This window comes from Streptopelia decaocto (assembly GCF_964273445.1).
Source record: "Streptopelia decaocto genome assembly, chromosome: 11".
NCBI lineage: Eukaryota > Metazoa > Chordata > Aves > Columbiformes > Columbidae > Streptopelia > Streptopelia decaocto.
The window spans coordinates 14,439,333-14,511,421 of record NC_138666.1 but is presented as its reverse complement, the minus strand read 5'-3'; positions in this window follow the sequence as shown (position 1 = coordinate 14,511,421).

Below are 72,089 nucleotides of genomic sequence, written 5' to 3'. Positions count from 1 at the left end.
AAAGATGAGGGATATTTGGTATAAAAGTATGATACCCCAAAGACTTTATGAGATACAAAAGTCTTCAGATTTCAAGTTACAGTGTAGCTAATGTCCCTGGTTTAATGTGGGAAGTTTGCAGAGATCTTACTACGTAATATTTTAGTATTTCGTTAATTTTTGCATCAATTGTTCAGACTCAAATTGCCATTTTAACGTTTTCCCTTAACTACCTTCATCAGCCACAGATCATAGGACACTGAGGAGCCTGGCTAACAAAGCTAGGAAAAAAGTATTTAGCAGACAATGACCGTAAGCAAATTTCAAAGACCCAGGCCAATTACAAATTGTGTTCTCTCATTCAAAATCAAGGCAGTATTTTACCTCTTCCAGGGCCTTTCTGAGCCTCCATTACCATTCCAGATTTGTTGCAGCAAAAAGCTTGCTTGTCCCCACAGGAAAAATACAGACTGATTTCTCAAAGTATGGTCCATTATCTTCCGTGTGCCCTCAAAGCCACATTTGGACTACAATCAGTGACGTCTGCTGAGCTAGCTGAGCATTAGTCCTGATGGTCATTTGACCTTTAATCCTTTGGTTTTTGTGTGGCATAAACATTAGGTTAGCTCATCACTAGGAATCATCATTAGCCTGTGCACCATCTGACCTGGCCTGCTGAAGGATTTCATGTCCTTCACCACTGTATCTTAGCACCATTGCCAAATGAACTCCCAGCTGGGACCTTCAATTTCAAAATTTTCTACAAAAAATTGGGGAGGATAACTAAGGACAGGTATTTTTAAGGCCAAACTGTACTCACGTTCCAGAGAAGCCTCAGTTCTTTATCCCAAGGTATAATTTTGTGTGTTGATTTTCCTGCTCAAAATTGGGTTCACCTTACTGCAGTGAAATGTAAAATATAAATGACTATTGTTAAGAAAGTTGTGATGGGCACATTGAAAAAGCTTCCTATATTGCAGTTCTGAGGATGGGTGAGGAGTGTTTCTCCTTAGAATCCAAGACTCCTTTCAAGAGCCATATATTTCATAAAACTCTTCTTTTTTAAATGTACTAGTCATGAGAACGGAAGATCAGTGACATGGCAAAAAGGCCAAACACAACATAGAGCAGCGATGCCTCCATAGAATGGTGCCAGCATATGCTGGTGAAGGTGTCAATTTATCACAGCATTGTAACAGCTAATAAATCCAATGCATTTTGATAGTTTCTCAACTCATGAATGTCTTTCTGGTTTTCGTATGTCACACCTGAGTCCCTTTTCTAAGACTTTTCCTATGCAGAGCTACTTGATTCCTCTATTGAAAGATTTCAATGTAATTAAACTGATTGCTGAAAAAGACATCATTCTTCTTTTAATAAGGCAATTTACATATTCAATAATGTTAGACTTGCTTGCTGAAAGACAGTTTGAAAGTTTATTTGTGTGTTCTTTCACTCAAATATTTCAAGATTCTCTCATCTTGTTTCCATTAACATGCCAATAGATTAAATCAAAATATAAGGCAGTTTCTGTAGTTTTCTTAGATTATAAAGCCTTGATTTGAACTTCAGGAGCTTAAAGGTATTTTGTCATTGATTTCTATGACTTTTGGCCCTAAGAAAACATCATGTGATTTCACTCCCAGTCCCCCAAAATATTAGCAATCTAAATATTAGAGTAAATGTACAACAGAAGTAATCAAGATAGTGTAATTTAATACTTGGTAGGAGTAAGCAATACTTAAAGCAACACTACATTTTAACAGCCACCAGAGATTCATTTTGGGCTTGTAGCTCAAGTTTGATTTTAAAACATAGACTTTAACTTGATTTCCTGTAAATATTTTAATTAAATGGTAACAGGTACATTTCCTGTCAGCAACAAACCTTGACTTCTAGTTGTAGGCAAAGTTATACAGTAGTACCATAATGGGATATCCTTTTATCTTTTTAGGCCAGTTATGCAGATCTTCTGATTATTTTTGTGCTTATTATGCACAATTTAGTTTTTCCTTGGTTTGCAAATGAGCCACAAAAAAAGACTGATTTTTACAGACATTTGCTGTTCAATATTTGGATAATAAACGCTTTAGATGTGGTGTAGAGCTTATAATTAAGGGTTTACACTGCACAGACTAAAACTTCTTAACATAAAGCATTTATTAGCTAATGTGTACCACGACTGCTGGTAGCTGTGCTGCTATTGGTAGCTTCCTATATATTTGTTGATCACTGAGATCCAAGTTACTGTTTCTGCTTCCCTAGTTCCTTGAGTAAAAGGCTTACATGCAGGAGGAAGGTCTGTGTAAGTTATTTGCTAGTTACAGGAGACAACTTTACTACAAATACATTTTTTCATGCATATGGATGGCTTACAGGAGAACTGACATGGGTATGGCTTTTGATTTTCATTTTAAGCGTTCCTGCTAGTTTCATCCTCTTGTATAGGAGTTACAGAAGGCTCGTGCTTCGGCTCATGAGATAAAAGAGATTTAAGCGGAGTAAAGGCTTCTTCATATCCCCTGGCTAAGTGACCACCTAGAAATGCTTCCTAAATGCAAGAAGAAATCATATGAAATCAGCCATGTGAAATCTTCTTTCAGTGAAAACTTATTGGGTTAAACATCAGATACTAACGCATTTTAACAGAAAATAGATAAAAGAGATTATGTCCAAGGAACTGAATAAATGCCACCAAGGAGTCACTCACCATTTTTAAAGTTCTTGCAAGGAAATGAGAGGGCAATATTGTGTTTTCCTCCCTGTTTTCCTTGCCTGACCTCTAGTTAGCTATGTCTTCATTAAAAGAACAAAACTCAGAATTTCACACCCATTTAACACCAAGTTAAGTATCACTTAACCCCTTGGTACTGACCAAATGTATCCCCATTAAGCAGAGTTTTTGTTAGTACCATCCCAATTAAACAGCAGTCACAGCTATTCACTAACATTATACCAAATTAGTTTCCTGGGAGGTATCTTAATAAAGCAACCGTCCCAATTAAGCCTGTCCTCATTAGATGTAGGATACAGTATTACTATTTTATTGTAATTGAAGAAAGGCTCATGGTCCCATTTCATATAGTTTAGTTACAGAATTATTAATAAACAACAGTCCCAACTAATATATTAGTGCTGACTCAGAATATAATAACATTGACCTATTAAATATGGCATTTGCATGTAATCAGTGACTTCTTGCTGTAGTTTTCTGAGCCACTGGAAAACAGAAGGATTTTGTCTTCTTGTGATGTCCTTGTTCTTCTTTGTTGACATCATCACATTTAGTCTGTACAAAAGAAGTGTTGAAAAACACAGAAATTGCTGACTTAGGCTCCTTGGAGCTTTTGGAGGTGATGACTGTGATAAGCTGGAAATCTTTTGAGCTTATGGTGTTTGCAGTTTCCCAAATGTAATTCAGATATTTTGCTAGCTCTAATTTTTAGCTTTAGCTCCAGTTGTTTTCTAATACAATCCTGAAAGGGTGAATTTGGACAATCTCATCTTGGCCATTTTGAGCACATATGCTAGAACTAAGTCTTTTTGGCTCAGCTGTAGCTTGAATCTAATGAAAATGACAGATAATGCAGAGCGCTGTGTGCCTGCCAAAAAAGAGGATATTTCCCATGAGATAGCACCTGGTGATGCAGAAATAGACACTATAGATTTGTGATTGGCTGGTACTTACCAGTATTCATATCTAGTCAGTATTATCAACCACACAAGATCACATCTTGGATAATAACAGCAACAATGGCATGCATAAAAAATTACTGCAGCAAAAAAGGGAAAAAAATAGATCAATTATGTCAATTATATGGTAGCACTTTTTTTCCCCTCACGGTTTCAACACTGAGAAAAGGTGGCATCTATCTCTGATCTAATTAGTCACATGCTTATTCGTTTTTTTTTCTTTCATTTTTCTCTTTTTTTACACACATAAAGGATCTTCCCTTAAAAAAATAAAAAAGGTAGAATCAAACATGCATGCATTCTGTATGTGACTTACATTTTAGCAGCTGAATAGTTGGCTACTTGAAAATAAAAAAGCATAGAAAGATTCTTGTGTTGGCTTTCTCTAAAGGGATATATATTGAGATGACCTTACCTGAGAGCACAAATGCCATCAGCCAGAAAACTTCCATAAATTAAACTGCTATTTAAGCCCCGATTCTAGCAAAAGGGTCCAAATTTCCAAGGTGCCCCTAATGGGTCTCTGAGAGCTTTGCTCTGAGGGAGTATATTAACAAAAAGAAAAAAAAAAAATCACAAACACAATGCGAAAGGAAAAATCAGCCTCCTTTTATTAGGAAATGTTGTATACAAAATGCAGTCGGTTTGGGGAAACCGCAGTTCTGCTGAATTTAGCTTACCTAAGGTGAGATAATGAACAAGGTGATTCTGAAAAAGAAATACAAAATCATTAAGCAGATCTGTAAATTTTATAATGAATCATTTCAATTAGATTCAGGCAGCAGCAGATGTTAACTCATTTTGGCACGCCCAAGCTTTGAGGTTCTGAGGCTGAATTACTTTTTTTTTTTAAAACTTGATGAATCTTACGTTTAGAACCGTGCATGAAAAAATGTGTTCCGTAAAAACAGAGCAAATGGACCCTTCATTTGCTGATTAATGGGTCAAGCCTCTCCTCTTATACCACGAGGGGGTTTTAATGTGAGAAAGTGATAATAGGTTCACCGAGACAACAAGCTGGGGCTTAACACTGCTGGTGAACCCAACAGTATTTCTGTGGGCTTTTCTTGAGATTTCCTTACAGTCATCCAGCTGTGCAATGGAGGAACAAGCGTTCCCATACGTGGCACAGTCTTCATGTGTTTGCAAGTGTGGTAAAGCATTTGCTGTTTTCAATGGATTTGCTGGGCAGTTGCTGGCAGTTGCATCCATGTGGTATGCCAAGAGGGTTTTTTTTTTCTGTTAATATAAAAGATGAAATGTCCACCCACATTTGCATGGAGTTTTTAATGTATGTGTTTTCAAAGCCCTTGTATTAACCTAAATGGAGACCGTGCCTCTATGTAGGATGTAATAGTCTTCTCTCATATCCCTTTGCTTTCTGCCTAGACCACCTGAATCGTCTAAGCCATCTGATTTCTGTCTTGCTCGCTCTTAACCTTGTCTGCTACCATGAGAAGGATAGTGTTTGGTTTACACTGAGCAGCTGAGCAGATGTCTCCGTGATGGCACTGTCTGCCTTTGTACTGGAAGGGAATTTCTGCTGCCTCATAGCGCGTCCTGAAAGAGCTGTCTCTTTAAGGAGTTATCTCATATTTTCAGAAATTGACTGTGAAAATTCTAAGTAATGGTGTGACATGATCACACTCACTTTCCGTAGTTAATCCTTCACTAGGGGTCAGGCGCTTTCCCTGCTCAATGAGTCATTTGATTGTCATCTACCTTGCACAAAAAAACTCCGAAGCCCCAAGCACTGTCTGGTAAGGATGACAGGCAGTCACAGTGCTGAGCTCTGTGCAGGAATAACTGAGTTAGAAAAAAGCTGCTGGCACTGTAATAAAGCGTTTAATGGACAGACAGCCTCTTTTACCTTCCTTGGGGTAACACTAAATCCCTTTTTATTGTAGTTTGCACAGATGTTAGTGAGTTATCCATTTCTCTAATCATACTAGAAGTTGGCACATCCATCTTAAGTAAGAAGACCAGCCCACTCGGTTTTTGAGAGTCCTTTTTCTAATAAACTTGTGTCAGTTTCAGGTCAGTTTCACCAATACAAATAAAATTCAAACAAATAAAAAGTATATTGTCTCATGATGAGATGTATGTAATTATGTCCCTTAGGTCAGTTTAAATTTACAGAGGGAGTTACACTGTGTATAACCCTTACTGCAATCTAGATTTTCCTCCTGCTCTAAAAAATAAAACAAAACCGCTGCAATATTTAGCCAATATATTGTAGTTATGTGGTATTCTCAGTTTCGGAGCTGAATGTTCTATATGATTCATTTTACTTCGCAATTATTTGTGTATAAATGCATCATTGTGTTCTGCGAACAATATATCCCCTCCTCCCTCCGATAAATCTTTGTGAATGGAATCCACTCGGTTTATTTCCTCCGCAAAGTGATGCTAGCTGGCTCAGTAAATGCAGAATATTTATATTTGTTTCTATTCTTTTGCATGGTGCTAAAGCAATCGCGTCCTCTTGTTGAAAACTTTGTTTCCCTGCAAGCGCTTGTTCCAAAACGCAACACTTTTATTAATGAAATGAAATAAGAGCTTTGATTTGAGGGCTGAGTGGGGAAAGAGAAAACCCCCCAGCCTAGACCCTGCACGACAAGGTGCTGCGTGCTTCAACTTCTAGCATGCTTACAAAGGTCAGCTAAAGTTCAGGAAGGGATAAATGATTGCTACTTTGAGGGGGTCCGTGGTAAGCCTTGTTCTTTTTTGCACTGAGTTGATGGGTTCACAGCGGTAGCTGAATTTTGATAGATTGGCAGACACTGAAAGGAAATGCTAAATCTGCCACAGGGACTCCAACTAACTTCATTTTCTAGGGGCAAAGGGTAGAAGACAAGGGGTACTGTTCAAGGGCAGGACACATATGACCTGGTCAACAAAGCTACCAGTGTTGTTTGTTTGGATCCTTGCCTTGTTGTACCTGGCTTCTTAACAAAAGGCCTTACCAGCAGGGTGGGCTATCAAAATAAACATTAAAGGTTCAGGGGTTGATGCTAGTCCTTTGTGTATGTAAATTTACTGCTCTCCGGGGTCTCACTGTAAATGAGAAGGCCTGTCTCTGTTGTGTTTCCTGGTAAAATACTTTTAATAAATAAATCAAAGACTATGGAACATTAACTATTTCTCACCAAAATGGAAAAACTGTGCAGTTATTTTTTTTTAGACAGTTCCCACACTCGGCTATAAAAAAGAAAACCTCTCTCAACTTCCGGATACATAGGGCAAGTTACACTGACAATCTTGCAAAACAAAAATCTAACCTCCCAGGCTGGCTGTTGAGTTTTACACCAAGCTGATGTGCTGAATATATCTGACATTTTATACATTCCTTGAAACAGATAAAACAATTGATTAAGTTGAAGGCCACATTTTGGTAAGGTCAGTTTTATGATGGGCGATGTACAATCCAGGCACATTTGACATCCGGTTTGTACACGCGATTGTAAAGGCTTTATTCACAACCTGGTTAGTTGTGCACACAAATGCTTAATTAAGTGCGTTTTTTCCGGATCATTAAGCTGGTTGTATACACAGTTGTGAAAACTGTATATTTCTACTTTCTCCTTCTTTTAAATCTTAAGTTTCCTTTATAATATCCTAACGTGTTCTTGAATGAATGAAAGAATTTAGACTTTGAGAGAATAGGGAATCTGAAATATTTACAAGGGAATCTGAAACCAGCTAATGTTTCAGATTTCATCAGAAACTCAAAACACAACAGTGATTACCCAGGTTTACAAACCATATGGTGAACCTGAGTCTAACTTTTAATGACCACAGTCTGATTTATAGTTTTCCATGACAATTGGTCAAAAACTGTGATTTTTCCCAGGCTACAAAGGAAACTAGACAACTTTAAGCAATTTGACTGAGAGCTGCATTTAGTCTGAAGTCACAACTCAGAAGCTGACTGGAGGTTTGGTATTTCTGAACTGTCCAACCATCTTATCAGTACACTAAAATTAAAATGGGCTGCTTTTCTAGTCAAATATTATTAAAACCATTGGCTTTATCTCTTTGTTTATCTTCTAAGACCACTTGGGAAAGAACAGAAAAATCTCATTTTGATTTTTTTGTGGTGGTTAACAAGAGCAGAGCTGGCACAACCTCCAGGAATCAACCTCTGGACCAGCATGGGTTAATTTAGTTTTGTTCGCTTTTCTGGGAACTGGACAGCACACATTGCAGGGATTTATTTTATTTTATTTTTTATTTTTTGTCTAACAAGAGGCAGGTCCCAAAGAACTTTGCCTCACCCAAAACAGATCTGAGAAAGCTTTCTTCAAGTGCCACACCTAGTTTGCTTCAAGCAACCCAAGTCAGGACACACAAGAGGCAATATCTGTTTATTGGGATAAACAAGAACTGGAGAGGATTAGAAGGTGAGGCAGAGTGTGTTCTACAAGGAGGAGATAAATGACTCTGCAAGGCTTGAAAGCAAATTTCTTTTTCCTATTTCTTTCCTAAAAGAGAGTGAAGTTTTTGTTTTGTTTTTGTTTTGGTTTTTGTTTTTTTGTTTGTTTTAATCTTTAGTGAGTTGTTATGTATGATTTTGGAGGCCAACACCATACCTAAATGAAACAGGAAAAATTACTCAGCTCTACATCCTTATATGCTGCAGGTTGAGTTTCTGCTCCAGCTAGTGATTTTAAGGAATTTTAGATGGACATTTTAAATAAATTATATAGGGGGAATTTCAGAGGTTATTCTAATTCGATGTATTTTGGTTTATTCTAATTTCAAATTCAGAAACTGGGATGGAGTTGAATTGAACAAGCCTTTTGTATAGCCAATTCAGGTGCTGGATTTACTAAGGTTGTTGATGTGTTTGTCTGATTTCTGTACTCTTGAAATGTACCATGATCCCCTATCTCAGTTTTAACTTTTTGATAAGAGGGCACATCGAGATTTCCATATTTGAAATGTTTTGTGGAGAGCACATAAGCCCTGTCATGTGCAGTGTATTCAGTTGTTATAATCTTCCATCATTACAAAATCAGCCCTCTTTACTGAAAAGCACAATAAATAACTGATAGGTAGCACTTTGGATTCATCAAAGGCAATGGGTGATTTTGTCCAGCTGAATTCTTCACAGTGTTGTAGCTTAAGGCGTGGTCTTGAAAAATTGCTGTTTTGCAGCATCCTGGAATATATTTTCACATCTGTTTCACTCCACAATAAGAGCGTCTTTCTTTTGATAAATACATCAGGGGTTTGTCATATGTCTTTGGGGAGGTGTACGTAGCCTTGCTCCTGGCAGATGTGAGGAAGGTCTACCCGAATTGTGAGCTGACAATGGCGTGAATGTGAGCGGTGTTGAGTTCAAGTTAAGGGATCTTGTTCAGGATCATTTTTGCGCCTGCCTCCCTCTCGCAGTTCTCGGCAGGAGGGAGTGCATGGGACCTGACTGGGGCTTGCAAAATACTATGCAGACCAGTCTTCAAAGAAGTGGTCAAGCCTCTAAATCACCAGCAATTCAGTTATAGCTGTAAGGGCAAACATCACTATTGGAGCATCGCAGGAATGGCTGTGACATTCAAAGCCTGGTGGAGGAACTAAGTGGTCAACCCTTAGGACCCAAGAATAGATATTTCTGTGTCTTAAGATGAACTATGGAGTCAGGCAAGAGCACGCAGATTACAGACCTCACAGTATATACATAAAACCACAGACCATCTTCTTCTCAAGATGTACTCAAGATGTATCTCTTTTTCCTCACTCATCCTGACATTTTCCTTCAAATTTATTTTCTCCTAGGGCCAGAGAGGAAAGGAGTCTCTGCTTGATAGCATGGCAATCTTTTAGTTTATTTTGCACATCTTTTAAACCTTGATTCTGGTTTCAGTAGCTCTCAATAAACATTACTTGCAAAATGGTGAATTTTGTTTTATCCTCAGAATTTTATAGACACTCACAAGGCAATGAGCTTGATATTGCTAAAAGCAGCAACGTTTTTAAAATAAAGAAACAGATGCTTGGCTCCAGAACATGGGCACCACCTTCTAACAAAGGGACTTCCCTAAACACTGATCCAAAGGTCAGGGTGTCTCTCCTTGCTTGCAGTGCACTGATGGACAAGCATATCCTGAGGTAGTCACATTTTCTGCCTCTATTATACCCAGAGTATTTGTTCATTCCAAGAAGATTCAATACTGAATTTTGTGTTGCTGATAAGCGTGACAAAAAGAAGTCATATGTTTGCTGGAAGAACAAATATACTGGCTTTCACAGCAGGAAAAACTACGTTTGAGCCAGCTCAGAGGCAGGAATTCAATGTCTCCCACATACCCATCGTTACTCTGCAACCACTCAAAATACCTTCCCAAGAACACCCTTAGTGATGTGGGAATCCAAAATGTAGGTGTCAATTATGCATGCTTAAGTCAAACAAGTAGTTTGGCCCTCCCCTCACTTTCAGCTGGCCTTACTTAGAAACAAAACCCCTGCAAAACAGGGAAGTCTTTGCAAATGGGAATAATCTTCGAAATCTTAACCTTCCTAATACCTCAGCTCCTGTTTTATGGGTGTAAGAGCGTGTGTCTGCCTTGTCGTTTTCATTCTTTTGTTCGAGAGGATAATTTCTTTGAAAATAGAGACCCTCGTATCTCTTTATGGTGTAGGGCACTGTGAAATCTTCAATAGGTGTGGAATCTGTCTTTTAAAATGCGATCTCCACAGAGAGGAAAAACAGTCTGACCAGGGCAGTGGATCTGGCTGCCACCACATTATCCCTGCAGGTTTTCAGGCACAGCCTTGGAGAAAACACTAAATCAAAGAGTCAACTGAAAATAGATATGGCATACTATTACTGAGTTCTAATCCTCTGTGTGATATTTTTGAGAGATTTGAGTAATAACTGAAGATGACCCTCACATTCCAAATCAGGAAATCTAGTCTAAAATTGCTGACTTTTTGGGTACCCAGGCTTGTCCGTTGCAAGGAGAGCGAGATGTACAAAATACAAAATTGAAATAGACAAATTGATCGAACAGATTGTATTATTATTTCGTTATTGCTTACTTAATAGCTGGTTCTTTTGAGTCATTTTATTTTTAAATGTATTATGAATATAATTTCCTTGGGAACTCAGAATCTTTGAGTCAAACCCCTTTGGATTGTTCTATTAAGAACACTAGAAACATCTTCCTTACAAAAGGCTAGTGACTACATTTAATCTAGATTTAGTTTAGGATATTGACGGTCTCAAGACACTAAAATACATTCAGAAGTTGGTGTTCAAATAGGTTTTGAGCATCATTTTCCAGCTTATCATTAGCTATATTTTTATTCTCTGCCCACAGTATTTCCTGTAATTCAACAAAGGCCTTTGTGGAAGGTTTGGAAATAACTTATGCAATCTTGAGTTTCATTGTTTGAAGACTCGGACTTCAGTTTTTAACCTAGTGGGCCCTCTGCTATCTATTGCTAGTAAATTCTCTTCTCCTCCCAAACAGAAAAAAAAACCATTAAGGATGAGAATTCCTTCCCTGAGTTACTGGCAGAGGAGAGACCTCTGTGGCAAATTGACTTGTATCCACAAAAACAGTGTGGCAAGATAGTGTATGTGGTAATTGTATGCACTGTTCAAAATATTTTAAATGGACTTGTTCTTACAAAGAAATAAGTTATGAAGTTAACTTTTACGTGTGTGTGAATAATTAAACTATTGTCACTACTCTAAATTATCATCTATTGTTAACTTACATCATTAAATCTTGCTTCTTTGCTAAAGAATAATGAAAAATACACTTAATTAACAGTTATTGCAAGCTTGAGGCCATTGATAACACAGTTCTCAGACTGAATTTCACAAGTGTGTTTTGTACTTGACTTGAAATTGCTGCTTTATTCTAAAGCCCTGCACAGCGATGTGGGCATAACAAATTTTATATCACAAGAACGAACTCCCTTAGTAAATTATGTCACTGTTGGTTAAGATTAGGTTGCTACAAGCAAACAACTCAAGTGTTATTTTATTTTTTTTCCAGTGCAGAGGGCGGAGTTACGGTTTGAGCCTGCTGTTTTAGTTGCTTTTAGCAAATTTACGAAGGCTTTTGCTGTGTGCCAAATCTGACAAAATGCCACCTCCTTTGCCTTGCAGCTTCCCTATGCCAATCCATCAGAAGATTTTGGGGGGTTCTGTAACAGTTCCCTGAGGAAAGTGACTCTGGTTAATTTTCTTGTTGTTTCGATTACAGAGGTGATAGGGGTTTTTTCCTTGGATATTGTTCAAGAGGCTTGCCAGCACTGTAAAGAATGTGCTGCATTCTTCAGATGAAATAAGGCCAATCAGTGGAATAATGAGGAAAGTAATATCTCCCTAGAGAGTCTGATTGGGTTTTCATCAAATCAGCCAACCTTTTCCAGTCATTTACACCAACGTTCACTCCATGCAGGGTGTTATGCTGTCTCAGATTCTTTCCTCCTTTTAAATCCCTTGTGATTATTACTGATAACTAAATAATTGGGATGCATCAAATTTATGTATATTGTATACGTTCTCCTTTTTAAAATTAATTATTTTGCTCTTATTTTTTCACATATATTTTAAATGACTCTCCTACCCTGGAAGCTATTCCAGAGAAGAGAGGGATATGCAAGAGCTGGAAGATTTATTCCTTTGTGACACTGAATGTCCTTTTATTTTTAATATGTGGGATAGTATCCCCTGAATGGAAGGTTACCTACTGTTAAGACTACAATCCCATGACAAGATGCCCAATTCTTGTTGTTAATTAGAGCTTGACACATTTATTTTTATTTATTCATTAATTTGCCTATCTAAGATAAACCTCTAAAATGAGCCATTTAATTTATTGGGGAGTGAGGAGAACAATAGTTACCATGATCTTCCCTTATTCCCTGTATTTTTTTCTCTGTCAAAAGAACAGCATTAGATGCACAAGGAGCATCTAACTACTGAAACAAAATGATGCTCTCTTTCTCTTTCACTCACACAGAATTCAAACTAAGAAAATGGTCATTTCAGGTCTGCACATAGCTTATGCAGGTGGTTTCTTGCTGTATATCAATACATCAATAATCTGTTCTGAAAAATATGAGGATTATGGTGTTGGGCCAGATGCTCCCGTGGTGTAAACCAGCTTGGTTCTACTGACACCAGTAGCTGTGCTGACTTAAGCTTTCTAAGCATGTCACCCAGCATGAGTCCCTTCAGGTACACAGAAACACATGGCAAATTATTGGCTCACCAGGGCTACTGTTCATACATCACTAACTAGCCCTTTCCTATGAATCCAGGACCTCTTGGTCATCGAACAAGAAATAAGCAGGAGCACAAAAGATGCAGGATACTGCAGAGCTGTGCTATTGAAATGCGTTTGCAGGCTAAATGTTGCAGTCAGCCTATGGCTGGCAGCTGAATACATGGCTATGCAGCACCTAAAATAAGGGAGACTTTGTTGTTGTCTGTCTGTGCTGGCTGGTGCCCTGTTCTGGAGCACAGACCAAAAGAAAGCTGTTATCCTGCTCAAGTTATCTTCCTTCTATGGCTGGGAGATTCAGAGACAGTGTGGCTGCGTTATACACAAACACATTTATGGCATCTTTGACAAGCTCCTGGACCACATCAGGCATGATCTGATTACATCACTAAAATTAATGTGGTCTTTGGATGTTTTACACAGCAATCTGGGAGGCATTTATTTCCTGCAGTTGAGGGGGGGGACATGTTTAGCATGTGAAAGTTTTCAAAATTAACTGAGTTCCATTCACACCAGTCCTCCCACACTGCTCAGCAAATGATTCAAAGCCTTCAGCGTGATTTCATCTGTGCAGACTCTAATCCACTTACTTAATGAAATACATAATTAACATATTATAATTGCAGTAAAGATGGTTTTGACAGAAATCATTTCCCGTATCTAATACCGTGGTAATTTAATCTGTTCCCCACTCCCTAACACGACCCTCCGTGATTAAGTTTCATAAGAATTTTTTTGATTGATTGATTCATCTGACGTGCCTGGGCCCTGCTAAAGGAGTGTCTGTCAGTTTGCAGAGCCACGTGATGTGGTGGCAGATGGTTGTGGAGAGGCTCTTTGCGCTGTCTCCCTGTGTGGTCTTTTTTTTTTTTCCCTTTTTCCTTTTCCCCTAAATACCCTGATAATCCAAATACAGCAACCCTGATCCACTAAATCGCTACATGTTTTTATATGCTGTCTTTTAGTTGTGTGTATAGTTATTAAACTAGGGGAGGCAGGATGTGTTAAACTAGGAGGTCTAAATCCTAATGCTGTCATTCACTTCCACAATAAAACAACCCACACAGATACTTTTTATTTGATTTTTCTTTCTGTTTGTTTTCAACACAATCTCTCTAGTCTGTCATTCACTCTCAGGCAGTTACTTGAGTTAAAAGGGCCAGCAAGCCAAGTTATACAGACCTTCTCAGCTAAATATCACATGTTACCTGCAGGAATATGTGGGGAACATTATCAACCACTGGCTTTTCAAGTCAGACTCAAACGGCTGATCTCTTGATATGGGTAATGACTCATAAGATAATATCCAGAAAAAGGTCTGTAGTAAATGATTACTTCTTTTTCATAGACCAAAACCCTATAATTTTTTCAATGCAGTCAGTCTCTGGGAAAATGTGCCCTAGTGATGTTGTGAAGAAAACAAATCCCAAAGTGGAGGGATGCTGGAGATCTTCCACTGAGACAGACCAAACCATTTGGCAACATAAACATCCTCTTCTCACCTTCATTCCTGCTCCTTACACCACCCTGCTCTCCAGTATGCGTTTTCCACCTCTGTTTTGCTTCTCCTGTGGTAGGGAGTTCAGCCAATACTGCTCATCTCTGTCCTTCATTTCTCTCTCTGCCAGTGGCTTGCATGCAGCTAGCCAGTTCTCCAGAGCTTTGCTGAAATGCAAGGAACTGCGTGTGTTTGGGACACATGACAGAAAGACAAAGACTTGCCACTGTCAGGGCAGCAAATAATTGTCAGAGCTGTGCTTAGAGCCACTTGCTCTAATCAGATACTCGACTTGCTAAAACAGACCATCCTGTTGCAAGTTTGGGTACTGGTGCCTACAAATTTTTTTATCCCGAGCTAGGAGGTTCCCTGACACCTTGAGCAGGGCCAGTGGCAACATTTGCTCTTCGTGACTTGCAGTTATTCACAAAATAGCCTGCACAATAAGACAGTAACATCCATGAGAGGGCATGGAGCTTTAGCGTAGGTGTTTGGGCTTCCTCCTGGGGCCAGGCAGGAAGGAGAGAGACAGGTTGATTTGTGGGAGCTGGTTTGCCCCTGGGACAAAGTGTGCATAGAATTTTCAAGGTTTCTATTTTGGAAGAGGGCAGATTAGCAGTGTTTAAACCCTTTAAATCCCTTGATTGTCCAGATTTTTAAAAGTCTATCTCATCAGGTGAGACAGCGCCATAGTGAGATGACGGTACCGGGAGCTCAGGCCTTCCTTCATAACACAAGGTGCACCAGCACTGCCACCCCAGCAGTGGGGCAGTCCCTTAGGGTCATGTTTTGCTTTGCAGTTGGATCTGTTGGCGACACTGGTTGGGTACCACGCAGTATGGCACTAGGAGTGGTGTTGTAGGCCAGGCCCCAGTCTGATAGTGTATACCATGCTGACGTTAATGGTTTATGGCTTGTAGGAGCTGAGGTATACTGCAGGCACAGACCACGGCCAGCTTCTGTGTGCTGTCATGCCCCAGCTGCTGGAAATGTTTTGAGTAGCAGTCCCTTGGCTCTGTTGGTCAAAAGGTGGATGAAGGTGGCGAAGTTGTGAACAGTGAGGAAATCTTTGCTTTCTGTCAGCCTGAGTCTTAACTTTTTACTTTCCTGTAACTGCAAATAGTCTCAAAGGGTCTGGTGGACAATGCTGCTTATGTGTCACAGGGCACCTTGGTTTTAAAAAAAATTGCTGGACACAGTTGCAAATTGCAGCATTCAATCTGTTTTACACCCGGAATCTCCAAGTTGATGTATTCACTGACAGGAGACTAGAGACGGTAGAAAATAATGGAAGATAACTTACTGCCTGTCTTTGTTTTGTTTTGTTGATAACGAGCCAAAGGTGACTCAGGTTCCAGCTTCTGTGATGGCTGTAATGCACCAAAGGGACTGCCTTATCTGTTCCACTGTCCCATGTCCTTTTGAACGTGAGATCTTGGTCAAGTGCTTCTGACAGAAGCCTCCATTCATAGAATCATAGGATCATTTTGGTTGGGAGAGACCCTCAGGATCATCAAGTCCAACCATAACCTAACTCTAGCACTAAACCATATCCCTAAGAACCTTGTCCAAATGCCCCTTAAACACCTCCAGGGATGGTGACTCCACCACTGCGCTGGGCAGCCTGTTCCAATGCCTGACAACCCTTTCCATGAAGAATTTTTTCCTAACATCCAATCTAAACCTCCCCGGTGCAACTTGAGGCTGTTTCCTCTTGTCTTATCACTTGCTATTTTGGAGAAGAGACCAAAACCCTCCAAGCTACAACCTCCTTTCTAGTAGTTGTAGAAAGTGACAAGGTCCCCCCTCATCCTTCTTTTCTCCAGGCTGAACAGCTCCAGTTCTCTCAGCTGCTCCTCATCAGAGTTGTGCTCCGGACCCCTCACCAGCACTGCACTGGTCACCTCCTCTGCACTTTCTCTGGTATTTCAATGTCCTTCTTACGACGAGGGACCCAAAACTGAACACAGTATTCAAGGTGGGGCCTCAGCAGTGCTGAGTACAGTGGCACGATGGCTCTCTAGTCCTGCTGGCCACATTGTTCTCCTCATATAAGCCAGGATGCTGTTGGCCTTTTTGGCCACCTGGGCACACTGCTGGCTCATGTTCAGCTGGCTGTCGATCAACACCCCCAGGTCCTTTTTCCCCAGGCAGTTTTCCAGCCACTCTTCCCCAAGCCAGTAGCGCTGCCTGGGGTTGTTGTGACCCAAGTGCAGGACCTGGAACTTGGCCTTGTTGAACCTCATACAGTTGGCCTCAGCCCAATGACCCAGCTGGTCCAGATCCCTCTGGATGACCTTCCTACCCTCTAGCAGATCAACACTCCCACCCAATTTGGTGTCATCTGCAAACTTACTAAGGGTGCACTCAATCCCCTTATGAAAGGCTCAGCCTCCTTCCTATTAGGAGGATACATGAATAATTTTTGATGATGCAAAATTGAATTTAATTGCATTGTCTTTCATAAACTGAGGGAGTACCAGTGCTTGACAATATACTATTTTCCTGGGTTTTTTTTGATGATGCAAAATGCAGCGTATTCATTCATTTCAGCAGTGTTTTTAACACTAATAGGGATTTAGGTGTCTAATTTCTGTTGATGAGCTGATGCATTAATTGCAGCTTATTTGCCCACCAGTTCCTACTGACCTATATACTACTGGTGTGTTTGCATAAAAACTTATGCCAAGATTATCCTATAGTAAGCAAAGTCTTTCTGTGGTTTATCTAAATCTGCCTTCTCTCTAAGTGACAGATTGTAAGTGCATCGATTAACAAAAGCTCTGCTTTTCCCATTGAATTGTGAAACACTTACCTGCAAACAGCCTGAGCACAGAATGGGAGACAAATTACGAGGCGTTTATGTAAAAGATGGAGGACAGAGATTTTGCAAAAAAAAAATCAATGCAAACGGTCAGTTTATTAATACACTGGCACAAACCCACAAATATGGACAACGTACCCACCCACCCCAAAGCCAAGCCCATAGTGAGTTCAAGGAGGCCACACAAAATGATGCGCACCAGCTCCTACATCCGAGTCAGTGAACTCATTGAACTTGACTGAAATTCCTGTTGGAGCATTTTCTTTTTCCTATGAGTGTGAAGGGAGGGGGAGGCTCCTTTGTGAGTGGCAAGTGTACATGAACACCACCACATCAACTGCCAATATGTTATGAGGCCTTGGTAACAATCTGGAGTCTCTGGGGAGCTCTGCTGCAGTTCAAGTGAGTATCAGACAGAGAGAAAACAATTTCTGGTGCCAATAATGCAGCACAGATGAAAAATGTTTTAATATTTGAAGCTGCTTTATGGCAGAAGCAATGACAGTGATGGAGTCAATGTCAGCTTTTTTCCTTTAAATGTCATCTTTCGTCTATGAGTTTTTTCTGCTCTGGAGGCATGCAAGCCTGATGCTGACTGTTTGCAACCATTGATCATTGATTTTATTCTAAATGGAAAGCTTGCCAGAAGACTAGAAATTCTGGAATTTATTAGGATTTCTTTAAGAGGCACTTTAGCTCAACAGTTCTCATTACTGTCTTTACAATGTTACTTATTTTTCTTTTTATGTCATATGATTTGTAAAGGGTTAGTACTCAGAGAACAATATACGATTAAACCATTGTGCATGCTGGAGTTGCAAGCTTAGAGGGGAAAAAAGGATTCTGAGAAGGGCTAAGCACATATCTGAGTGTTAAACAACAACTAATGTCTCTTTAAAACCAAAAGCTCTATTTTGAAATCTGTGGACATGATTTTTATTAAACAGCAGTTTTGACTTAAATAAGGTCACTCTTAAATTAATAACTCTTAAATACATAAATAAAAGGGATAAACCATCTTTATATTCTGACATTTAGTGCATAAACTACGTACTGTATGTACCAAATGTCAGAATATAATGAAAGTTTGTCCCGTTAAACTAATACTACTGATGGGCAAAAATGTCTTGGACTCTAATAGCTCTTCAATGTATTTATTTACAGTGACATTATTCTGAACATGCCAACTAGAAGTGGTTTAAGGCTTTATTACATATTAACATTTAACATATTTGTGTGCTTATGTATAAGTTATTAGTCTTCATTTGGTTAAAAAGAATCCATTTACGATTATACAGTAGGCTAAATGTTTTCAGTTTGTGATATGTTTCCATTGGCACAAGACTAGTTCAAACAGGTATGTTAGCTCTTGGCTGACACGTCTGACATTCAAGCTTTATTACAGAGCAGTGTACCCAGGGAACGTGAATTATAGTGAGTATCAGCCTTGGCCTGCTAAAAGCATCATTCAGCCTAGTTGATTATGGAATTTACTCTGGAGTTTGGGTTTGAAGATCCATCTACTGAACTGATGCTGTTTATTTGTTTAGTCACAAATATATTGCAGACCAGACAAAGGGGAAATCATAGTGGAAAACAGACTGGTTGAATAGCAATGACCAGGGAAAAGCAAAATCTTGCAGGGTAAAGAGCCAGCAGTAAAGTTTATTGCCACTGTTTAGATAAAACTAATTCTGGCAAACCCTTTAATAAACCATCAAGTGCAGCACTTGAAATGTAAAAGAAAACTTTCTGGAAAATAAAATGACCATCTGCAGTGTTACCTTAGATGCTGTAAATGGAGTTTCTGGTGTAGTGGGGTCTATTGTACCCCATTAATCAAGTTAATTTTAATGTTTATCATAATGAACTGTTCTGATCTGCAACACCACATATAATACAACGGTTGTATTGTAACCAGGGTAGGGGAACAGCAGAATAATGACTGCTTGCCTCAACATCATCTATTCTGCACGGGCCGTATCCCCACATACTCATACTTGTTAACAGGTGTGTTTCTGTGTTTGCAGCAGTGAAGTTCAGGTAATAAAAATGGCATATTTTCTCTTTATTTTTGGATAACCTTTGTTTACTTCTGCATAGATTGCCACCAAAAGGGCTTGTTTAGAGTTGTTCTATACCCAATGATCTGTTGTTTCTGGCAAGGTTTTAAACATTCTCTGATGAGATCAGACTCTTTGGCTAAGTAAAACAATTGGGAAATACTGAATATTATCCAGCAGCCATTTCTTGAGAGTACCATTTAAAAGTCTCTGCTACTAGGAATATCTATATCCTTAAAGTGCAACACCATTTACATGAACCATTTGTGCACTTTTGGAAGGTGAATCTTCAGAGATATTCTATCAAGCACACTTACAGCTTAAAATGCCAATGAACATTTGCAAAATGACCATGAATTTGCCCTAATAGGAAGAGCTGGAAGCTTATCTGACAGTTTTGGTATCTGTTTGTGAACAAGGGAATCCTAATATAAAAAAATAATTACATATGAAGTGGTGACAGTGTCCTATTCTCCTGTGGCACAAAGATCCTCCTTATCATCATTAATTTGTGTTGCAGCAGAATCTGGAGGCTGCAGATTTAAAGGTCCCATTGTGTTAGTGCTTCACATATACAGAGACTCCTTGAATTTAGGAACTTAGTTTCAAAAGAATGAGATAGCACAGGTAGAAAAGAGAAATGAAGATGAGATGTGCTATTGATACTCAAGGTGATACAATTTGGGGGTGGAATTGGAATTTAGTGGGTTTTAGTTTAGGGTCTTGCTTGGTAGATTGCTTCATACCCTTTAAGAACCTCATGTATTTCTGCATAGTGTTTACTGTTAGAGGCTTCTGCTTGGTTGCTTACAGGATTCTCTTTCTATCATGACATGACTGGCAAAGGAAGGCCCCACAAAAAATGATCTTTAAAAAAAAATAAGTCAAAGTAATCCACAAAAAATTTAGATTTTTGTTCCTTGGTTGGGAAAAGGATTTTAAGGAAAACCAAACCTAACTTTTCCACTCCTAAGTGGATTGCTGCTAAGTGGCAGCAGAGGACCGCAGAGGCACTGGTGTGTTGAGAACAGTGATGTTAAAAAGAAAGGAATTTTGGGGTGAACCTTGAAGTTTTCTAGAGAAAATAATTTCAGCTGAAAATCACTGAGTAGCTCTAGTAAGGATGTTACTCCTTTGCATGGGGTGTTGGTGAATTTAGCATTTCTGTGCTCAGCAATCCACAGCTTGGTGAATTTATCCATCTTTACAAATAATCAGCTAAGATCAGTGAAAGGAGTCAGTTCCTTCACTGTGAGGAGCTTAGCCTTGCAAGATACCTCCTCCTGCTAATCCATATTCAGAGAAGCCCTGAGGGGAGCTATCAAGACTATTCTGAGAGTAAATTACCCACCCAGGAGAGGATTACAGGATCCTGGCCCCACTCAAGATCCCCAGCTAGCTTAACGCATGTCAGTATTTGACAAAGGTTTATGCTGATGGTATGTTCAGTGTGCTGATGCCTGCAGGTTCATTCCTTGGAGACCTCTGAGTTGGGAGACTGAAGAGCAGAGGTTTGTTTGGGGAAAGCAATGGTAACTGGTGACTTCCAGTAGGCTGGCATCGAGCCACCAATACGCTTTTGAGTGACCATATCAGCAAAAATAGAAGGCAATAGTAAAGGGTATCCTGTGGTACCTTACACTGTCATGACTTCTCTGGTGTCTGTTCTGGCAAGAGAAAAGCTGAAGCTGTAAGGTGGCCTCCTTGCTCATCCAGTGAGGAGAGTATAAGCTGCAATAGGTGACTTCAGCTGTGCTGCCTCAGGGCATGTTTGCTCCATGGGGTCAGTCGAGATGCTGGTACCATGCCCCACATCATCTTTCTCACCTTCTAGGTGATGGAGAGAGGTGGGAGTTACCTGGCTTTTCGTGTCTGATGACACCAGGCTGGGACACAGCTGTGATCACCCTGTCACAGTCTGCACCTGTGTGACTAAAAAGAAAAGTTCAGCTGCCAAGATATTCAATCTGGAACTCCTCATTAAAAAAAAAAAAAAGGTGCTATTAGATGTTATATCTTTAATAAATGGCCTATATATTATGACATAATTCAATTTAGTGCTCAGAATGTATTATGGCTGCCATAACAGTTTTACATTTATAGATTTCATAGTTTTGCTCTATAAAACAACTACAATCTGTACCCCTTCCAGCTAATTACAATAAAATGCTTCCATTCACATTTACAATGTAAACTAAGGGTAGAGGCAGGTGAATTCTGACTCAGGTTTATAGCTTCACAGGCTGCTGAGATTGCCCATGTTTAGCATCCCCTGACTAGAGTGCCTACTGTGGTCGGGTCCTGGGGGTCACCTGCCAGGCAGGGACCATGTGCATTGCCAGGAGATCCTGGGGGCTACTGCTGAGGGACCTTGTGGGGATGGTTGAAGGGATATTGAGAAAATGAAAGAAGTTGAGGGTAAATACTCATTCAGGCTGATCTGGAAAAAAGAAAGTACCATACCTGAGTATGATAGGACTCATTGGAGAGAGGAGAGGAAATCAGCTGTAAGAGATGCAGGTTGAGTGAGCAGGATACAAGGGAAGGAAGATTTGGAACTTAAATGACAGGTTCAAAAATCATGTTTGTGTCTGAGAAAATGCAAAACAAGGTGAAAGAACGACAGACTTGTTATAATGGGATTCATTTTCCTATTGTGGTGTAATATATTTACTCAAGAGCTGTTTGTGTATGGAAGTGTTTTTTTTGTTTGTTTGTTTTTTTTAATTAAAATACAAAATCAAAGGTCCCTGATGACCGTGGAAGAAGTTAACAAACTGCTTTCTTATTTCAAAATCCCCAAACTTAAAATACCCTTGTGTCAAGAAAAGCAATAATTTCCCAGTTAACAAAAATAGAACATGATACTTAATAGTCTTTCTCTGTTTATTAATTAAGAAATAGATTTTTCCATATCTGCACAAATCAGTCAAAAATGAGCTACTGTCTACCTTTGATGCCCTATTTTTTTAAGCTTTCCCCAATCTGTACATAAAATCAGCACGTAAGAGTCTCTGAGAGGGAGGGGCCAAGAGCAAGGACTTCTGTTCCTGTGGAAATCCCTCCTCTGGAACTCGTGTTCAGAAGGACTACACTGGAGAGGAGTCATTCTTGATTTTTGTCATGTCCAAGTGATACAAATGGAAATGTTTTCTGAGCTCGTAGTCCTTCTACACAGTAATGAAAAATGCTCTAAGGAGCTCAAGTTGTATCTGGGGTGCAGTTTGGTCACCTATTTTTATGATCCCTTCCTAAATTTTCTGATTTTGTGAGGATCTCTTTTTTTTTTTTTTTTGAGAAGGTGCTACGTGGCTCAGAGGTGACCAGTGTTTGTAGCAGCAAACACCACTGCCGCCACAGTCCCAATGAGGTAAATGTTTGTGTGAATTTCTATTTGCACATGCAATAAAAATATGTCTGATTTCACATCCACATGGCAGCCCAAGTGTATTTGACAACTCAGTTTTTGACACTTCACAATGTGGCCCCAGGACTAATAACCTTCTTCTGCAGATGCTGGTTTTGTATGTTTTTAATCGTGAATCATTCCTAATCTATTAACCAATCATATTTGTTAACTGGATTGCTTGTGAAGACCTCTTATTGTAATTAGCATGCTTCAGCTGAAGAGTAAACAAATATTCTAACAAACTACTACGACATAAGTTGATTTTCTGTTCTCAATCACTACCATTGTGGATACAGCACATTTTGAATTAAACATCTCTCCAAGGTTTAATGATCTCAGTCAAGAACATTTTAATTAAATTAAGGGATTGAAACTTTTATTTTTGACAGAGAATGAATAAATCAGTGAAAGGTGAATTTGGTTCAATGAAACACTTGATCCAGAAAAATAGTCTGGGAAATAATTAAAACTGCGTTGACCAACTGTGTTCAAAAGGAACAGTAAATATTTTGTCAAGAGACACTAAGACATAATGTACTACACAGAATTCAAAGTATGGTTATAGTAAGATGGGCATTTGCCTACATAGCAGTAGCCTCTGTCAAGGAGGTCATGTCTTCCACCAGCACCAGACCTCTGTTCTGTCATCCTTGTGTTTGAGTTGACAGATGTAAACATTGGGGTATTTAATGAACTATATTAGCAACATTTTGGGAGGTCTAAATGTACTGGGGGATCTGGCTGATAGGGCTGGTGCACTGGCTCTGGGGTCTGCAGTTTGCTGGCTCTCCTACTGGTTACTCATCCGTGATAACTGAAGCTGCAATATACTAAGTTTACTATCACCTTTTGTTTTCCTGGCAGAATAAATACAGCTGGACATCAATCCAGAGCAACAGATTTATGTTTATAAAAACTGTGTGACTAACATACTTAGATCAACCAAATAGCATCTGTCTGGCTCCTTTATTTTAAGTTTATACAATGTTTTGAAACACATGAACAAACACGCACACACATATTGCTGGATATTTAATCAGTCAAATTACTTGGAAAGTAGATTTTGCATAATGAATATATTATGAGCTACCAAAAAATATAAGTTTATCAAAAATATCTGACATCTGTAAAAAATATCAAGGTTAAAGGGACTCAAGGATCCTGCAGAAGCTCACTCATACACTAGACAATATCTCTTTTCATATTCTTTAAACCACCGCACGCAACTCTCCTAATCTTAACAGTACTCTGGAGAGTGTGGAATGGCCAAGACATGAAACAGAATAAACCAAATATACAGAAAACTGTTGCATTTGCATTGCAAAACATTGGCTTGGGTTTGAAAAGAATGGAATGACAGTTTGTCCTCTAAACACAGTATTCAACCTCCTCAACCTTTAAGTGTCATCTGCCCAGGCAGCCCTCAATGCTTATTTTTACAGATGAAAATAGGGCCCATAGGACTTAGGAAAGATCAGATAACTGGGCTCCATTAACAGCTGGGCTCGTTCCTAAAATAGTCGATCAAAAAAACTCAAACCAAAATAAAAGAGGTCTGATTTAGAAGTGGGTTTATTTCTCTATGCTGGAACTTGTAGGACAGAGGGAGAGAATAAAGAGTATAACCTGGAGGATGGAACAGAAGGCTGCCAGAGTTGGGCACTCCCCTGAAGCATGCTGTGATAATCTTTCCTTGGTCATGTCCTGGTGGTGTAAAGAAAATGCAAAATGGGAAAATGTTCTTCCAAACTCCATTCATGTTTATCTTACCTCTCTGCAGATCAGTGGTCAGACTTCCTGCAGAAGACATGAGAACTTGCATATCTCCTTGTCTTTTCCTGGTCTGCCTCCTCTTTCTCCAGAAAAGCAGACAGCTATGTGATAATTCCTTGTGCACATACAACTTTCGGAGTGAATGCAGCAAGAGAAGATCAGAATTCTTAATTTTTCCTCTACATCTCCACTTACAGGCCAGACCTAATTTCTGATGCTTATTGTCTCAACCTCTTTTAAGTTCAAAATTTTTTTTCTAGTCCTTGCAACTAAATCTTTTTGCCAGGCCATCAGAGTTTCATGTCACAAGCACCGCAAGCTACTCTGTAGCCTGTTTAACCCCTTTCGCCCTCCAAGAAATCAAATGACACCAAAAAGGTCTAAACAGGGGTTCCAAGATGTCATGTCAGAAAAAGCAGCAATTTTAGTTTGTAAAATGACACTATAGAGAAAGGAGGGTTTTTTTCTTAGAGTATTTGTCCAGGTTTGTTGAAATGGTCAGTAATGCACGTAGAAATATTTTTGTATCTTCACGATGGGAAGATGTCTTTCTTTTCTTGATAGGATTTGTGAACACCAGTGAAAAATTTGGCTTTCCCTCCCAAAGCTGATTTCACTGGCTTTACCTTTCCTCCTCATAGGATGGAGGGCAAAATACAGCAGGAAACAGAGACAATAATATTAAGTGTTCAGAGGAAAAAAATGCTATAAATATTTTGGTTGAAACAGCAGAGACATTAAAGATAAAAGTTAAATGGAAATAAAGGCAGTCAGATGGTTATTATATGTTGCTATAAAATTCAAGAGCTGTTAGAAAAGGTAGATCAGGATTTGCTTTTAAAAAAATGACAGGCCTGTAAGAAAGCAATATTTTTGATTGATAGAGATTTTAATTGCTCTGATATTTATTGGAATGACAGCTATTAGGAATTGAAGCAGTGATAAGGGATTCTCTGAAGCTTGAGGGTATTTGGATAAACACCTCAAATTTGAATGCCTATCAGAAGCTTATTAAAATTATTAAACCCTTGAATTTTTCATTTGGGCTGCAAGTGTTTGAAAAGAGGTTTGCTTGGAGAATTTTTTATGAAATTATATAGATTCTGTTAGTGATGACTTTTTTCCTCTCTCCTCTTGAGAAGTATGTACAAGCTAGAATAGGCAGGAACTGCTGACATGCGTATCTGCAGAGATTATGGTGTTGAGGATAAAATTCATGTGGGTAAAACATGTTGCAGAAAAATGTGTAGCCTTAGAATTAACAAATGGTGTTACTTCCCCTAACAATCCAGGTTTTATTTTTAAGAGATCTAATCTGCACATGTACTATTTTCCATCTACGGCAACTCTAGTTTTTAGAAAGTTAATGACTTGCTTTGGATATGTAATTGGAAAATTTAGTCCTGAATTATTAACATTTCTGTTCTGAATTCCTGACTTTCCTCTGGTACAAAATGATTTTCAGAACGGTTGAGCATCTGCAAGCTGAACCAAAGAAAGAAGGAGGCTATCATTATTTCAGAGACAGGGGGATGTGAAAGCTCCAAGTGTGGCCATCACATCACAGCTTTACTGATCTGTGTGTCTTTTATTATCCTACTGAGATGAAACATGAATGGTACAGTTAATAAAATGGCCATTCATTATTTTTCATGCATATTTTCTCTTTTTTAGTGTTTTATTTAGTCATTCCCACTTTAAAAAGCGAGAGGGTAGAACTCTAGTACTGTTTAACCTTGTGACGCTGGTCATATGAAGGTAGGATGTTTCTTTCCTCTGCAAATGCCATCCCAGTTACATGATAGTCATGACCATTCATTATCATTAGCTAAACCAGTTCCCTGGGAGATGTGCTAATAAAATCTCTAAATTACACATTGATTAAGTGCATATGTTATATACTGATGGTTGGATGTAAAGTCAAAGTACAGGTACCTCTGGCAAGAAAAGTTTATGTGGGTACTTTCAATTAGTGAGATGGTGTATAATTGTAACAACTTGAATTGCTGTTTCCAAGAGTATTGGAAAACAATGAAGTGAGGAAGCTGTCATATTTATGGAATGATAGAGTCTAGGATGATTGGATCAGATCGCAAATGAAATGTATCTGTGCAACAGTAGCACCCTGCTGCTTTACGGAACAGAATTTACATGGCTAAGGATTTTCGAGTAGATGTGGTGAACTGTTAGGGAGTGGATCCTTCCAACATATGTATATGTTGTGAATCAACAGTGCCATAAACTGGTACAGAAAAAAATGTGTAAGAATCAGGGGAGTAGTACAGGCAGCTGTTGCATGAGTTTTGGAAGAAAACAGAGAACAAGTGGAGATTTTGGGAGAAAGTGATGTTCTATATTCTAGGGGTAGATAGAAACGTGATAGAATCAGCTGAGAGGTACTGAGAAGAGTTAGGCCGAAAAAGTAAGCATTGACAAAAAGGAAGACTCAATCCAGAGAGTTTCAAATACACGTATGTATTTTGGAAATGTTATTTGCAACATGCTTCAGTTCTTTCACACGTGGTTTTTAATTTGTCAGTGTTTATCCAGTCAGCTCTCTTCTCTGCCATACCCCTCTGTAATTTCTCTGTATCTCTTTCTCCTTCCCAATCTTTTCCTCTTCCTGTCCTCTTCCATTTAGCCCCTCATTGCGGAACTCAATTCATTAATGCTTGCAGTGAAACGCTTCTGAAATGCTGCACTAAAAGGGCAGAGTACGTCTACTAAATACATACAATGTGTTGCATATATGTTATAGTATTTCAGTCTCCTGGATATTTGGGAAATTTTGCTATTTGAATTTTAATGTTAAACTCAGAGCTGTAGCTTTGAGTTGATTTTATTCTTCCAAGCACCACAAAGATATATCAGCCAATAATTAAGAATGTGAGAAACAAGCTGCAGTGGAGAGTCAATAATCCAAATACTTCTGTATATCACACATCCTTTAGATTGTTAGCAAATTTCTCTTCGATAACAAGTTTTCTTTCTCACTGGCAAAATGACATGACATAACCCTTGACATTTGAGAAGCACGTGTATTTTTTTCAGGTGGCTTAGTTCAGGTAAGCAGATATGATTCAAATATCTAGCAGATTGTCCATAACTCTGACATTCATGGGAAGCTGTTAATTCTGAAGTGATCATAAACACTTCACAAACGCAGAGACTTCAGTTAGCTCACAACTCACTGAAGACTAGAAACTGAGATGGTTGTTTCTGACAAATCTTTCATTGATGTGCATGTCTAATCCTCAAAAGATGAACAAAGAGTCAGCACATTTCATAAAATACACTCCTTATTTATTTTAATTCTTCTGTAAAAGTATTTGACATCTTTTTAGATTATTTCTTGGATTTACTTTTAGTTGCAATCAATCTTGATTCAACAAAATGTTCTTACCAAAACATTTTTAATAATGAAACAATTACAGCAGTAAATTTACATAACCAATGAGTTCTTTCATTGTTTCATTTTACTATAGTATTCTTCTTCTTTTCGTTATTTAGAGTAGTGTCTGCTAGTCAGTGCGGACCAAAGAAAACAGTTTAGTTGAAACTGATTGAATTTCTTCCTTAAGGCTTAAAGTTAAAACAGTTTATTGGATAGTTCTTCATAACTGCAGTGACTCCGTAGTTCTGGGTTAAAGCTAGGGGCAGCAGCACTGCAGTGGTCAGGCTGTTAGAGCAAAAATTCCACACCAGCTTTGGAGAAGATCAAGCCAGGCTGTCTGCACTAGAATGGTCACTCCTGCCACCCACAAATGTGGTGCACCCCTTAATGCCATGTGACTGTCCTTGGAGGAGCAGTGGGCACTTAGGGCCAAATGGCTCTGTGGGGACATCCATGGTAATTCTTGCTATGTCCACAAGGTTACTAGTGGAGTAAATCAAGGTTGTTGGGTGAGTGGACCTTCAGCTGTGAGCTTCTTCCAGATGGGTGAGTTCAGTCATTTTGGTATTGCTTTTCTGCACTGTTTGTGGACCTAACCTGAGCTCATTCTACCTTCTACCAAAATAAGTGGCACTTGCTTATGACACCAACTGCATCTTATGCTTAAACAAGTCTTGCAGCAAACTTTGCACACACAAGTGCCAGATTCCGTGGTGTTCAGCAGCTTTCCCAGCTCCTATTTCAACTGTATTAAATGGTCACAATCACAATAGATTTTCCCCAAATTTGCCCATCATTGTTCTGATCGAGGAACCTGAAGGAAGGCTGGTTGTGCACAGGTTATGTGCTGCTCCACATATTTTTTCAGCAGGCATGAGGATGAATTGCTGCTCCTGTTCTTTTAAATAGTTTTAACTCTGATTCTTCTACTGAAGTGGTTAGCAGCTTCCTTCCTGTTGTCCAAAATCGTGACATTTTGAAATAATCCAGATACCTGGGTACAACTGATGAGGATAGTAAAACAGAAGAAGCAAACTTTAGAGCAAGATTAAAAATATACTATGGAAATAACCTGTCTAGGTTTTGACAGATGAAATTTGAAGACAAATGATTTGTCTTTCAAGCAAAGGCATTTCTAAAAGAAAATTTAAATGTAATGCATGAGGAAGAGTTGTGCTGATCTGAGAGGAGGATTAACATGATCTTGATTGTAGGGTCATTATACTGCTACCTTGGAAAAAATGAAACAAACCAAAAAACTTAACAGGAGGTCAGGGCACTGGCTTTTAGTGGCTTAGCCTATGGGGTGGGGAAAAATGTAACATACAGGACTGCAGAATGCAGGAATTGCCTGATCATAGGAGATTTATGGGCTTTTTGGGGAACAGAGGACAATGTTGCATTTCTACAACAGTCCTGCCATCCACAGAGCTGGGGGAGGCAGAGCAGCCAGAAACAGCCTTCCCCAGAAATGTTTCCTAAAAGGAGGGCTGCAGTGAAAACTATCTGGGTCTCTGGTTTGACTTAGCAATCAGGTCATGCCGGAGCTGTGACATTCCAGTCACTTCTGCTGCAAAAATCTTTGTACAGAGGGAAAGAAAAAAAAAAGTGTTGCTAGATTGATAAAATGTGCTCATCACATAATCTTGTAGTGCTGCTCCGACAGAAAAATGTATAACAATATGTGCAATTTATTGATAAATGTCAGCCTAAATAGTCTGCGAGAGAAGGGGGGAGAAGAAAGCTATACATTTCCCACAAGCACCCCCTCAGGCAACAGCTTGAGCAAATACAATACATGCGATGCAATAAACTAAGATTATGGGACTTCACTGCAGACAAGTGTGGCCTTCACCGTAGGCTAAGTAGGCAGTCACCTCAGCACTATATTTAAAGGGGCACTGGAATAACAGAAATAACATGGTCATTCTCCAGTACTCCAGTTCAGACCAACTCCTCTACGACTGTTTCAATAACACTTGTCTTTCTGGCTGGTAAGATCTTTCTGTCATTTTTATGTAGAACCTCAGGACTTGCACATCTTCAGCCTTGCTCACATGCGCAATTTTCGTCAGTGTGAGGCTGAGCATTAGCGTGAGCTTGATCTGCAGCAGAGCTGCTTATTCCAGTTTGCAGCCCCTTCAGGAGGTGGTTGCCTGCTCTGGACTCTCTCTCTTGTTGCAAGCTGCATTTCAGTTAATTAACAGAAAGTGACTGCAATCAGACTCTACCTTCCTGCAGGAAAATGAAATTTTAAGGTGGCAAAATGACACTATTTGGCCTAAATAACAATTTGAAGAGGGTATTCTAGGCTTACATTGTCAGATCTCTACTGAAACAGAGACTTTCTCACTGGTGGCACACGTAAGCAGCAAACTACGAAATAAGTACTTTTTTCTGTGTACATAAGAACTCTTGTCTTAGAAGTGAAACAGCCTTCTAAAAAATGCATGAAACTGAAGCATCTCAAAGAGTTAAAAAAAGTGCAGTTATTGGTATTTATAAAGCAACTCAGGATTGGAAAGGCTCTTAATGAGAACATTTAGTCTTCATGACTCTTAACATCTTGTTTTCAAATAAATACTCATACCTGTGTATGTGAGATTTTGGGATGTTTTATAATGAATCATGCAATAACCTCCTAAAAATAATATATAAAAAAAATATAAATAGGCTGTTCTGTACTGCCAGAACCTAAGGAGACTTTGTCCATGGAGGCCTGCTGAAATTCATATAAGCTGAAGTACTTGTTTTTGATACTAAGCTGAGTACGCAGAGAGGCATAAATCACTTTTTTCCTCTTTACTGCTGTTTTCCTCAGTCATTTTTCCCATAATGCCTCTGCAGGAGCTGACAGTTGGATGTGGCACAAGACCCTGCTGGACAACTGTCAGGTTTGTTGAAGGATATTAAAGAGAACTTGATCATGTGTCAGCTCTCTTCAAAATACACTCACATTGGAAAAGTGATATATCTGTCAAAGCAAGGACTTCAGCATTTGGCAGAACAGGCCATTTTCACAAACAAAACTGTCCAATTACATTAGGGGGCATGAACTTCAGGTGTGTATGCCAGGGACAGAAAGATCTGCAGCCACACATCACAGAGACTGTCTCCTTAAGCCATATGGTTGGATGTGGGCTGCATCTCAAGCATAGTTTCTTTATGCTTCATAGATTAGGAATTAATTTAAAATTATCAGAAACATAAATTGCTGCTTTGAACTTCTACATGAACTTTTTTTTTTCCCTTTAATTTCACTGAAGGCTGCCAAGAATTCATTTTAGGAGAGAGAGAGTGTAGAAAATTTATCAAATTTGATTAGATGATTAAGAACTAAGCTACAGAACAGAAATGCTTGCTTCTTAACGTTTTTTTTTTTTCTTTTTTTTTTTTTTTAAATGCTTTTAGGAAGACCAGTGTGAGTTTTGATTAAATAGCATCATTGGTTAGGAAACAAATTGTGCCTGAGAGAATAACAGCAAAGACTTTTTCTTGGAAATACATTGTAGTTGAGTTTAGGTCTTTCTTGGCTCACACAAAAATGCAGACATTTGGTGGGAGTGAGCATTCAAGTTAAAACTGCTTGTATCACACACAATATCCTGTGTGTGGGGAACTGTTATATCTAAGTTCAAGAAAACCATCAAGATTCAGTGATGAGGATGGAAACTGTCTTGATCACATTATTTATGCCAAAATGCTCATTTCTGTGTACAAGAAATTTTAGACTTCATCTGTGTGCTGAGGTAAAACACTGCAGTGTAGTATGGAGTCACACAGAGTCTTTGACAGGCACAATTTAAAAAAGGATGAGCTCAGTTTTGGGAATAGTATTTGGAGATCCTAAGGTGAATTCAGCTTTGTTAGGTTGTTTACAATTCTATTAAAGACCTATAAACATTTATGCAACTTTTTAAATATAAATTATATTAAGATTTCAGAATGGAACTGTGAAAACATGCCATTAAGACAAAGTCTTATTCCAACTAAACATCTGGGCTAAATTTTATGCTTTTACCTTGTGCAATCCCACCAAAAGCTGTTCATTAAAATGACAGCCTTCAATATTATTTTTTTTCCTTTTCTTTCCCAATTTGCAGAAGCAAAATCCCATTTTGATTAGCAAACTGATTTATTTTGAACAAAAATAGCAATTTTTCTTTCTCCTCCTCTGAGACAGACAATACCACATGAATGTTCTCAGTTCCAGGAGAACAAAGTACCTCTTATTTGCTTCATGGTTATTCAGTGCTTCCTTAGCCAAGTACCCACTAAGGAGCAGGAAAATTAGCAGATAATTATAGTTCTTTATGTTGTCAAATAAGGAATTATATGCATACATATAGAGGCACATGCATACATATATGCACTTCTGCATATACATACACATCTTTTTTCACTTTGCTTCAATTTCTTCCCAGGTAGGTCTTCACGCTTTCTCCGCTTGGAAAAATGTCCTCTTCCTTCACTTTATCTTCACTCGCAAAGAAAGATTCATCTTTTACAGTAAGTAATACACAACTATGAAGCTATCTTGCTTTAAATTGTTGTGGAGACATTTCTCAGGCATGTTCTCCATGAAGATTTTGGGCAAGGTTTACAGCGTGCCTGTAACATCTGAGGGTTTGAACTTACCAGCTACTTTGTAGTAACTGCTAGAGGTTGTGAATTAGCCATATTGTGTGTTTACAGTGTATTAAACATAGGAGGTTTTGGTATCTTGGTTCATGCACACTGAAGTAGATGAATGGCTCTCTATCTTATTTTTGAGGCTTTCTGCAAACTCAGAAAGACATTTCTGCAGTTGCAGTACTAATTTTATGTTTTCAAGATTGTTTTTATTCACAGCTAGAATTGTCTTTTTTTTTTCTTGTGTGATCTCTGGAAAACAATAGAAGGAGCCCTCCCTTGTCTACACCTAGTCTTTTGTGTCATTGCCCTGATGGATGTAACCCACTTTTTGAGAAATAGGCACTATTCTCTGTTATTACCTTTGTTTCCAAACCCTCATCTAAAAGTAGCTTAATTTCTGTAGAGCTGACATTATGATTGATAGGAATTTCTACATCACAGTCAGTAATCCTTAAGAAACTAAATACCTAAGTGGAAACAGTTGTCGTGAGGGCTTTTAACTGTGCGTCCATGATAGCTGCACAGTAATGTGGTGACATGTCACCATGACAATGATGTGACATGTCACCTCACACAATGACATGTGACAGCCACAGAGTAACTCTGGCACTACGGGATATATCACAGTTTGTGCATAACTGTGATCAGCTCTCTGGCTACTGATACAAAGCCTCAGACTCCTAAGCTCCAAATGTCATTGTTTCAAGCCAACTGGCCAACTTGTAGTTGGGCGGATAATGATATTAAGAGCAGATATGAGGGAGGTGAAGTTATTTGTATAGAAATCTTCAGTATGGGCTTGGTAATGGGCTTTTCTGCTTGCCTGCAACAGGACATGGGGGACCTCATGATGCACTGCAGGTGGCTGGTGGGGACCTACATCTGCTAACTCTCGCCCCTGTGCAGGCAGAGTAGGGGGGCCATAAGTGGAGCCATCCCCTCTGCCTTCCTGGTTCTCCAGCAGGACAGAAGAGCTGGTGTGGAATGAAAGGCCATGGGCAGCTCTGTTGCAGGCTGAGGAGCAGGCATAGGAGGCATGGTTTGGTTGTTGCCCTGCAAGAAGCTGGGGTATACTGAGCTTTGGTGGGACTGGGAAGCCAGATGGCTTTCCAGCCTGACCGCTTTCCAGCCTGACCTCTGTACATCTCAGAATTCAGCCTGGTCCGCGGGTACTATCCAAATGAAGGAGCTCTTCCTGCTTGCTTGGAAACATCCTGTTTGTCATGCAAACACGTCATTGTTAGGAGGGCTGGGTGACAGTCAGACCTGCAGCAGCAGGTCCAAGCTTTCACGAACTACAGCATTTTTGAACTCTTCCTTAAAAGTAAATCCTTTCCCATCTATCCTGACCCACAGTGTGAACGTACCATCCTCATGGTACCTGTAGTCCTGGAAGATTGTCTTTGTGTGAGACTTTCAAAATTTTTAGTCTTATGAATGTAATGACTGATTTAAGATTTCTTTTTTTTTAATTTATAACCGTGCAGTCCGACTCAAGGGGGTAGATGGAGCCACATTTGAAGACCAATGTTTATAGAAAGAGTAAGCTCTATTATGGTTGCTAAGTGCTAGATCTGACAGAGATGTAGATACTGCAATGGTGACCACTGCAAACTGGCACATTGAGGTGTCTCTCGCTGTGGACCCAGCACCTCATGCACTCAGCCACCCAGCTCAGAGCTGTGAGGAGCTGGGAATAATCTCCATGGACAGACACAAAGCGTTGTGTTCAACTTTAAGCCAGAATTACAGCAGGATTTATTACAGTGCTTTCAGTGTCCAAGCTGACACACTGTGAGTCTCAGCTGCAAGTGTGGGCACAGCAATGTGCTAATTCAACTGTATGAATTTGAGAGAGGCACTGGCTTTTGCCTGTCTGGTTTATAGGCTGGGTGCAGCCATTGTGTGAATATTAGTGCTCATCAAAGGTTGCTGTCAGCCTGTTGACGCTAACCCACCACAGAAAGTGGTTTCACTCAACAAGAGATGGGAAACCAGCCTGAATATGGCACTGTAGTCCATATCAGAGCTGAGGAAAGAGAAGCAGCTCTTCATTCTGATAGAAAAGTCCTACTTGTATACTTGCCTGTGTAGTGAAACATCTTCAGTGTACTTCTGCCATGAAATCTCTACGATGCTGGATAAGGTTGTCTACAGGGAAAAATATGGATTGGGCTTTGTTCCAATGGGTGTGGATGTGTTTGAAAACGGAGCACTCCTGTTGCTCCTCACATCAGGTCCAGTGTTTTGGTAATTTGCAGGGTGTGCTCTGAGGGAAACTTTGCAGAAGCAGCGGAATGCTGTCTCCAACCTGACCAGAATTGTACGTGGAACAGATGCTGAGCTCTTCATTGCTGCCAAGGCACACACAGTTCTGTTCATACACACACACACACCGAGTTTTATGGCATCCAAAGGACTTGGAAGTCCAAAAGTAAAGCGCAGCTGAACCAGTGAATTCGGCAATGTGCTTAAATTCTGTTTGAATAACTTTTTCTCCAAATTTTCCACTATGACTTTTAAAATCCTTTCTTTAAGATAATTGTCAATATAAAATATGCTCCATGTATGAATAGCCCCATGAAATTCTGGTATGTATATTTTATTGGCATTTATGATACGTATGTTATGCTATTTGTTATTCACAAACAACAGAACATAACTAAACTTGTGCTGGTAACTTTCGTACCTCTTTATCTCTTTCCCTCCTCATCTTTCTATCTGTATAGGAATCATGACAATAGAGAACTCCACTGCCAGTACAATTTCAACTTCACGGTAGCCTCAGCTGACATAACGATTTGAGATATTCAAGGTTATGGCTATGTCAGGCTCTTTACAAGCTTCAGTTAGTGGAATAGCTCCTGCACTTGACAGATGACTTGTTGGAAAATACAAGGAGATCTTAGATTGTAGTTCTCCCTCTACTTTGTTCCATAATTTAATCTCTTAATTGAGATGCAGAGTATGTTCCTTTATTTAATGAGCTGTATGGTGACCCACACTGGTTTTTAGTAAAGATCTTGATGCATGTGATGTTCAGGTTCCAGCCAGCACTAAAGGCTCACCATGTGAGAGCTCAACAGCGATACGAGGTGAGAGAACAAAGTAAATGAAGGTTAAATGCATTTAAACTCCTTACCAAACTTGAGGTATAAGACTTGCACTTTTAGTAATCTGAAAAACCTTGAAGGCCTCTGGGTTCACTTGGGTATACCCTGGCCAGGATAGTGTGAGGAGACAAGCTGGGCCATCATCTGCGAAAGCTGAAAGGTTAAGTCTTTCAGTTCTGCTTCCACCATGTTCTGGGATTGCTTCCCAATATAGCCGGTACCTGCTGAATCTGTGCTTGAGACAAGTATCTCCAGCAGAAGTGGAGTTTTATTTTTAAAGCAATATGTAGGAATATGAGAACATGACAGTTATTTAAGTTTCCTGGCTGGAAATTGGGCAGTGGGTTCAAAGCTGGAGGAAGAGAAAGTTTGCAAACAGATGGGCTCTGATGTCCTCACATGGAGGGGAAAAGGCCTTTGGTACCTTGTGCTGCAAGGCTGCTGGGCAAGCAGGGGAGCCCTGATGGGCTCAGAGCAGCACCCAGCAGGTCACCGAGCTGCTGCAGGGCACAGGGACACCAGGCACCATGTCCTGGCCCAGGTGGCACTGGTACCCTGGCAGCTGTAGGGCCTGGGGTTAGTTCTTCCTCTTGGGGCACAAATCCCAGCAGGGGAGCTTGGCAGGGCTTTTAGCAGCTCTTTTTGCATTGCTCTGGCTCTCTCCAGACACGAGGGGTCCCAATAAGGGTGTGAAAACTGTTTAACTCCATGCTATATGTGCAAACTCTGCTTGAAAGCAAGAGGGTAACCCAATGTTTTAGGTATGGGCCTATGAAACTCGGAAATAGTTGCCTTCTAAAACGTAGGTAATGATTGTTGCTGTGAAAGCTGAGAAAGATCTGCTTGGTAAGCAAGCACTCTAAAACAGTCAAAGCATTAAGAAGGTTTAATTGGCTTAATTTACTTCCTGTTACTTTAAAATATGCCTGTTTGGGCCTTGACATTACAGCACTTCAAGAAGCTCCCTCTCTGATGCTGCATCAAAGCTGTGTTGAAGCAAGAGGGGCTGTAGTTTAAAGTGGCAGCTCTAAAAATTACGGTTCTCCTCTTGCCCTCCTTAACTCTCGGCAGCAAAATCCCAGCCCGATTAGCAGACTGATTTATTTTACATAAAAATAGTAATCTCCCTTTTTGCTCGTCTCCTCCCAGTTGGTGAATTCCATTCCTGACATCTGCAATTTCATCTGGATACTGTTCTCTTTATTCTCCACACCCCACCTTCAATGCATATCGAATTGCTGGGTGCTGTTAAGTATCTGCTATATTTCACTGTAGAAGTGGGTGCATTTGGATGATGAATTGAATATTTCCTATATATGAATAATCTTCAATATCCTGTTTATATCCTTTGGGGTGAAACACATTAAGGGTCACGTTTTAAAACTGTGTAGGTGCTTTGCTCAGATCAGGCATTTAAATAACTTTGAAAATCTTTCCTTCTGATATTGACTTTTATTTATTATTACCTTGTCACCGTTTCTAATTTAATTAATTCATTTTATACAGCAGTAAAGGAGAAAGGTTGAGACACAGTTAGTATGAAGCCACCTACTCCTCAGTACACCCAAGATGAAGGCCACCTCAGTTATGTGTTGGCATGGTCATGGAAGTGGAGAGCCAGGCCTGATGGCAGCAGCCAGAGAATAGCTGTGGGATATCAGTAAAATGGTAGGAGGGCAATATTTTCCTCTTTGTATTCCTATGGTTTTAGTGAGTGAAGGAAATTGCTTTGCCACACTTCCCATCACCCAAAGCTCACACAGTCAGGTTTCAAAGCTTGTGAAAAATCTTAGAAATTTCAAAATAATTTTGCCAAACCTCCAATTTTTGGCCTTTTGATGAAGTGAGGGAATTTGCTTTCTCCAGCCTGGTCAGTGCATCGTGGTGTCTATAACTAGGCCCTGTGCATCTCCAGTCTCTGATGCCAGAGGTGGCTCTGCAGGAGCAGAGGACTGTCACCCCACTGGGGTGGGCAGGGAGTGGACAGGGACAGGACCAGCCCTGGTTGTGTGCCAGGTGATGCCAGAAGTTGTGGCCTGAGAGTGCCCTATGAAGAGACCATACTTTGCTAGGATGATGTTTTCTTGCTCTCTTCCCATAAAGTCCAAGTAATTTCCCAACTTTATATGAAAGTGTAGTTGGACTTTAGACTAAAGCAGAGGTGAAACCATTTTTCTTGTCCTGGTTTCTAATAAGATCAGGTGAACTTGCAAAAAGCTCCCTTTAAGAGTCTATTGACTGGAAGAACATCACATTTCATATTTGCTGAAAAACTCTGTCATCCCCTGGTGATCAAAATGACATTGAAGATATGAATGAGGTCATCCAACTTGCCAAACATTTTGCAAGAGAGAGTGAAAAAGCCTTTCCCTTTTCAGAGGATACTTAGGGGTGAAAAGGTAGAGAGCACCAACTCCTGGAATCACTTCAGTGTGGAGGTGGTGTTTCAAGAACACAGGGTGAGGGATCCGGAGCTGGAGTAGGACTGGTTGAAATGCTTTGTGCATCCCCAGAGAAAGAGAGGGGAGAGAGGGAGTGAGAGAAAAAGAGAAAGAGGCATTATATAAAAACCAGGTGATCTTTGTCTGGTATTGAGCTGAAAGTTTTGCTCAGCATTAATCACACTAGAAACCAATTTTCATCCTCCTGTATTACTGATTTCAGGAAAAAGGACATTTGGAAAGAAGAAAAATGCAAAGAAACTTGACTCAGGTATTTAATGTTGTGTATGTAGTGAAAACTGATCAGTTCTTCCTTTTCGTGTTAAGTCCTAATATAGCAACAATCTGTCGTTCACTGAAATTAATGGCAGGTACATTTAGAACAAATGAGAGGATATCTTTCTTCACCCAGCATGTCCTCAGCCACTGAAATTCGCTACCACAGCAGGTCATGAGGACCACTAGTGTTGCTGGAAACACTACAGAAGTTTATGTCCAAATACCATCACTTATATTTGCTAAAATAAGAATGATCTAACCACAGCTTATGTTCAGAATCTACAGTGATCCCTGAACTAACTGGGAAAAAAATTGGCCACGTGGGTGCTCCAAAACGGTAGCCAGTTTTACTGTTCTCAGATGTTCCCATAGTTTTGTTATTTTTGTGGCTTGTTGAGTTTCATTTTTTAATGAATCTTTTCCTTTTATAAACCATTGTTTTTTAAAAAGATTTCTGAGATTTGCTGTTAAACTCCCATTTGCCAGAAAGTCTTTTGCTCCATGCTGTAAACAGCTGCATGAGAATTGAATATAAGATGCTAAAGATCGATGGGCACAACAGATTGCTGTTCCAAATGAGAATACCAAGCACTAAGACACTGAGAAATCAAATTGATGACCTGTAAAAAATAAGTTCCGATTAAGAAATATCAAGTTGAGAGAAATTCCTGAAAGCAAGGAGACAAGGGAAGATGAAATACTTTTGAGAGTGAATGATGAAGTTGTTGGTTATGGGTAATTTTGAATTCCCTTTATAGTCTGTTACAGCACATCAGATCTATGGCTGATAAGAAAAAAAACCCTGTATGTGGCCAGGGATGTGTCAGCGCTTGGGTGGTTAGTGAAAACTTGTGTTTGTACTATGGCTCTTCTGCATAGGCAGGTATTGGACAGTTATGAATTCTCCTTTCCCAGTTGCACCCCCAGCAAAGGAGTATTTTTGAGCACATGCAGAAATCATTCTGCATGTTCTTATAGAAAACATTATGCTATTATCTTCTTTCAAAGTAATATGGTTTACCTAGGACGTCTGATTGGGATACCATACAATTAGGAGTATTGTTTCATACAGACTCTCTGAAGGGAGCTTATGGACATGTTTTGGTGCCTGGTTTCAAGAACCCAACCCTGCAGACACTTATTAGTATGAGTCTTTAATATATGAGTAGATCATTAAGGTCAATAGGACTTTTTGCACAACTAAGGCTCAACTAAGAAATTATTTGCAGGGCTAAGCCCTCAGCTTGTTATTTTTTTGTTAGACCGGATTCATATCTCCTCTTTATCCTAGGCATGCTGTGGTGCCACTAAAAGCTGAACCATGGTCCACATTTTCAAAAACATGGGCTGTGTCCGTGCACACTCAAGACTTTGTGTGTCTCTTTGTGTGTTTGTGGATAATTGCAGGAGCAAAAACCCCAAGGGCTGTAGAGGTGAGCCAACCTGGCTTTCCTTTGATGCCTTTTTGTAATTTTACTTGCCTTTGCTTCTAGTGCACTGCTTGTCCTTCCAGCTGTATCATTATGGGAGAAAAACAGTGGTAAATCGGGCCTTGATGATTTCTGGAGTAGGCATCCGTATTTGAATTTTGGTCTCCAAAATGGCTTAAGAGGAATACAAATTGAAGATAAGTTCCTTTACTTTGATATGGATTTTCATTTGATTTTTACTGTATGTTTCGAAAAGAACTGTCAGTGTGTTTGTTCAACTGAGTATATATGATGTTATAATTGTTTTGTTTAGTACTGTAAATAGTATGTGTGATTAATCTTGTTCATGCTGGAAAGGTATTTGAGTTTCTTACCAGACAGTATATATTTAAGGTTTGCTTTATTTATGTGGAGAAAATGATAAATACTGTAGCTGAGGGAACAGGAGAAAAAAAAAGCAGTGCACTAAAAAATCTAGGTTGGAAACTGAGGAAAAGTGCTGCTCTGCTGTGCTCTGGGCTGGGGTGACACTGTGTCGTGGAGGGTCAAAGCTAAAGATTGCTGGCAACTGTCACATCCAAGCTGAGATAACAGAGAAACTAGAAGGAGCCAGATGAGCAGGATGTGACCCCAAAGGCTAAGGAGAATAAGCCAGAGAGCCTAGAGGAGGCGTCTTCCCCAGAGTTTAAATCTTTTGTAAATAGCTTGTTCCATCACAAGTACTGATATCATGACCCTGAGCTATTGAAGTTGCTGCTTTCAATAGATCCTGGAGGCTCCATTAATACTGCTAGATCATTCACTCAGGATGACATGATATTCCTTTCCTCTCTTTTTTTTTCTGTACTTCCTGAGCAGCGTGCACTTAGAAAAAAAGGAAAAAAAAAACCCAACCACCCTTCTCCAAGAGTGCATCTACTTAAAATGTAATAATAAATTGCACCCCATTAGGGTTAAAATAAACACAGCTACAGCCCTGCCATACTTTTGGGAAACACCGCTGTTCTATTTTATTTTAATACTGCAGGACTGTTTTGCTCTCACTCCACACCAGCCTCACAAATCACTAGTGCAGTGCTCTCACTAACTTGTCTGTATTATGTTCATTTTCTGGGTGGCAATAAATATTAGAATAAAATAAACTAAAGACTGCTGGCTGGGGCTCTGTTAGCTATCTTTATGGTTTCCACGGCAGCTGAATGACAGCTCAGGCTGGAAGCAAGCGGCCCCTTTTCACCAAGTAAATTTAGCCTTGGGAAGGATGAACATCTTCTAACTCTTGAGCTGTGATGGTTGATGCCAGTCAGTAAATCAGTCAGATTTTAATTATCGGACACATGACAGGGAGCAGTGACAGGCGGCAGTCCACTGGAGAGCATTCCTTCAAAGCAGCTTTAAAAACAGAACAGCACTTGAAGAGGAAAACCAAGTGAACAGAACACAGCCACAGCTGAATTGCAGGACATTATTAGCATGATGGAATTCCCTTCCTAATAATTTTAACTGCTTCTTGGCCGCAGCCTTTCAGACCAAGCAGATCTAATGCAGCTTTATTGGGAATTTGTTTTTTCACCACCCCTTTTATACAGACCTGTTTCACACAGTTACTTGCATAAGCAGCTGTTTGGTGCAAAGAAAGCAGTGACAGATTTATAATGCAGCAAAACCTGCTAATTGGATAGATGAAATTGCATTTCTGACAGTGGCTCCTCTATGAAAATTGGTAACATACCTCACAATGATTTGCTTATGTAAGAACTTGATTATTTATTATATTTTGCCTTTTATGTTAATCCTATGATTAATTCTTGGGTAATTACCTACAAACACCTCCCTGGAAGCCTCTTTAGATAATAAGGGCTTGGTGGTTAGTGAAAGGTTACGGGAATATTATAAAATGTATTTAGAGAATTCTCAGGATATTTAGAAACACTTTATAGTTTCAGTGTGCATTTGGGGGAAACTGGGGAATTACTAAATATTAGCTAGATTTTTTTTTTTTTTTTGAAAGAGCTATTAAAGGAATCAAAGTCATCTTTGGAAATTATCACTGAGCTAATAAAAAGCTTAAGAGAAAATGTAATAATAATAATAATAACAACAATATCAACAACAACAACAAAGCTCTGAGCTATTCCAAATACATTCATGTGCTACCTTTCCAAGTGGGCAGCTTGCCATTATTTGTTAATTGCAATATGTGAAAAGGAAACTCAAGTATAGCCTTAAACCATTCTGCTGTTGCTCTTGCACTGTTTTAAGTTCATTGTTGAGGCTCCCATGCTGAAATGGAGAGGAAGCCTTTGATCAGGCTCGCTGGCAGGGGATGCTGCACAACCTCTCGGCTGCAGCCACACGCATAGGGCATCGCCCACGCGGGACAGCCTGCCCCACTCAGACAAACCCACTCGCTGTACCGACAAGACACAACGCAGCCCTGTTCAGAGCAGAGCTGAGGCTCTGCTGAGAATACACAAAGTTGTGAAAACAACAATAATGTTTGATTAATCTCAGTGAAGATCAATAATTTTTCAATGAGTAACCCACAGCCAGATACAAAAAGGCCATGCTTTAGAATTGGGCCCCTCTTCTTCTATGGAAATAAATGTCTTTCCTACTGTCACAAAAATCACCCAGCATCTGTAAATGAATCCTTTTTCCCAATGGGAATCATACTGTGAGCCTGAACTCTGATTTGTTTTTGATGTTCTAGGCTAAGCTTCAAAAATAATTTTAATTTAAAGGCTTCTGTGCAAAAAGCTCTATAATAGGAGCGCAGGTTTTCAACAAATACATAACTACTGAGCATTGTTGGAGTTTCTTGGTAATCATCTTCACAAAGCTAAAAAGCTTCATTTTTATTATTTGTTTTATAAAAAGAAATCTGTAGATTGTCAAATGTTCAGGTTTCCTTGTTTTGTTTTGTTTCTAAAAGAAATGGAGGAAAGGAAAAGTACCTTTTTTTTTTTTTTTTTTTTTAATGCCTTTATTTTCCAATCAGGTAATTCAAACATCCTCCCCAGCTGACAGGAAAAGAGACTTAACCAGTACCTACCCAAAAGAGGCTTGTTAAGTACTTGTCAGTTTCCAGTTGGCTGTGATACTTAAAGTGGGAAACATGCAATTAGTCCTGTTTAAATAAATCATGGGTCAAGACCAAGGCCAAGGATTGCACCCTGCTGTGCAGGACGATGTATGGGTGTTCTGCTTGTAAGAGGACAACTCGGCATTCACGGGAGTGCCATTTTCCTACTCAGAGTCGGTGCAAAAAGACATGAAGTGCAGTCACACAGGATAAACCCTGTGCTCTGGCTCTGTACCTGACTTCCAGCTGCTTGACTGCATGGGAAGACAGTTAGAAATACATTAAATACTTCCCAAGTGCTCCTTTCCCAGGAAAACAGTTGCTGCAATTGCTAGAGGGGTGTTTTCTGGCTGTAGGTGGGAGGGGATGAAGGGGTGCGTGCTTGTGGAAGGGGAGTCGTCCTGCTGACAGTGAATGGGGAGACACTGTCCATGAGACAAAACCTGGGAAGTATGGCTCACTGTGAGGGCATTTGTGAACATCTGTGCTTAGGCAGTTTAGAAGAATGATTCATGCCTCGTTTTGTGCCATTTGTAAATAAGGATGTATTATTTGAGACTGACTATAGTGAAATGTCGAGCAGAACCTGGACCTTGTGCGTTAAGTTCACTAGAGGATATTCATCTAGCCAGGATGAGTTGTTTTATTATGTTCTTCAGATGTATAAAGCGGGTTATTCAGGTGACCTAAATAGTAAGCTGTAATTTCTACAGAAAACAGATTTCTAAGTAGACAGTAATATATGTCACTGTTTTACTGTGATTATTAAATGCTACAGGAAATGCACAGCATAAGCCATCCCTTTGTGGTTTTTTATTTCTGTGTGAACAAGAGGATGTTATGGCTGCAGACAAAGAAAGAAATCATCCAGCACTGAGTTTGATGTAAAAACACCACCCTCTTTATAAGGCAGCACCTTCTGGCTAGGGGACAAATAACCCAGACGAAGAAATAGCCCTTTCAGAAAGATGAGAAGCTAATGAAACAACATAAAACAGAGGAACTAGGTCTTTTGCTAATGTAAGTCAACATAGCTTCATTGGGATGTAATAAAGTAGATATTTTTCCTGGGAATTTTGCAGATTTGGGGAAAGAAAAAACAGTGGAACTCAGAGAAGATTCCATATATTATTGGAAGCATATGACATCCAAAAAAGATATCTCTCTTTGCCTGGGATTTAATATTAAGGAAAGTTCATGTGGATTTCTAAGGGAAACACACTGCAGTAAACGGCGAAGTGATATTATTCACTAATACCAGATAAAAGATAAATTATGTCTTACCAAATGTGACAACCAAGTCCTCTCATTACAGACAGTATTTTCACAGTAATATTTTCCTATTCCTGTGGTTTTAGTTGACAGTGAAATACATAAACATATACCTGGGCATTCAAAGAACCTGCTTATGATTTGCTGTTCTTCATTTGTACAAAAAGAAGCGTTTCTGGGAGTTTTTCTTCTCTTGCAGTATTTTACACTAGATAAGGAAAGAGAAACATGGGAAATCTAAGATTAAGCCTCTAATTGAAACTGGAGTGTGCCTAACTGCCAAATTTGAAATAGAGTCTGAGATTTCCAGGCAAGGCTTGGTTTAGAAATAGGGTCCAGGAGCAATATGTGCATACAGATTTAGATCCGAGCCTCTTTCAGATTTCAATCTGCTCAAATGTGTGCTGGAGGGGGAAGAGGAGATGGTTGCAGTTGTGTTGGACTGGACTATTGCCAGCTGGAAAGAGCAGGATAACAGCCACTGCTCATGGCAGGGGTCTGATACTGGCTATCCTCACCTTGATCCATCACATTGGCCAGTGCAAACTGGGTACAAATGCTCCCATTTTAATACTAATTTGCAGCCACTTTTACCGTGTAAGCAAATGTTCAAGGCACACAGTAAAGAAGATCAGCCCCTGTGCCTGGTTAACAAAACGTGTCCAGTGGCTGTCACTCAGGTTGTTCACTTCATCCTTTTTCCCTGCACCTCTGCCACTTGAAAGATGTTCTTGGGCCTAGAGTGTGTTTGTAAATTCTAATTAACTAAGTCTAATAACAGTCTTTGAGTGGCAGAAGCTCTCTTCACCTTCTCTAACATGCAGTTGCTCTTTTAATAGTGAACAAGAATGCTACTGAACAGTTTTGGGCAGGGAATAAACACTGTCTCAGGCAGTTGAAAGTGTAGGTAGTCAGCGAGGAGCTGGAAAGTTTCCAGAAGGCTGATGCACAGATGAAACGGCCAGGACCTCTGGTTTACATCTTATCTGAAGGCTTATTCTGTTAGCATTTAAGTTCCTCCCTTCATACCGTGCTTGGTCTTACTGGTCCATAAAAGAAACATGAGACCTTTTGAATCGCTCTCCCCACTTCCTGCAGCACCCAAGGGTTTTTGGAGATACTCCATTCAGATATAGACTGGACATGAAGCTACTTCAATCTAAATTCCTATGAAGTCTTAAGACTTCAGAAATCATCTTGACAGTTGAAAAACCAATCAGTGACTGAATCTGGAAATTTCAAGTGTTGTTGCCATCCTCAACTACACCAGTTCAAAAAGTTTCTCCTGACGCTAGCTTGTCACATCAAAGCCTTACTGTTACCAGGATAATTACTTTACAGTATTGGGAAGGATGAAGTATCTCTGAGGGTGTATTTATTTGAGTGACCTTCTTAACAAGTCTGAGTTCAGCATCAATCTTTTTTAAAAATGGAGCTGAGGTTTTCTGGTTCTTAACAGGACAAATACCACCCTTGTTAATCCAGACATCAGAAAACTTTAGGGAAACTTAGATTTAGAGTGTGAACATGTAATTGTGCAGTGGTAACCCTACTTTTCTTTGGTTGGTCTCATGACAACTTCGGAGGGCAGAATGTCAGGAAAAATAGCAAGAATTGCAGAGGTCTTCTGCCCTCTGCAACCCACGCACAGTCACATTGCAGTGCAGGAGGAGGAGGTGGCACACCTACAGTAGGAAAATACCCACTCTGTCCTGTCCAAAAGAGAATGACTTAAACCTGTCTATTGCTATTATTAAACCAGAAAGTTTGCAGCAGCGAGAACAGTTGTGTGCTGCAGAACTTTATGTATACCTGAGCATTTAGAGCACTCTAAGACAGGAACAGGTGCCAGAAGCTGTCTGATATATTTTTGGGTGGCATTAAATTAGCTTCACTTGCAAAAAAAAGAAATTATTTGGTAGAGTAAACTACATCCATCAATGGAAAAGAAGTGGTCAGATGGGAAAGTATAATATGACTGGCTTAGGCAAAAGGCCTTTTTTTCCCAATTACAATTAATTTCAGTGGACTTGGGCCTACAAGCCCCTGGCCTTGGGCACTTTTCACATCATAACAGTTGTGGGGAGGGAAAATGCAGAGATGAAATGCAGCCATTCAAAACTAGCCCAAAGCTGTTCTAGCAAATAGACAGACTTTTCTCATTTTCATGAAACCATTGAATATATGAATTTCAGTGGATTCACTTTCTTGTGCCAAAGAAGTCAACATAGTTCATCCTGGCATGTTCAAAATTGGAAGGATCTGATTGACAGAAGAGGGAGATGGCAGATTCAGAATATTCAAATCTTGCTGTTGCACAGTTCACTGCAACACAGAAGATACACAAAGAAATACTGCTGACAGTCCATTCTTTGCACTGTGCCATATATACTTACTTTACATTGCCTTTAAAATAATTTTTGTGTTTTTCTGTTTTACTGCCTCATAATTATCTTTTAAACTTCATATTGTATTTTCATATTTTAAGGTAGATTCCTCATGGGTCATTTTTTTAAAAAAATTAGAGCTGTGCAGTGTTCTTCTTCTTTCAGGGAACATATCTAACTATATTTTCTCTTCCGGTAAAGGTCTCTCTCACTAGGTTTTAATTTCAGTTTTTGGACTGAGTGTGTCCAGAAATAAAACTTACCTCAAATTGAGAGTATTTCTTGAAAATATGTGGGATTTGAACTTGAAGCAACAGGGAGCAAGCATATGAAACCCCAAGAAAGAGTCTTTGACCAAAAGGCATAGTTACATTGTGCACTGAAGCATGGCATACAGATATCCAAATTATCCTTAAACAAACTAGGGTGTTTAATCGAAGCATCACCTGCTTGTGGTGATGAACAATCACATGGGTACTTTACCCTATTTCTCCACAGAATAAATGCCCCAAGTCTTGCTGCACTCCAGAGAATGGGCTGAGCCCTGAAACCCAGCCAATATTTTGTGTAACTGGAGAAAGCAGCACCATTCAAGGCAAGAGAGATGCTAGACATGCATGTGCCCCTGTATTGGGCAGTGATACCCCACGGCACCTCATGTAGCTCTGATCTCTGCAGAGACTCTTATCCTGTGCAGCTCAGCTGCCTTCAGTAGCTCGTGACGGAATGGGGCAAACATCTGGCTCCTCTTTGTTCTCCTATCCTCTTCCCCAATGCATCTGCTGAGGGAGTGTTTTGCTTTGAAACTTTTTAATAATATATAGGTACATTGCTATGCGTTTATGTCAGACAGGGCCAAGCCAAAGGCAATGGCTTGCATGTATGCAGAGAGATCGGTGTCGATCCTTGGTTGCTGGGGGATGTTATAGTCAGGGACCAGTCCCCACGGAAAGGTGGTGGGAAGAGCCCTTTGCTGCTTCTCTTCTTTAAGCAGGTGACATGGAGACTGTCCCTGGGTTTTCCCCTGAGGAGGAAGCCCTGACCCAGCCAGGGAGGCCAGCCTAAAATGGAGTGCAGCTGGGAGATGAACAGATCTCCTCCACCCTCCTATCTATCTGCATCTGGCAAATGGCTTTCAGGTAGGGTTCTGGCAGAGAGCTCAATGCGAGTATGCTTCCGGGAGGCGTGGGGAGCAAATGGATGGGAAGTTCCTTGATTTCTGTCAAATTGCAAGTTCTGTTTGGTGTGGGGAAGAAACATAACTTTTTTTCTCCAGGGGAGTGAGGAATCAGTCACAAGTTTCATCCCAGTGAAGGCAGCCAAGGCAAACTAAGCATTAGGAGAGCATGTGTGTAGATGTGTTCCTTTGAGGGTCTCCTCAGCTGACCATACACATTTCGCTAAAAGGGGATGTAAAGCTTTCAGGTATGTTGCACATTCTTGCATTTTTTAGCTCCGAGGCACTCCCCAAGTAACTTGAGTCATAGCAGTGCGAGTCCTCAAAACTCAGTCCAGCAGTCAAACATCATCAGATGATGAATGAATCCTGCCTGAATGCCGGCTTCGTAAGGAAAGCAGGTGAGCCCTGTCAGGTCCTGAGTTCAGTTACGAACACTTCAAACAGCACCAGCTAATACGTCTTCTCACCTCCTGCTTTGTTTGCTATTAAACAATCCTTCCTCAGGCTTTTTTGTGCTCTGCATAGTCATTCATTTGAACTGCCATTCTCTTTGGCAAGTTGCAGGATTTTCAAATGCAGGTTAGAGCAGGTATTTCCCAAAGCAGATAGGGCACATACTTCTGGGAGCTCTTTGTAGCATGTACTCTACTAAGGTCTAGCAGCTCCAGTTTGCTCTTTGTCTCATTTCAGTCTTATGATTAAACATTTTATCTTAACCCATCAAAAAAGCCCTCCTTACAACACTAAATAGAACACTTCACATGAAAACTTTCCCATGAAAAGAAGGTTTCTGGGTATGAGACACACAGTAATTAATGCTGCTTGATAGAATCTATAAATGTACACTGTAGCAATGCTATTTGCTTTAAGTACTACTTTAAGCAGGAAAAGGCAATGAATCCCCCTTCCAGTGTCTGATTTTATGTTTAAGAGCTAATGAACTGAATTCTTCGTAAACATTGGCAAAAGATGCAAATGAACAGACAGATTCTCCAAATGCAAAGGGACACATGAGAAAGAGCTAATTTTACACAATTGACTCTCTAACCTTTTTGGATCAGTGGAATTAGAGGCTGATTAATCTGCCATGATTAGCATTTATTGAAGCTTTTGACACTGCTGCATTGTTTTTCTTTTCCTTTTCTTTTGTGTCTCTGAGAGTTAACAGTTTATAATACATTTAACTGCCAGTCCATCACCCTGACAGGGTCATAGCTTTCCTTTATGGACTTTTAAAATTAATAACAGACAGTTCTATTTTGACATGCCCTTGCTTCTGCTGCAGAACTCGACTGTTTAATTGTAGAGCTGGCCTCTTGTGGCCAAATGCTCCCAATGTTTAGCGAGGGTTGAAAATATGGATGTTAGGAGAAAAACTGGCAGATGGCTGACAAGGCATTTTTACTCATAACACACCAGTAAAACTTTAACTCAGAAGATTTAGTGCTAGAGCTTTGCAGTCAGCAAGCTGCAGCCATATGCAGATTTTTTTTTCAAACTTCTAAACTGATGGTTTTGCAAAGTGTGCATAAGCAGCCTTTATTGATTATGATGTTAAAAATTGAAAGCGTCAGTATCATTTAGCTTGAGACACTTTTAAAGAAAAAATGAACATTCATTTTCATTATGAATTCCTGATAGGCCAGAGACTAGTAGTGTAAGGTCTATAGTCTTTACTTACTATGCTTTTTTTCTGAAATTATGTTGTATATATGAATCAAACAGCACCTAACATATATACAGTAACTGTTGGTTCTTACACATTCATAGACTCCATGTCCTGACCCATGAAAGTGACTTGTTAGCTGGATATAAAATCGCAGACACCATAAGCCTGGGTGATAGCTTCACAGCCTAACTTTCAGACACAAGTTAGTATTTATAACACTCTCAGTACCTATCTATCACTGCAAAAAGCGTGTTAAATAACTTTAAAGGCCTGACAAACCCACAAAACTAGGAAATGAAGATTTATGGGTGCACAGTCCATGAATTCATTCAATTGTGCCCAGGTGCTACGGCACGCACAGCAATGACATACGTTTACTTTAGTTTAACTGTGGAGTGATGCAAGTACATTAGCACAGGTATCCTGCAGTGGCCAGCAACATTCCATACCCTTTTTTCCATTAAACGCAGCCAAACTTTGTGCTTGGTCGCAAAACATGGTATAAAGTACCTGGTTAGTTACGTTCTTTCTCTGTGCTGCTATACCACAAGAGATTAATTCCCATATATCAGCTAATTCTAAGCATATTGTATATTAAAAAATAGAAAATATGTTTTCCTCAGAAGCTCCAGAAAAAAATGATCATCCTTAGTCTTAGCTCAGAAAGAATTAAACCAGATAGTTTTTCAATGAGGCAAGAAAAAGAGGAAAGAATAGAAAAAGAGGAAAGAATAGAAAAAGATATGTTTTCTATAGTCCTGTGAGAGAGTTCTCTGTCCTAAATAAAACCTTGGGACAAAAAAACCACCCAAAACCAACTAGGTGTACTTTCTAGTGCAGCTGAGCCTCAAATTGGTCTATGTAAAACAGCATTTGTAGGTAAAGGAGGAATAATTATGCACCTAAATATCTTTGCTCAAATGGTGAATGAGTCTGCAGCTAGCTGGGTGACATGCAGGTTTGTATTTCGTTTGCAGACATGTCCCTTGCACTGGCCAGGGCAGCATGACCTCCCTTGATGAAGTTTTACCTGAGATCCCTTTTAGGAAGAAATGATGGAAATGGAATTTCCTTGAGCCCTCAAGCACAGTGGAGCAATTATATAATAAATCAAATTAATTATACAGTGTTTACATCTATCAGGGTCTCCAAGAGCTCTAACAAATTTTGCCCTGCCTGTAATTCAAAAGGGAAGCTAAATTGTGAGGAAAGAGGCCCCTTTGCAGCCATTACTGGTAAGAGCAGCCCAGTGCTGTGGGCACTGCTGTGTGACTGAACTAGACCTTGACTTTTTGGAGTAAGAGCTGAAGACCATCTCCAACAACTCACCCAGGGCAGGTCTTCCATATTTTCTATTCTTTCCCACCTGGTGGATGGACGTCTCCTCCTTTCTCCCTGTAACACACCCTGGTGTCCTCCTAGGGTTAGTTTTGGTGCTGCCTCCACCCTGGCACGGTGGTTCCCCAGCAGCAGAGGGCTCTGCTGTGTCCTGCCACCACGCACTGAGCATCCAAACCCACCCCTCACTGTACTTAAGGCATGTGTTTTCCCAATTGTGCTCTCAGTTTCGGCTCTGCTGAACCTGCCCATCTGGGGCATCTGGTGCAGCCACCCCAAACAGCTGCTCGATCTCTGGGCTGGATAGCAGAGGGCTCTGCCTATACCCTGCCAAAAAGGAGAGCGGGGCAAGGAGCCTGCTGCAGACCCACCTCTGCTTCTGAAAAAGAGCAGGTGGGGACTTGGCCTTCCCCAGGTCCCAGGATATTTCAGAGCAGGGTATGTAGCTCTCCTGCCAGGTTTATGGGAGCCAGCAGGTCTGTGTGGAAGCCCTCCCGACCCTCTCATACCTTCAACCCCCCAAGGAGAGGAAAAGGAGCCCCATGCACCAAGGAAGGCTGAAACCCAGCTTTTTAATTGGAGACTGTTGTGGGGAGAAGTGTGGGAGAAAGTGGGGTTGTGTAGGAGGGAGAAATTCTTTGTGTAAAGCAATCAGGAAAACCAAAGGAAAACCTCCTTTGTGAGACACCAAAATGAAATGGGGACAGTATTTTGAAAACACTTGGAGTTGCAGCAGCAGTGCTGATAGCATCAGCAGATCACCTGACTCCATAATTTCATGTTACCAATTACTGCAATCGAATTGATTACATGATCTAAATCCATGTATATTACCTGAGCTTGTGGCCCCTGGTGTTTTGAACACTTATGCATAAAGATTGCTATAATTCTTGTTAATAGTCATTGCAGTTCATCTATCGCTCATCTATAATTTCTTGAAGATATAATAGGAATAATTACCATGAGGCACAATGGAGAAACAGAGTCTAACACCCAGACTGAGGCTGAATCACACCAGAGCCTGCATTAGTCAAGCTTTGAGGAACGGCTGAAAAATGTCAAGTGAGTGAAACCTTCTGAAAACCCGGCTGAATTCCCTCCTTTATAAAAACTTCCCAAAGATTTACCCTGCTTTTTGCCACAGAGTTATTTCCTCTGAGGAAGATACTGCAAGGGCAGGAGTTCATTTTGCCAAATAAATATTATCCAATGCTAGGGAAGTATTGGCATTTCCAAACCTAAAGCAGCAAAATCCATTTAATACCAGGAGTCAGGATTTCTCGTTCCCTTAGTACCCTGCCAGCTCTGGGCTGTGCCAAAGCCTCTATAGCCAAGGGGATAAGTGCCGGGGTGATAAAATTCTGGCTTTCTGGCTTGTCGCCTGAGATATAAGATGGCACACACCTATGTTCACATGAAATGGCAGTGTGGGATCTTTTGGGAGGCTTTCCAGCTGAAAAATAATGCATCAAAGAAGAAGAGCCAAGAATTAGATAGACAAAAATGTCCTTTAACTGCTTATAAACTGAAAGGAACCTCCAGTTGCAGAATACTGGCCCATGCCTAATCCAAAGTCTGCATTAACTAATGCTTGTTGGATGTTGAATTACAACAGAAAGCCTATGTTAATGCATGTGAGAGCCACATGAATATCAAACAAATTCATTACGATCAGTGCTATTACAGTGAATACAAAATGAGTTCATAATGATGGAACAATGAAACTGTTACTGATAGATTTTATTTCTGCAACAAATTCTCTGTATAAGGGTCCACTCCTGTAGTATTAATTCTAATATAAGACTACATCTGAATATTAGCATCAGCAGATAAATTATACCTTTCAATATTCTGAACTATACAGTTCAACCTTTTTTTCCCCACCAGTACATATTTTTTTTTTAATCTCAATTTGTCCTTAAAGTTTGATGACTATTGTAAAGGGGTAACACTTTATTTTAAGTATCCAATCATTAGGAATTCATTTAGTATTCATTGCAATAACACTAATACAATAGAATCGAATGAATAAGAGATTCATTTAGTATTCATATAGATGTGATATGTACTTCTAAAAGAGTTCCACTCTAATTCAGTATTAGTTTAGCATTATTTAATGGACACTTTATTTTAAGTGTAGCGGTAAAGATGACTTAATTTCTACACTTAGTTATTTAGATTTTTTTTTTTTTTTAACAAAAAGGCTTAAGATATATGGCAAATTCATCTGAATGTGTTGCAAGCATTTCAAACCTGCACAAAACCATCAGCTTTATTAAAATGGTTAAAAGAAAATCTGAGCATCTTTTTTTTTTTTTTTTTCCTGATTAGTATTGACATATTTACATAACATGCTAGTTACAGAGGTTGCAATAATTCTTTGATAATACAACACACACCTGCTGTTTGAAGAACTTGGAGCACAATAATATTTTTTTTATTAGCATGAAGGACTTCTAATGTATAAATTGCAATTGTAAGAACAAAGGCAAGTCAAACTTTCCTACAGATTGTGATCTTCATAGTCAGAAAAGAGCTACATCTGTGTTCAACACCATACGGTGTAAGTAAATCGAAGAAATGCCCCTATCCAGCAAGGGCTAAACCTTATAGATAACCTCTCCTTCCTCTTTAAGCTGATTCCCTACATCCATTAGTGATGGTTACCAGTGAACTGCAGCCACATCACTGAATCTGACAAAGTTATTCTGAACCCAGAGGGATTATGATGATTTGCCTAAAATTTCTGGACTTCAGCAAACACACAAATGCATTTATGAGGTACCAACTATCCTTTCAGCTAACTCTTCATTAAAATGTATTTAGATGTCCTTCAAAAAAAGAAAAAAAATCATCTTACAGTGAAACTCAAACTGGCTGATTCCCAGGCTTACAGTTACTTTCCTATCAAGAATTAATGCAATATCATGCACACACCATTACTGAAAAATTCTACGCTGTTTTTTGCCAAGTGTTCCTATATAACAGTTTTATCACAAGTCTGACAGCCGCCATAAAAATTCCAGGCATTCTATATCAACAGCCCTCTTTGTACTAAGTTATTAAACATTAAATTTTTATTCGTCATTTGTATTCTGTTATGCAAAATAAGCTCCTTGATAAGATGTGTCTTCTTAATTGGGCCCTTGATGCTTCTTGGATCGGAGTTGTCAGATTAGCTGGAAGAAGAGGCTCTGCATTGAGCCAGCTCGCTACCAGGAGACCAATAGCTTTGTAACAACGATATTAAGTTAGAGGGGCCAAATGGAGGGCAGCACTAGGCTCAGGTGAGACTCTACATCTGTGCATGTCTTATGCTCAGGCACTTTTCTCATAGCATCAGCAGGGCTGATGGAAATAGATTTGTTTGTTGTTTACAGCATGCAGCTGTGGATGCTGCTGCATGGGAGTTGTATAAGATTGAAGCAAATTTGTACTGAGACTAAAATATTGAGCTTTTCTCCAGTCAGCAGTCTCTGGAATCTTATTGTTGAAAACTTTATCTAGTTGTAACCCTCCCCAGGGTGATTTTCATTTGCAGCTGCCCTGCTCTGTCTCTCAGCGCCCGTCCCGTGCTGCCGCTGCATCAGTGGGCTCCTGGTGTACGAGTCGTGGCTGGGCCAGGCAGGAGTAATGACAACTGGGTCAAGCGTGTTGTACATCAGGTTTTCCAGAAAGCTTTTTGATTCACACAAATCCCTCCGACAGCTGTCATTATGAGACATCATTATTTTCTTCCCTTTTTGCTACAGCCTGAAGAAAGGGCAGGGAAAAAAAGAAACAAACCCTCATGAAAATGTAGGATTTATTATTTTCATAAGGTAGACCAATTCCAACAGAAGTACAGTACATTTCCAGGCTGGTGCTAGAAATTTAATTGATTAATGCTTCTGGTATTTGTTTGATTGAATTCTCCTGTAATTCTGAAAAAATTACTCTCTCATTTTATTAGTTATTTTCTCTATTACAGCCAGATATGAAGACCTCACCAACATCAAGATCTGCCATGCTATGTGCAGAAGCACAGACACTGCCTCATTAGAGCAGCCGGGCCAAGAGAGTGTGAAGGGAATCACGTTTCCAGTTTGCAGATGGGAAATGCAGGTAAGTGGTGTGACCAAAGTCACACTTGGAGGCTGTGGTGGAGTAACACATTGAACTGAAACTTTTCACATTTCACAAGGTGTACTAAACATCAGGCCTCCCTCTTGTCATAATTAAAGAAGGTTTATTTGGTATTTAGCAAGATGCTACATCTCAGGCTGTTCTCTGACCTGTCAGAGCACATTACTCTTATTTCCTGAACATTATAAATCCTTCTGTAGTTTTCATCTAGGACATTATGATTTTTTTTTCCCAGATTTTTGGCACAAAAATAACTTAGAAATATTGGCATGCAGCATTATATGGATGTTACAACCTATTACTGTGAGATTCTTTTGGATTGTTTGTAGGATAGGAAAGGTTTATAGTTTTTAATATGGATTTTTTTTTGTAAGAAATCTTTTAAATGAATACAAACTCTAATCCAATGTACTGGTGTACATTTTCATTTCAGTACATCTGCTGCAGTTTAGCTTCTGGGTGACACCAAGGAATGGAGCTCAGTCTCAGCTCTTTTCCTAACTTCTCTTTAGCCACGGTGATTTTTTTTTTTAAGCACTTCATCTCTACAGGGCATTTGACTGAAGTTTTGATATCCAGCTGGAGAAACAATTTATTTAGAAGGAAAGCGTAAAAATGAATGCTGCATATTGACCCTACACATACCCTATCTAGTTTTGAATGAAGGCCTTTTGCACATCCCCCTGTGTCTGCTCATAGCTGTTCCCGAGCAGGCTGGCTGACTACAGGGCTGTTGTGGATCACTGGGTATTGCAGCAGCAAGACTGAGAATATTAGTTTGCACCTAATGTGTTTTGTGCTTTTAGCTGAGACAAGAGTCACATAGTGGAAGCATGTTGGGGGCAAAAACCAGCTGTAATGTCCAAAGACATGACAAAGATGTGTAGAGACATCCTTTCTTTCTGTTATGTGTATGAAAGCCTGCTTGCTTGCTTTCAAGCTAAAGACAACTGCTCCTCCTAAGGAGACCCAGTGCTCGCTTCCTATCCTAAGACCACCTGTGCCAGAACTGTGTTCAAATACAAGAAAAAGGTGTATTTGCTCCTATCAAGGCAATAAAAACACTCAGTGGCAATGGGGAAGATGTAGTTGGTTACAGCACATGTCTCAGTGCCATCATCTCATACAACTCAAGGGAAAGGGAGGAGTCGGTGTTGGCAGTGCCCTTTCCATCTCTACAGTCATCTGCAAAGGGAGATAGGAAAGGAGGGAAGAAGACATGCACATGCATTTCCGTCATTGCTCCATTGATATTTGGTGTAAATATTGGTGTATTCAGAGCATTTTCACTGGAACAGGGTAGAGCAGCTTGCTCCCTCAGTTGCCCTGTGCCTGGACCCAGTGGGTGTCCCCAGCAGGTGGTGCGCTGCTCGCCACAGCTGGAGCAGCTGGCAATGCTGTGCTTCCTAGATGTGACCTCCACCCCTCCTGGGAAAATAATTTTAAAGAAGTTTCTGTGCCTCATTTCCAAATTTCAAACATGTTTTTTCACCTTAATGGGTCTAGAAGCTGGACCTGTAGGCACCTCCGGCAGTTCAACCATGGGCATGCACGCATCATGGGTGGTTGGTATCTGTCTGCCTGTTCTTCCCATCCATCTCAGGGTGAAGGACACTTGGCTTGGAGGCTGACAGCTAACTAGATGATGTGCACCAGCAGCAGGAGAGCATCGCTGTGGCAAAGTAACATGCCAAAGGTCACACTCCAGTAGGTTGGTGGCAGAGTGAGCTCTGAACCATCCGTTGCAGGACCTCTCAGCTGTCTGAGACCGCAGTCTTCCCTCAGAGCAAGTTGTTTTAGCTTGCCGTTTAGTTTAGAAATGTAAGACTCCTTCCTTGACTCAGAAAGTTCTTCCTCACAGCACCTGAGACAGCTTTTGAGCCTTGTTTATAGAAAATTTTGAAGATTTCAAAAGCAGGAAGGGGAAGAGGGTCTTTAAATTCTGGGGAGAGCCTGCTCCTATCTACAGAAATAAACCCCACAATCCTGACTAGCTAAATAGATACCTTACATCTGTAATAATTCTTTCAAGAGATACCAGCTAACCCATGTGATTTCAGCAGCCATGGCTCCAGCATCTGGCTGTGTTTTGACGTTTCTAAGATGTAGAGGTATTGTGTGGAATTACAATGTTTTTGCTCAAACGTCAGTGATAATATTCCTGGCATGCACGAGCAGTGGATATTCCTGTGCCTAGATACCCCATTATCTGCAGATGCCATAATGAGAATATGAACGCTGTCAATCACTTTGAGACACTTGTAAAAGCAAAAACATAGGAAAGCTTTCCTTGATTTTCTCTTTCTGCTGTGTGTTGGTTGACTGGGAAAATCATTGGCATGTGAGGAACTGAGACTTTGTTTAGCCTGTTCTTTACAAACTTGCATCTGTCAAGTCTCGAGCCATTCTGCTTAAATACCTCCAATTCATCTTCCCTTCAGAGGGGGCGAGTGACATACAGGGATCTCCTGGAGTCTCTCAGACAACTGTTATGTGTAAGACAGATTGTGGGGGACTTGCAATGGCTCATCCCAGATATGACACCACTGATTCCAGATCATTCTCAATTATACCATTAAGGTTTATGGACTTTCCCTCTCTGTTTACTTCAAGACTGCATAGACAGCTCAGGTTCAAAGCAGAAAACTCATACTTTCCAACCCAAAATGTATTAAAAAAACTTGAAGCAAATAGGCTATCCCTGGAAACCACCTTTTCATCCAGAAGGGCTTTCCCAAGGCAGATGTGTGAAGGTTTTTAATAAGTCTTATGAAATCCCTGCAGATGTAGATACAAAACATCTGCAATAGTTGACAGCTTCACAGATTTATTTAAGTTATTTCTGAAAGGCGTATTCTGTAAGTAAACATCTTATGGTTCCTAATTACCAAAAGGGGAAATTAGTTTGACTAGTCTCTCCTTATTTTTTGCTCATTTTGGTTTGACATCTATGGAATAGTGGGTAGATAATATTCATCTTCCTTGACTTTGATGTCTAAAAGTTAGACAATTAAGTCTGAGCTAGTTACCCTTTAAAGTCAGTGGAGTGAAACAGGGCAGTTTGTGCTAAGACAGAGTCTTAGCATTGGTCAAATGAATTGGATTCATAGTCTCCACTGATTATAAAAAAAGATGTAGCTTAGTGACTAGTGCAGGCCAGATACATGACTCTACATATTTAATGCTGGGTGAGGTTGATTCCAGCCATTCCTGGCCAAAATACTGGATCATGCACTTGTGTTTCCTACACATTTGACAAAGCCGGGGTGGCTCTGCAGAGGCACCAGCACGGCCAAGGCTGCATTGCCAACCTGGAGCTCAACCTCACCCTTTGTGCTGCAAGCCAGCCCAGCAAAAGCTCCTTTTGGTTCAGCAGTGCCCAGTGCCCCTCTTAATTTACTGTGTCTTGGTGCCGTAACGATAGCTGTGCTAAGCTGGGTAAAAATCTAAATCAGGGGAAGCATCTTGGTCTTCCTGAGGAAAGATCCCGGCATCCTTGACCAAAGTCACTGGATGGGGCCCCATCGTTTGGGTCTGTTCTGCTCATGCAGGAGGAGGTGAGGGCCAAGGAGTTTCATGGAGAGTGCACTTCGTGTGACCGTTTCTGGAGGCTGCTAATATATTCCTCTCCTCTCATTTAATTAATTAATTAATTAATTCAGTGCTGATTTTGCATTGCCCTTTTGAGTGTTGGAAGGCATGATAAACAGTAATCATTAATGTGTTGGTGGAATGAAGCTTAAAATGGCTTAGGATAAGGGCTCTTCACAGATACTGAGGAAGGTGCCTTGGGTGGCCGCAGACGGGGAGGTGTCACAGCTGGGTGGCAGAGCAGAGGTGCTGGGCTCCATCACTGTACCTGTCTTGAGGGGCAGCTTATGGCATATTAGGGTTACCATTGCAGCCCTCCTAGACTGACCACACTCAACAAAACTGTTCAGTTCTTTTCTGCAAACTGGTTAGATTTTCATTCTGGACCTACCTGAACCCCTATATATTTTACACCACTCTTGCTACACATTTTCTGAGCGCAGCTCCTCCTATCTTATCCTTGCATTTAGCATAAACATAATGTAGCATAAAGGTGAACTTGATTTTATCATTTCATCAGGGCTTCACACTGAAATTCGAACACAATGTGTGTTTTCACCAAATTCATTTTACCTGTATAATCTCACATTATAAGAGTATTGCCTTCCAGAGGGTCACTGCAGAGTTGCACTGGGATCATTTTGTCATTGCAAGCTTGTGTGATAATAGGATTACCATAGGCATGTTTTGAAATTGTTGTAAGATTGCTGCGAGGACATTAAGGCTCTATTCAAGAGTTTGCATCACTAAGAGTAGCACAAACCAAGCTAGAAAACCTGAGAAATGCAAATGTGTCACAAAAAGGAAAACACTTGACGTATCTTGCTCGTGAAAGGAAACCATTTGTGTTTCTAGAAGTTTTGCAGCAGGCATGTAAGTAAATCAGGGAAACTTGAAGCAAATCAAATTATTTATTGCAGGTCAGATTTACGTATATACATGAAAGTACATACACAAAAATGCAAATGGAGTTATCAGTGCCTGGAGAGGCAAATGCTTATGTCAATGCCTAATTTAAAAGCTGCAGATTGATATTGTGTCTTATCAGCGTGATAATGGTGTCTGCCCAATTGTGTCACCTTTCTTATTCTTAAGTAAAATTGTCCTGCTACTAGTATTACCCCTACAGCAGTGAGTATCCTGATATATATATACATATATCATACAGGATTTCTTGTTTGAAATCCTGGTAACTATTAAATGCAGAAGTTCTGATCAAATATAAAGTGAACAAGCTATTAAAGTTAGTGTCATGGAAATAAAGAATTATTACAGTGTACTCAAATTTAAAAGAAGTAGTGGGAAGTATTTCATTTTTGATTATCATTTTTTATGATGTTTGTGTTGTTAAGGTCTATTTAATTAAAGAAGAGCTTGTGGCTCCTTTTGGGAAAAAACTCCACCCAGAGAGGTGTATTGTATTCTATTTCAATTCTGTCAGCTCCTTCCTTTTTTTTTTTTTAATCTTTTGATTGCAGAGCATATTTGCAACCTCATAAAATTTAGCAGTGTTATTTAAAATATGGCTTTTAAGCTTACCTACCATTTGGAAATCTAGGCAAACCTCAGATCATCCTGAGTTCTTGCCCATCCAAACCTTAGGTAATGACAGATTAGCTTAGCAAAGGGCCTTGCCTGGCTGTCCCAGCTGGTGTCTATACTCCTTTCAAAAATACATTTTCATCAAAAGCTCTTCAGCTGACAGCTGAGTTGGGGGGCAAATAAAACAGAAAAACTCTTCACAGCTTAATTTTTCAATGAAAGCTTTGAGGTTTGCTTTTTTGTTTTCGTTATTAAATCCTGCTCATCTTTGGCATTATTTTCTGACTAACTCTTAAAGGAACCTCTAGCTTTTACCATTGATTCCAGCTTGGAAACCACCAGCCTTTCAGAGAGCTCAAGGGAATTTTCAGCTGTCCCTGAGGAGATTCCAGTCTATACATGGCTGATTTAAGTGGGTCACCACAGCATGAGTTACATCTGGAGTGTCCATGTACGTGGACGGTGAGTTAGTGGCCAGAGTTGTAGGACTCAGAGTAGCAGGTGTTTTCAAAACAATGCTGCCAAGGGCTGCAGTCATTAAATCACGGAGTAATTTAGGTTGGACGGGACCTCTGGATGTCATCTACTCCTTGCTCAAAGCTGGGTTAAATTCGTAAAATACCTTCATCACTTCATTTGTTATCTGATCTGATTTCAAAATTATCTCACCTTTCATTCAAGGGTATAACTGCACCTTTGAAAATGAAGTTTTATACTCATTTTTCTAAAGGGCACTTTGAAGTAACCCAGTGCAAAGTGACCATCTGGGACAGAACCACAGATTGCCCATCCTATCTCCCAGCTTTGTGCTTTCCCCGCGAGGCATGTCCACAGTTCAATTGGTTATTATTTACATGGAGGCACAAGATCCTTGTAATAAAATGCCCATCAAACTTGTGATCACTGTGAGCTCGTTGTTTTCCCTTGGTATCTTTCAGAGTCACATACATGTGTTGCTCACAAGCAGAATTTGACCCTTACTGCACAAATTAGAGGAAGAGGTTGGTCATTAAAGCAACGTGGTTTGAAATTGCTTTGGTAGTTGCAAAGCGCATCTGTGATTACATCAATTTAGGTTTACGTATAAATATAAAACCTCAAGTGAAGCGTTAGAGAAGCAAGGAAAAATAATGCTTTCACGTGTAAATGACATATACTGGACAACCAAAATAAAAACCCTGCATATGGTTACATTCTGGGCTCCCTTTTATTTTGCAGCTCTGTGTATAGTTGATCGAGGTTTACAGTTGCTGACCACTGCTTTGATTATCTCACTGTAGCACGTAATGGTTCGTACCCGGAGAATGCATTCCAGCAAGCTCCTATATTGTATTTGGACAAAGAATAATTGAACACTGGACAGAATAACAAATGCTATGGTCAAGTTTGCTTCATGGGTTTATCGTGTTGTATTAACATGATAGAAATATGAATACTTAAATCTTATCTCAGGTATAGTTTATAACTGCATTAATCATTTACTGTATTATATATTTTTCATGTCACTAAGATTGTGAGGAAAAGATTCAATTTTCCCAGTGCAGTCAGTTGAATGTGGTTTAGATAAGTTAAAGGCATTGCATTAAACTGTTTCAACATGGCTTTCTCTTATAGATTCTATAAAAGGATGGGGAACATATATCAAACAGTAATAACTGTTCTATTTTTTTATTTTTTATTTTTTTAAAGTCATATAGCAGTGCATTTTCCATTTTCATTAAAATCAGATAAATTAAGTTACTAAGTTTGCCACTTACAGGTAAATGTATTCAAATTGACACAAGCATTTTTTTCCTACGATATTTGCTTAAAATTCTTAGGAGGAAATGTTCTGCTATCAATTAAAGTAGCAGTTTGATAGACACTGAAATTATCCAGAGATATCATAAAGAGCGACAACAAATGCCCCCAATACACTCAACAGTGTTTCACTTTCGTTGTATTTACTGGTGATGAGGAATACGATCCTTCCAAAAAACGGAGTGACTCACCGGCACGCATCTCAGATTTCAGCACACCACAAAGCACTCCCATTTCACTCCACATAAAAAGGAATATGAACCAGCATATGCATTATGCACTGCTAACTGCCTTTTTAAATCATTATATGAACATTGCACATTCATTGCCCATGTATTATACGTAGATTCTAATTTGCAAGAGAGATACTGATTCATTTCCTCCAAATCTTGAGGTGGCCAAAGGAAAACCAGCTGATGAAAAGGCGAGGGATGCTGGGGAGGCTGTGCCGACCGCTGCAGGTTGAGTGCAGTTGATGACCTGAAAACCTCTAAGTGGGGCAGGTAGCGGTATTTAGGAGTGCCCCATCGGTCTGAAGGAGTTTGGGACATACAGGTGAATATCGGGTGGTTCAGTCCTTCTGCAGTGCCTCTCATTGCCAGGCTGATATGCGGCCACTGGGGCTCACACCTTGAGCAGCTGCTTCTGCTCCGTGGGGATGGATCTGGTCGGGCTGGCTGGGGAGCGGGTCCAGCACTGTGCCCGGGGCTCCCCCAGTGTCACAGGGCACTCTGGGGTCAACAGGGGCTTCAGGAGGTTCTGGAGCAGCTAGAGCATGCAGGGATGCGGGTCCTGTGTGCTGGACGTGGGGTCTGTAGCAACAGCACAGAAATACTGGGGCTGGAGATGAATTTGTTGTGTTTCAGCCAACTTTCACAATTACTTATAGTCATGTTTTGGAAAATCCTATTTAATACGTCTCCCCCCAGACAATCAAACAATTACACTGCTATAGCTATTGTGCTTTGCCACCATTCATTATTGTTGCTTTTTAAAAGTTTCATATCCAGGAAGCCAACTGAAACACCAGGATCCTGAAGCCATAACCATTCTTTTGCTACAAAAGCCCCCACAATCATTTGTGTCTATCTGTTGCACTTCAACATCATGCTCTGTTTGCTTTATGACTGTAAAAAGAAATAGGATATTTTAAATATGTTGTACAATAATAACTTCTTTTCCAGTCAGATTTCCTTTAATTGAGATCAGCTGAAATAATCTTAATGAAGTTGTACAATATGGAAGATTCCCTGCCATAGAGGATTTATATGCCTAGACTATAAGTGGTGAGTGAAGTGTTTGCCAGCACTCAATTAGTAGTTCCTATGTCATTACTGGATTTTTAGAGGGTGTTTCTTAAACTGCTTTGAATTACAGTGTCACAAAATGCTAAATCAATTACAAATGTGTCCTTGTATCTACTCCATAAGGATACCTGCCATGATTTTTTTATGGTCCTTTTAGATTTCTTGTTTACTTCCATGAAGTGAAATAAAGGTCATAACACAGTGAAACTTATTTCTTAAAGTTTAAGGAAAAAAAAAAATCAAAACAGCAGGCCGTAGAATAGAAAGGTGAGATTCAAAGACACAAATCACTTCACAGTCACAAAAATTGCCAAAAAATAGCAGCTTGCAGCTGTGCACAGCAGGGACAGAAAACATTAAACACATGTTAAATAACAAATAGGAGACTTAAATATAGCTAAAAGTGGACCTTATTCTGAATAAATCATGTAAACTGCATCGTAATGGTTCTAAGGAATGTAATGGATCATGTGAAATATGCTAAATTTATATTGTTAAAAAAAAAATCAATAGTTAACCCCCTCCCTTATAAAAAGGGGACTATTGAGTCTATGAGTAAATATTTTGTCTGTCATTTTCTTGCTCTATGTACAGCAGGATTTGTGAAATTCCATTTCAGTTAAGGGCAAAGCAGGACTTGCATTCAAAGCAGTTTGGGTTTTGCGTATGGAACTATTTAAGATTCTCTTTACAAAGACTGGACTTTTAATGAAATTGTCCTTTTTTCCCTTTCTCCTGTACCAAATGCAAAGAAGGTAGATTATCCCATTTTTTTTGTATCCTCCTGGTAAAGGGTTTGAATTGGTCCATCCAGCATCCTGCATTCATTGCGGTGGCGCTGGAAGGGCAGCCATTGCTCACCGGGCACCGCAGCCTCATCTCATCCTTCTCCCGCCTGGGAACGAGCGAGCGAAGCGAGGGGGAGAGGAGGGGACAAAAAGGATCTCTTCTTTTTATGAGAAGCATGAAAAATAAATCACCGGTTTGAGTATTCAAATCAATCCTGCTGGCAACTACTTTTCCCTTGAAATGTTTGTTGCCTGTATATTTCTGCCTTCTGAATATTTCCAAGCCTTTTTGCTTGCCTTCCGCACCAAGGGTCACGTTTTAGTTTCCCTGTATATATATTTTTTGAGATTAATGTACCTTAATGACATCATTGTGTGCAATGATGGGAAGGTCCCCAAGTTTGCTTTTCTTCCCATCTCAGTTGCACTTCCGAACAAATCAGCTCTTGGGCTTTGATGTTTTTTCCTTTAGGGCTATCTTTCTTATAGGCAATATAGCTTACCTATACATTTAGTGAGTCTGCAGTCTCTCATTAGATGCATTTTTGTCATCAATAATAAGTTCCCAAGGAGCCTAATGCGAGGGGTAACAGATACAGTGTGGAATGGAGCCATTGTTTGATAATGCAAAATCTCTCATAACAATGTAAATAAGAGGCTGAATACATTTCAGGGCTCCTTTGTGTTCCACGTTATTAGATGGTGCTCTATTTTCAATCTGAATATTCATAATATGCTCCTAGAGTGCAGCATCCAAGTAAGTGGCTTTGAGGAAAAATGATTTTTTTTAAAGTGGAAGGAAAAAAAAAAAAAAGAAATGAGGAGTGTTCTAATGAGGAACAGTTGAGTACTATGATTTAACATACTTCTGAGGTTTCTATCAGCCTGGAGCCGTTCGTTCTTGGCTTGTACACAGTGCATTTACATGGAGCTCTGTTTGGATGAGTGCCTTCCAAAGTACTAAATGCTCTAATGTACTGAAAAGCGATAAATATGGAAAATGCACACACACACACGCGCGCGCGCACACAAAGTGCAGATACGTATGTGAACGCATGTACGCACACCCTTGCAGACACACTCACCCTCCCCCATACAGATGTTTTAATCTCCTCTCTGGATAGATGGGTGAAATTTTGAAGGCAAAAATAATAAAATGGTACATAGTTTATGTATTTATTATCTGGTATTGAATAATAGTGAAGTACTGTTTAAAGGGATGTGCTCCCACCCTTTCAGCGTGAGACCAAAGAATAAGAATAGGGAAAGGGGAAGGCAAACAAGGGGAAAAAAAACCCCATGAAATAAACCTGTATGAGCGTTGTCGCTTCCTCCCTGACCTGCCCGACCCTGCTAACCTGCAAATGGGGCAAGGAAGGGTTTGTGTTTAACCAGCACAACAAGCTGTGTTGCTGGAAATAGGCTCCTGTAGATGCAGACAATAAGCTCTGGAATGCATGTCACTGTTTACTGAGGGCTCTTTGCAGTGACCTGATGAGCTAACAGCAGTGATGGGAGTAGAAATGGTAATTGTGATTTTTATAGCACAGTCTTTGCTAATTTCTTTCAGTTCATTCCTAAAAAAAAAAAAATCTTAGACCACAAAAAAGAGAAATAAAATTGCGAAAACAAAGCTGAATAGGTTAATGAAATGACAATAGAAAACTGTCCTTAATGGGGATACAATTGCTGCCTGAACTATTTATTGCTTACATTTATTTAGATCCTTCATGAAAAAATGTGTCTGTTTTCCTATACTTTGATTTTTGCTGTGAAGTTTCGAGGAGTTTTTATGCTTTTTCATCTAATATTCCTCCTCTAACTCTCCCAACGTGATTCATTTCTTTAAGATCTTGTTTTATTTTTAAGTCATCAATTACTCAAACTTTGTTGGCCTATCTATTCTCTGCCATCTGGACCCCATACCTTATTTTAAAGCATGTTCAAATAATGACAACCTTCTTTTCTCAATTAATTTATGGGCTGTGGGGACCATTTTTCATTTGTTATCATGCACTTCCATTTGATCTCTCATATCTTTCTTCTGCATCTGCAACTATAGTGTATAAATCTTCCTCTCAAGCATTGTCATGGTGCCCAAGATATATAGGTGTAACTCCCTATTAGTTCCACAAAACTGACCTTAATTTCTAAAAATGGTATCAGATGCGAATAAAGTTTGGTAAGATGATTTGTTTTGATTTACTTTGTACCACTTATCTAGGAGTTTTCTTCCTACTTTTCTTTTATCTAATTTAGACAGTATAGTCTTGCAAGCCCAGTTGCATGTTTATCCATTACCTCCCTGCCAATGCTGCTCCTTAGAGAGATGGTGCTGTAAGATTTTGGATGCTAAGAATAATAAAATGGCCTTTTTCAGTAACCTCCAGTAAGTATGCAATTCCTTTTTGCATTTAAAAATGGTAATTTTGTTTCAAATAAAATACAAGGATTTTGTAGGTCTGATTGAGGTGACATTAGTCTGGTAAGATGAACAGAAACAGACATATCCAAATAGCTTTCATTTTATTCTGCTGTGTTGACAAATGATAAGACTTAAAAATCCAATTCTCCCACAGAGCACTTACAAAAAGCTGGTTTGGACTGCTGAAGGGCTGTGCCTCACAAAACAAAACCCTCTCTTTTTTGTTATTTGGGGGACAGGGGGGAGTGTGCATGTGTGTGTGTGTGGTGTGTGTGTACCTGTGTTTTGTTTTACATAAACAGACTTCAGTCCAAACTAAGGATTGCTAATTAAGCAAAAACCATGACCAGATGTTTATTAACACCTCTCAGGTTCATGGGATTTGGGTAGTGTGCAGTTTTCATGGACTAATTTGAGAAGGGAAACACCTTTATTGGAATAATGGCCAATTATAATTGCCTACTTTGCCCATTTTTCTTTTATCTGGTGTACAGAGAGGGGGAAGTAAGCCCAACCTATCATCCTCGTGCTGTTAATATTAATTCTGCACATTATTTGGTACATATTATTAATAATAAATGCATAATAATGTACAGATGAAAAATTCCTCAGCCATTTACTTTACGACAACTTTGTGTGTGTGTGTGTTATTAGTTTATCACATCCCAACATTGTTAACCTATTTATTGTAGCCTGCCACTAGGTTTGCCTGTGCCAAAGCAATGATGCGTCACTTTGATGCCAAAAAGCACTGAAACAGGAAGAGTTGCTGTTGGGTCCCAGCATGGTGACTTCATCACAGGCCTCAGCTTCAAACTGTGGAGTAATAAAACTGAATAGCACAATATAAAACTCCATGTTTCATAAGACAAATATTGCTTTACGCATTCATGTCCCTTGTACTATGTTAACTGTAGGAAGAAATGGAATACAGTTTTAGTGACCCCCTGGGACCTATAAAGGCTATTTCTGAGTCTGAATCTTGCTGTTTAATTTAATCATTTATTATATTAATATTCAAATGGGCTGCATCTTATTAGCTACTGCAAAGATGTTAGTATGTCTGAAATAAATACCTAATTATGCTTTTGAAGAGAGAGGTTCTAAAGACTTTTGTACATTTGTGCTAATAGAACAGTTCATTTGCAGATTTTTTTCTGCAGAAATCAGCAGTCTGAGCATTTTGTTTTTTTCCCTTCCTTAGTTCGAATAAAATAAGAACACAGATCAAATATACCATTGTGATGCCCAAATAGCACATGAGTTTTCCCCTTTGTACTGTGAGAATTCATTCTCCGAGCGAGTGAGTTATACAGTAGCAAACTGACCGGTGCCCTCAGCTTCTAGCTCAGTAACACATTAATAAAAATAACTGCTTTAACCAAATGACCATGAAATTAAGTATGTTCTTATTCAAATTAAACAAATGGATATGCTTTTGAAAAACATTTTTGAGCCTGACATGGTCATGTTTAAAATACATTGACATTTTATTGTTTTTAAAAGCCCATGATTATTTTTTCCCCCTTGAGTGCAAACCAGAAAAGATGAGGATTTTGAATTTCACGTCTTCAAACAATGGACGGCAGCTTCTCGCAAAAACACATGTTGTGATACTGCATCAAATGGGTCGCAGGATACAGGGACAAGGAAGACAAACTATGAGTGGATTTCTAGTGCCAGCGCATCTGCGGATCTCCAGGAAAAGCCTTTTACTAAGTCTGCATAAGGATGAACTGAGCTGCAAACACTATGTACGTAGATGGTACTAACAAACACATTTTAAACTAAGTGCATACACTGCATTTAAAGCAGTACAGAAAATTGGAAATAAATGCAAAAGTTACAGTCTACAAAACTAAGAATTACAAGTTGCTATTTTTCAAAAGAACACCACCACCAAACTTGGAATAATGTGGTTTGTTGGTTTTTTTTAAGTCCCTAAATCCAAGGTTCTTACTAATACAAAATTATTTCTTTCGTAACTGTTTGCTGAATAATGATGGTATTAATAAAAGGTTAAAAGACAGAGGCTTCTGGAAGCTGCAGTCCTCATTTTATCCACAAACAGCCAAGTTATTTAGCTGCAGCATGAGCTCCACTGAGCTGACCTGCAAAGGGCTGCCCCTCACTTGCTGCGGCCGCGCCACAGCCTCACCAGAGCCGCTCCTGCCAGCGGGGATGACAATTAGCACAGTTATTACTGCTGGACAAATTATCAGCCCCCTTGTATCTGAGAGGCCAGGTGGGTCAGGTCCTGTATTTACTCAGGGAAGTTTTGCCTAACGCCGGTAAGCCGGGCTGTGGCTCCTGGGAGTGCTGCCTGCCAAGGCTCGGACTAGATCCCACTGCACAGTTCATTCCTTAAGCCTCCCAGAGCTTCAAGGGCTGCACCTCACACTGTTTGCCCCTATCCCCACGTCTTCACTGTCTCCAAGTCCTCCTTGAAAACCTGGGAGCTTTTGCTGTGGAGAGCTTGAGTCAGTGCCACCCCACCAGTGCAGGGGACTTGGATGACAATTATTTGGTTACCTGAAACCGTTGGTAGGATTGTGAGGAGGATCAGTGTATATTACGACATGGAATGCATAATATTTTATAACCACTATTATCTTAGTGATCAACTGAAATTATTGACAATAGTCATCTAAACTACCCTGTATATAAAACAATAGCCTTTTAAATTTTCTAATTAATGGAAATAATGTTTCTTTCCACAAGCAGCTGATGCCTATCCCTGTTGGAAAATGCCTCAAAATATACATTGTTAACCAGTTTTGCCTTTTTCTTTTTTCCTGCATAGTACGTAAAGATAAGATTTTCACCCTGGGTTTAATGAGTAGAGCAAAGCTAGGGCTTCAATAGTTAACCTTATATTACCCTCTGCTGAACAGACACAGTATCAATGTAGGGGTTTAACTACCACACCACTAAAAACACATATTCCTGCAGTTTTAGACTAGCCATAAGAATGCTGTGTATATGTTTTCCTCATTATTTGGATGTGCTGTTTGAATGTTGTGATCAGTGATTCAGAGCACATGATTCATCAGGAAGACATTTGCTAGGCAGACATGTGAGGAGCTGTCTGCCTCTTCAATCTCACTGACAGGGCAAAAATGCTGATTTATAGTAAATCATTAAAATCTGCTTATTATTGCACTGCTTGTTCCTCTTCTCCACTTCAAGCCAGCATCTTGATCTGCATCATGTCTCTTACAATTTTATACTACAGCAAGCAGTTATTTAAACAAGAGAGAAATGATCCTTAGTCTTTATTAGTGCATATGAAAGGATATTTTGTTTAAAGAAGACTAATTAAGAAAGCAGACTCTATTTTCTTGCTCAGTTTAGGGAAAAATAAAGATCTAAAACATGTAAGTGCAAAGAATTATTACAATAAAACAATATTTTAAAATGATTACTGAATAGCTTGTTTTAAAAAAAATAAAAATCAGAAAAAAGCAGCTGAAACACCACCAAAAATGTTTGGAAGGAAAGACAGGTTGCATGGTTATTCAGCTTGTGTTAGAACTTGGGGAAGACACAGCTAAATATTGTATGATTATTTGCGGAAAGTGGAAAACAACAAGACAAACCCTCAAAACTAGTCCTGGGTGCCAGTTGGGTGCAATGACAATGGGAACATTAAAATAATTTTCGAAAAGATGGGGTAAAAAGTTTTGTTTACTTTGATAGAGGTGGTTTTGCAAAATAATATAGTATGTAAATATGCTGTCTGATAGAAAAACAAAGAAACAATACAAAAAGGTCCATATTGTGTATGTGTTACTTACAGTAAAAATTTTAATTTGATGCCTGGGGACAGAAATCCTTGCCACTGAATTACAAAGAAGTGAATAAACTGACTCAAAATTAATCCATACAGATCTGTCCCCTTAATAATACTAATTCCAGAGAACAAAGCAGTGCATAATGCATTTTAAATTAACTTGGAAAATGCATAATTTATATTTGTTTTATTTCTTAATATTTGAACACAGGTACATTTTAGAATGCTAAGGACAAGAAAAGAGAGGACAGATTTTGTCCATATATGCTCAATTTAAAAAAAATAAAACCAGACAATATTTTTCAAGCTCTCTTAGAAAAGGACTTCAGCTGTGAAATATTACAGAGAAAGGATAAACACAGTTAGGAGAGAGAAAATGATTTTTAACATGCTGTGAAATGAATATGTTTGGTTAAAATATAAAAAGGGTCCTAATTCCTAATAAAACATTCTGAAATAGATAATTACATATTAGTTTGGATCAAAAATAATGTCCTTACTCATGAGAAGCAATTGAGAGATACACAGCAGGGTGGCCTGTCAGGCATGGCAGGCAGGGAGAATACGGGATGTGAGAGGGGCAGGGGTAAAGCTCTGCATCGCTCTGCTCCGCGCCACGAAAAGTGCACAGCGTGTGCAGGGAACGACAGGACACAAGCCTGCTGCTTTATTAGTGCTCTTCACCTACACATGTAACATTGTCACCTGCCTTTTACGTATATATATATATATATATATATATATATATATATATATATATGTATAAAATATTATTTACCATATGGGTGTGCAAGTAGAAAATGAGACATCCTGTGTATAACCCAGAAAAGCCAAGTCTGTAATTCTCAGATGCACTGCTCCTTTGTCTGCTGGGGGGGCTCAGTGGGGTCACATCCCCCTCCCCAGCCCAAAGAGCGAATCCACAGTTACCCAGGCACCACGTTGCCCTGGGGAGGAGGAAATCATTTTGTGTACTGGTATATCAGTCTCCTTCCAGGCTATGACTTTTGGACCAGCTCACAGGTGCTTCACTGCCCCACCATACCGTGGCTGTGCTGCTGGATTTGAAATTGTGTTGTTCAGTTTGAAGTAAACAGAAAGGAAGGAAAACAAAAAGATTGCTGCTACAGTATGTGGACAGGTGTAGAAGATAACGGACTACAAGGAGAGAGCATCTGGGTTTAAAGATTCTTAGTTTGGAAAATTAGTCCTCACTGTTTTCCTCTCGCTCATTTCAGAGTAACTTTGGATCTAAGAAACTGGAAGCCTGTTTGAAAAGGGCAAAAGGCAATGGGATCCATGATTGCCATGTGTGCAGGGATGGGCATGTCTACATGGGAGGCAGGGGTGTCTGCATTTTTCCTCTGGCGTACCAGCCTGGGTGGCTCCTGAAAAGGAAGATAAGCTTTTATAAATAAAGACTTGAAATTTTGAAAGCATTTCTATTCTTGTGTCAAAGCTGAGTGAGGATGGCAACCTGAGTGAGAGTTCAAACAAACTGGACCTGGTTGACTATATTAACCTGGGAGAATGTCACATCACTCGGTATTTCAAACATTGGTGGTACATATGCCACTGGTAATCAGTAACAATTTAGAATAATTTCACCGGTGTAGATTTCAGTTATAAATATTCCCAATTGTTCACTAGCTCTGAGTGGTTATCATATCAGAACACAAAATGTAAAAAGTGCATTTGATGGAGATTTTTCTAAATAATGTTTATGATTTTCAAAAGAGGTGAAATTTGCCTGCGACCAGACTTGCTTACAACAGAGGAATTTAGCCCCCAGTCTCTAAGTTATAAATCTTTCTGCCAGATTGGGTAGAACATCACATTACCTTGAACTAAATTTGTAAAGAATGACCATTGTCCTCACAGTTGTAAGAGAAAATGTAGAGCTTGTCCCAAACCATGGGGTTTAATAGGCTGTTCACATGAAACTAAAAAGTGAGGAGATAAAACACAGCCAGCACAAATTTATCCAAACTGATTACTTCTATAGTGACAA